The 72,089-nt window shown below is 38.7% G+C and overlaps 1 protein-coding gene, 4 long non-coding RNA genes and 1 other non-coding gene across 11 annotated transcripts; 4 read left to right on the forward strand and 2 right to left on the reverse strand.

The window, feature by feature from the left end:
- Nucleotides 1-10,516: 10,516 nt before the first annotated feature.
- LOC141612179 (uncharacterized) lies at nt 10,517-40,408 on the forward strand. Of its 2 annotated transcripts, none has more exons than XR_012529006.1 (6): nt 10,517-11,289; nt 11,903-12,011; nt 36,787-36,932; nt 37,151-37,218; nt 37,312-37,556; nt 40,320-40,408. It is a non-coding gene; the product is annotated as an uncharacterized LOC141612179 (long non-coding RNA). The 2 variants fall into 2 exon arrangements; XR_012529005.1 differs by lacking the exon at nt 40,320-40,408 and adding an exon at nt 37,920-38,522 and having other exon boundaries at nt 37,312-37,616.
- On the forward strand, nt 34,590-34,654 carry LOC141616253 (small nucleolar RNA snoR101). Its single transcript, XR_012530610.1, has one exon. It is a non-coding gene; the product is annotated as a small nucleolar RNA snoR101 (small nucleolar RNA).
- A 2,793-nt stretch (nt 40,409-43,201) lies between the features above and the next one.
- LOC141612180 (protein JINGUBANG-like) lies at nt 43,202-44,864 on the forward strand. Its single transcript, XM_074430899.1, has one exon. The coding sequence runs from the start codon at nt 43,361-43,363 to the stop codon at nt 44,735-44,737; it is 1,377 nt and encodes a 458-aa protein (XP_074287000.1). The 5' UTR covers nt 43,202-43,360; the 3' UTR covers nt 44,738-44,864.
- A 404-nt stretch (nt 44,865-45,268) lies between these two features.
- LOC141615243 (uncharacterized) lies at nt 45,269-47,072 on the reverse strand. Of its 2 annotated transcripts, XR_012529747.1 has the most exons (6): nt 47,019-47,072; nt 46,534-46,622; nt 46,375-46,447; nt 46,034-46,203; nt 45,724-45,893; nt 45,272-45,616 (listed from the first exon to the last, which is right to left on the reverse strand). It is a non-coding gene; the product is annotated as an uncharacterized LOC141615243 (long non-coding RNA). The 2 variants fall into 2 exon arrangements; XR_012529746.1 differs by having other exon boundaries at nt 45,269-45,616; nt 46,034-46,447.
- A 382-nt stretch (nt 47,073-47,454) lies between these two features.
- On the reverse strand, nt 47,455-48,467 carry LOC141615245 (uncharacterized). Of its 2 annotated transcripts, none has more exons than XR_012529750.1 (4): nt 48,134-48,467; nt 47,947-48,030; nt 47,649-47,701; nt 47,455-47,558 (listed from the first exon to the last, which is right to left on the reverse strand). It is a non-coding gene; the product is annotated as an uncharacterized LOC141615245 (long non-coding RNA). The 2 variants fall into 2 exon arrangements; XR_012529749.1 differs by having other exon boundaries at nt 47,649-47,698; nt 48,134-48,463.
- A 19,085-nt stretch (nt 48,468-67,552) lies between these two features.
- LOC141612181 (uncharacterized) lies at nt 67,553-70,125 on the forward strand. 3 transcript variants are annotated; one of them, XR_012529008.1, is made up of 4 exons: nt 67,553-67,931; nt 69,098-69,224; nt 69,299-69,398; nt 69,512-70,125. It is a non-coding gene; the product is annotated as an uncharacterized LOC141612181 (long non-coding RNA). The 3 variants fall into 3 exon arrangements; XR_012529009.1 differs by having other exon boundaries at nt 69,320-69,398; XR_012529007.1 differs by having other exon boundaries at nt 69,332-69,398.
- Nucleotides 70,126-72,089: the final 1,964 nt, after the last annotated feature.

Here is a 72,089-nt window from a genome sequence, read left to right on the forward strand (position 1 = left end):
ATAAAATGGAGTCGAAAACTCCCTTAAGTCCGCATATCGACCAAACACAGCAGGGGAGAGGTCGTGAACAAATATAGCAGCAGCAGTGGTCGATCGACCACTTGGATCAGTCGATCGACCAGGTGGGCGTGAACAGTAGCTCCTGTAAACCTGCAAATCAGTCGATCGACCATGTAGGCCAGTCGATCGACTGGAAACACTGCTGCAAATTCTTATTTCTTCGTATTAGCTCAATAACTAGAGCTACCGAGGTCTAAAAACCTGCAAATGCACAATAATACGCGCCCAAAAATTGCGCAAAACCCAAAATAAAGTCTAAAGCGTATAAAATCCTAAGCAACAAAATAAATGCGAAGTCTCGCGCACACAAAAACAATAAAAAGTCTTAAAAGCAAAAAATAAATGTTTGATAAAGCATTTCGATCAACTAATAGTTGATCAAGAACGGTCACGGAATGGCCCACTACTAGGCTTCGATCAACGCAGGGGCTTTAAATCACAAATCTACTCCCGGCCTCCACAACATGGCAACGGAAGAACAACAACGTTTCGCAGCATCTGGATCCCAATTTTTCACCTCAACGCACAGCTTCTTCTTAGACGACATATCCTCATCAGGACCTCCTCCTGGATCATATATTCGGGCAGCGCCAGACTTCAAGCTAGGAACACCCAACTCACCTCCGGGGTCTTTGAACTTGCCAAGACCTGTAGAAAGAGAAACAAAGCGATGTTCCTCCAAATTGTTCCTAAACTGGGACGGAGGCGTCAATCCTACAGCAGCAAATGGTTCAACAGAAGGAGTAGGAAGGTATACATAATCGACTAAAGGAGTGGAATTACCTCTAATCGGATAGGAGTGGTCTTCATTTACCTTCTCATCGTCATCCGGAATAGGCGTTAGTGACGATTTAACAACTCCCAAGGCTGCAGGGGTTGATCGAACAAAGATCACTACTCGATCGAGTAGTTTCCTCCTCCAAAGATAATCGGTCGATCGACCATGGTTCCAGTCGATCGACCGCTCTCCCTTCTGCAATGTCATTCGTTCGACCACACAAATCTGCTTGATCGAATTCATTATGTGGCACAACATTGAAGTCTTCAATTGACACTTCATCTTCCTCCAAATCATCATCCTCCGAGTCATACACATCATCGTTTTGCTCGGCAGCTACTTGAGCCAAGAGAAGCTCAAGTCTTTTGAAAGAAGCTTCTCTCTGTTCAGCGATTTCTTGCATTTGGAGTTTAAGCATCTCCATCATAGACTTCATTTCCGCACTCTCTTCAGAAGGATTAGGGTCTTGCTGAGGTGGTGCAAAGGGATATGAAGGCTCTTGGAAGCCTTGCTGATAGCACGGATGTGGCGGTGCATAATGATCTTGTTTATAATGCCAGTAAGCATAGACTTGGTCCATATCTGCTCGGCACATAACAGAAGCATGCCCCTCAGCGCCACATCTCCCACAAATCTCCACCTGCTGCTCCCAAGAATGGAACATGAGTGGACTCTTCTGAAGTACTGCAATTAAACAACACTAAAGGAGAAGATAAGAACTGCCTCAAGGTACTCAGTCTTCCCTTGAGGCGAAAAAAACAGACTAAAATAAAGACAACAAAAAATTAGAACAATTGCCTCCCCGGCAACGACGCCAAAATTTGATACCCGTCGTTGTGAGTACCAAAGATAAAATTTATATTTCCTATTAAGACTAACCTAGGCTAGTGGTAACAGGGTCGAACCACAAGGAGGCAGACGTAATTTCCAGCTGTCTAATAAAAGTCTAAGGTAACAAATGTAAGGGGTTGATTTGAATTGGTCTAAGACTAAGAATGAATAAAGACAATAAACTAAAAAGACGGATTTAAACAGATAAAGAAGGGGTACTAGGATGATCGGTTCATTATAGCTTCGGCGGCAGCATACTAAACAGGTCTAAATCAAACTCAGGTGAGGCGGGAAACAAGAGGTCCTCTCGGTCCACTCTTAACAGATAGCATCTTTCGATCTCGCTATAGGTCCCTAATATCACTAATACTAACTTTCGTTCTGAAAAGTGACTAACGGTCTAAACTATACCTATCTTTCGATCTTAGCACAGTTTAGTCGATTTAATTGGTGGTCAAATAACATACCCTATCTTTCGATCTAATGGGTCGGTCATAATTAAGGTATCTAACTGGTCGCATGCATTCGATTCGTTAAATACAACATTAAAATCAATTAAAACGAAGGGTATCCTCACGAGGTCAGTCGATCGACCGGTTAGGGTGGTCGATCGACCAACACGCGGGTTCAGGCCGTGTTAAATACTTTGCCGCCTATGCCATAAATCGCCTACATCCTAGCACAAACTATTTAGCTACTCATGCTAAGGGTAATAACAATACCGAAACTAATAAAGTAGGCAAAGGAATTCATGCTTAAAACAGTAGAACAAACAATTAACATAAACTATGATAACGGTCGCGGGAATCTACTTAGCAATCTTAAACTATTGATAAAATAAAGATGAACTAAAAATTAGGGCAGAAGAATACCGAATTGCAGAGGAAAGATTAGTTATTAAGAACCGAAAATCCAATGCTCAACAATCCCAAACCCTAACTAGCTATCAAGAACCGTATGCGAAAGCTTAATGAAAATTACTGAATAAAACTTTGAATGAAAACTGAATAATAACTTGATGATGATTGAATGTTTCTAGGTTACGTTATATAGCAACTAACGTAACTTTATTTCCTAAACCTAGCATAACTTTGGGCTTCAAGATTCACGGTCTTTTAATTCTCGTCTGGAATAGCAGCCTGGTCGATCGACTAAGGTAGGTGGTCGATCGACTGCTTAGCAATGAACAGTGGCTTCTGGAACCCGAACATTGGTCGATCGACTGAGGGTGATGGTCGATCGACTACTTGAGCTGCTACTTGACTTCTTAAAACTCGTGGACTTGTCTTTTGGGCCTTGGATTGCGCACCAAGCTCGTTCCTTAAGTGATTCCTTTACGTCATTTGCAATCCAGATTACTCGGAGACGGATTTGGCTTGATTTTCCCGTTGAATTCTTCACATTTCTGCAATAATGTACAAAATACGGAAGTAGACGGAAATAGGGAGAAATGTAGCATAAACTACAAGAATGAGCTCTGAAATGCGTGTAAAATGGGATGTAAAACATCATATAAAAGACACGCATCAATAACATATTGCTCAAAGGTTGTCGTATACTCATCATCATGTCCTGAAAGAGGAAACTTTACCTAAACTTCATCGTCAGGCTTCTAATGAAAGTCGGGGTATACATCATCAAGCTATATCTTTCCTGACTTGGCAAAAGCTTCCGGCGTGATTCCAATAGACTTACAACAAGCAATATATCAGCGATTGCTTGATTATTTCCACCAGTTTACTCTTTCCTATACTTAATATTTCACTCTCCTGTTTTTTTTTTATAATCTCCACCTATAAGGAGCTATCATTCACGTCCAAGACACAGAGTGCATGACTAATCTAAAATTTTGTTTATGATTATCTAAATGCTAGTACAAAAAATATTGCAGGGATATTGATTCATACACATTTGGTAAATACACTTGATCAACATACAAACATTGTCGATCTGCACTTTACTCTAATTTTTCTATCATATAGTGGGGCAAAAACAAGCCCTACCAACTGTATGCAGGTTAGAAAGAATCCTTAAACGCATAAGAAAGCGGTTATTTTTTCATATTTGGCCTGACCCAGCGCAGTGAAGAAACAATAAGCCAGGAATGTGTACAACTGCATGATCAAGCTTTATCTATGATTGGAATGAAGTTATCTCCTCATTATTGGCTTGAATCACAAATAATAAGGAGATAAGGGGCAATGTTGAGCCCGATATTTTACACTACCGTCAGGCTAGAACTCAGCCTCAGCAGTACCGTTCAGGCTAGTTCTACATAACAGTTCAGACAAAGATACAGGCTAGAAGACTATATCAGACGGAGAGGGCATCATACTGAAAATACTGACTAGGGTACAACTCAGGTAAGGCATTATTATAAGTCGGACAAAGATGCAAAGAAAAGACAACAGGCATTGTCGTGGTACAAAGAAGACAACAGGGCATTGTCGGGTACATCAAGACAACAGGCATTGTCAGGGTACAACAGACATAGTCAGGCATGCGTACAAAGCAGTTTAGCCTGACAGGCATTGGTACAGGCCAGGAGAGGTATGCAGGGATGTAGGGGACGACCAACATACAATATGGAGAAGATATTTAACAAGCATTGGATACTTCCTAATTAGCACATGTTAATTAGATTGAGTCAAAGTTACTTCCTACTTTCAAGGTCATCTTCATAAAAGGTGGGCTACTGAATAACGACCAGGGAAGAAGTCAACTACATTTGAGGAGAAGATCCTACAAAAGTGGAGCTACCTCCTACTAATAAGCGACTACTCCTTCTACCTATTTGACTATAAATACGAAGCAACAAAGGCTAATATCAGGGATTTCCATGACCATCCAACATCACTACTACATGAAAGTCACATAATTACCTAGCATTGTACAATTATACTCATATTATACAAAATACTTAGTGAAATCCTCTCCTGGCTTGGTGCCCGTGGTTTTTTCCCATTCAAGGGTTTTTCCACGTATAAATCATTGTGTCATGTCTCTTTTTATTATTCTTTACTTTTAATTTATCTCTTTTTACTTTGTAATCAACCCTGTAAAGGTACAACCACAATACCATCATAATAGGATGATACTAGTTAACCTCACCATAATCTACCCTGGCCGGAATAGTCTCGGAATGCCTGGCCGGATTCCAGGCTGCGTAAAAATCGGTCAAAACATGGACGATCTCTAGCATGAGTGTACTTGAGCTCGTACGAGCGGGCTGGAGCCTGTGTGCCAATGTCCTCAATCCCCAAGTCAAACGAGGGTGGGAGAACCACGTTCTCCAAAGCCTGGTCCACCTGATCAAGCATGGCAATAAAGTCGGCATAGAATACGGGGCCGCTATCCAATTTCTGCGTCAAGGTCTCCTCCACTTCACCCGCTGCTTCACCATCTTCGACCTGCTGTTCCCACACCTGCTGAGACAGTGGAGGATCCGCCACCGTTTCTGCTGCCACTTCACGATGTAATCGCGAAATCAACCTCTGGTTCCTCTTTGTCTGGTACCATTTCAGTACTCGCGCCTGCACATGGACAAATATGATGTAACAATCTGAATACACCAATATAAGGTTCAACATACCTAGCTTTTAATATCACTTTTTAAAACAGGTAGATATCACACCTACTATGCTCACATTTTAACAATGAATCAGAATGTAACCAACTTTAGTCAGAATGTCATCATTTTAAATTTCCGACAAACACCTACATATCACATCTATTATGGTAACATGTCAACAGTCCATAGGAATGTCAGTAAATTTAGTCACTTTGTGACCATTTTGAGTTTTAAACACATAGAACATTGGCACATTTTGACAATTTACACAGACACAACATTCTGTACTTAAAGAAACTACATATCACAACGACCATTGGCACATTTTAACAGTCAATCATAATGTAACCATCATAAGTCAGAACATAACCATTTTAAACAGGTACCTATAGACAACTTTCTCCCCCATTTCATACTACAACACCTACATATCTGACCAATGATGGTCACATACTCACAGTCAATAAGAATGGTTACATTCCTTATCAGAATGTCACCCTTCACTGTATTAAACAAACAGAACATGTTGTCACATTTTATACTAAAACAACTACATATCACAACTACCAGGGTCACATTTTGAAAGTAAATCAGAATGTAACCATCTTAAGTAAGAATGTGACCATTTATAGTTTTAAACACACACTACCTGTCGTCACATTACATACTATAACACCTACATATCACATTAATGATGGCAACATGTTAATAGTCCATAATAATGTAACCATGGTTTGTCAAAATGTCACCCTTTATAGTTAAAAAACACACAGAACCTGCTGTGCCATTTTATTCTAACACAACTACATATGACTTGTACCATGGTCACATCTTCAGAGTAAATCATAATGTAACCATCTAAGATCATAATGTCACCATTTTAGTTTTAACCAAAATGATAATACAACTCCTACATATCACAACTATACTGGTCATATTTCATAAGTAAACCAGAATGGGACCAACTTTAACCAAAATGTGACCATTTTAAAGATTTCAAGACATAACATGCTGTCAAATTTCAGACTGCAACAAACATAAATGAAAGTGGTGGGACTTACGTCATTGTACAGACGGCGGAGATCCTCATCAGAAGGAAGGTCATCTGGTAGTGTGAAAGACACAGTCCTACATCCCTCGTCCTCGGCAGTTGTACTTTTCTCGGCCGAAGGAGCTTCGTCCTGCCTGATATCTTCCCCTTCATGATCGGCAATCGTACTTTTCTCCGCCGGACGAGCTGCTTCCTGCCTGATATCTTCCACTTCATGATCAACCCTTTCAACCGGAAGTCTGTAGAATGATTTCTCCAGATGAAGGGATATAGGATACGTGTTCAGGTCCCACACCCATATTCCGAAGCCCCCTTATGGATGGTGTAAGCTTTGCACTCCTCTTTAACTCGCTTCTTCACTTCCTCATACGGCCAATGTTGTATCAAGGGCAGTTTTGGGGCCTCAGGCTCACCCCTCTAAATCAGTCGGTGAAAGTAGACTAACTGAAAGAACATTAAGCAGCCCCCAATGCTTTTGGAATCGTTCCCTTTCCATGATTCAACAGAATGATCAAACCGATCCAGTACGTAAGAACACCAGTCCAGCTTTGGTATGGCAGCAACATCCTCCACTGCCCCAATCAACCTAGTGTCAACACGATTGTGAACGGTTGGGGCCAAGAACGATCCCATCGCAAAAAACACAAACATTTTCTTAAAATCTGATCCACCTTCCACCAATTGTAGCATCTCACCCCTAACCTTGTCCAACAATATATCTTTCTTCGGTAAAGCACCGAACCTCTCTCTTCATCCGTGCAATAACTCTTTATCGTTAGTAACAGTTGGCACATCCTCACCCCCACATGGTAACATAAAGACATCATACACATCATGTTTACTAATTGAGAAATGAACAAACCTATTGAATAACATCAGCCTAGTGTGCGTATCGTAGCGATCCAACAACCAATCAACCATGGTATGAATAAACTTAGACGCCTTCAGCTCCAGAAGACCTTCGAACCCAATATCTTCCACATCTTTCCTCTGAGCTGACGATAAATGCTCTATGACATATTGTAGGGACGCTGGTGATCCACGTCCCTCGACCCCCTTCAATTTCCTATGATCGGACACAAACAATTAGTCATTAAAGCAAAAAGATAACATGGGTAACATGAAGTTAAGATGGTAACATGAAGAGGAACAATAAAATGGTTAACATACGTTCCTTCCTTTCTATGTCGTTTCTTTTTCTGAACCACTGTCCCCTCGGGTAACTTTCTCTTCGATCCCTGCCCAACCTCCACCTCCTTCGAGCTTTCGACAACAGTTGCTACTTTGAGAGGGTCTGCTTAAAAAAGATGGTCACATTTGTAAACTTCAAAAACATGCCACAATACTGCCTAGTTATGTTACCATTTTAGCATGCAAATCTCCCTAAAACAAACATACATATCACATGTAAGATATATGTAAAGCTCAGACAAATGTATATTTCTCCAAAAAAAGTGGTCACATAATAAAGATTTTATAATGTCACCATATGTAACCATGTTTAGATATTTAGTCTTCACTAAGGCGGTCACATTCTCCACAAAAACGGTCACATAATATAGATTTTATAATGTCACCATGTGTTATATAGATGTTATGATGTTAATTCATGTGTGTTTATCTATTGTCTATTATGTTACCATGTTCAGATATTTAGGCTTCACCAAGGTAGTCACATTTCTGAACAAAAGTGGTCACATAATATAGATTTTATAATGTCACCATGTTTTATATAGATGTTTTGATGTTAATTCATGTGTGTTCATCTAATGTCTATTATGTTACCATGTTCAGATATTTAGGCTTCACCAAGGTAGTCACATTTCTGAACAAAAGTGGTCACATAATATAGATTTTATAATGTCACCATGTTTTATATTAGATGTTATGATGTTAATTCATGTGTGTTCATCTAATGTCTATGATGTTAATTCATGTGTGTTCATCTAATGTCTATTATGTTACCATGTTAAGATATTTAGGCTTCACCAAGGTAGTCACATTTCTTGCAAAAATGGTCACATAATATAGATTTTATAATGTCACCATGTTTTATATAGATGTTATGTTGTTAATTCATGTGTGTTCATCTAATGTCTATTTTGTTACCATGTTAAGATATGTAGTCTTCACTAAGGTGGTCACATTCTCCACAAAAGTGGTCACATAATAAAGATTTTATAATGTCGCCATGTGTTATATAGATGTTATGACGTCAATTCATGTTTGTTCATCTATTGTCTATTATGTTACCATGTTAAGATATTTAGTCTTCACTAAGGTGGTCACATTTCATCACATATACATGGCACAAGGATATGTTACCATATTAACATTTATTCATCACAAGACAATGTCGTCACATTTTAAAGATGACAAATATGTCACCATGTGTTAGCATATCTGTTACTCTGTCAATATTAGTTCAGACCACCGTAACAAACCCACTTAACCCTGTCACATTTCTCAGTTCATGCCACGAGGATATGTCACAATAGTTACATTTTTTCATCACAACAGATGTGGTTACATTTTACAACTGACAAATTTGTGACCATGTGTTATGCATATCTGTTACCCTGTAAATATTACCTCAATGCACCCTAACAGAGCCACATAACCCTGACCAGGGCACATTTATCAGTTGAATTGATCACATTCGTCAAATAAAATGGTCACATATGAAGCTTACCGTTTACCATGGTCGAATCTTCCGTCCTCTTCTTCTTTACACCAAGAGCATCTGCCATTTTGATGACTTTATTAAGAGCGTCTGCCAAACCACCATCCTCTGACTCCGACACATGCTTATCCTCCTCACCACTTCCTTCCTCCTGACCACTGTCTTCCATGTCCTCCTCCTTACCACTGCCTTCCTCCTCACCACTGTTTTCCGACTCCTCTGAAATCTCCTCTGACCCATCACTGTCTTCATTTTATTGCGTATCCACCAGATCTCTAAAGGAAACCCCCGATTTCGCCTTTTCTTTACCCTTCTGCATCGCAATCTTCCCTTTACCTTTCTTCTCACCTAGTCATCCATCAATAGTGGAAATATTAAATTTTGTAAAACCCAAAAAATTATGAAACCCTAATCCGACATACATTGCAACCTCATTTACATGCATGCATTATACAAAAGATATTTTGAGAAAAGCTAATCTGACCGTGTTTATTCAACAAAAATGTCATAATAGGTTTCCTCACATTCTAATCTAAACTAACTTAACATTCCAAACATTGTTTTGGGAAAACCTAATCTGACATTTTTTATTCAACAAAAAATAATCATCTGTTTCTTCGGTTTATTCAACAAAAATAATCGTTTGTTTTTTATTCAACAAAAATCCTTTCTTACTAAAAAAAAAAATCAACATCCCGAAACAAAAATCATACCATCCATTGGTTTCTTCGGCGGTGTCCTCTTAGCCATTTGTTTCTTGCCCATTGTCTCCAGGAACTCCGTCAAATGTTACCACACTAGGCGTTGATAAAGTTGACAAATTTGCAGATCAGGGATGCACAACGATGAAGACGATGAATAATGAACTAGGCGATGAAGATAATGAATAGTTATTTGTTGTTTTCTAGGGTTTGTAGAGAGAGGTTGGGGATGATAGAAAATCTGATGAGAGAGGGGAGGAAATGGATTGACTGGGATTTACTAGGTGGTTTTGGGAGGGAAACCGTCAACATGGGGAAGCCAAAAAAACACATTTATTCTTTGTTTAATAAAAATGTCAAATCTCTCCCTCTCTCTTCTCTTTTGTCATTCCCCATGCTAGACGGGTCAATTTTGCCTATTTACAACAATATGGTATTAATTTAACCCGTCTCTCCCTTGTGAGTTGCGACGGATGGTATCCGTCACAAGGGAGACTTGAATCACTATAACCCAATTTCGGGGCAAAATTGCTTCCAAATTGTGGAAAATTCAGAAGTCACCATAGTTTAGAACAAAATTGGGGGGAAAATAAAAGAGAGAAAATGAAATTAGAAAGAGCAGATGGTCGCACAACTCACTAATTCAGCACAAATTCTCATTATAGACGGACACTATTCGTCTATACGTATAGACGGATACCATTTTCCCTCGCAAAATACCCATTTGCCATAAAGTGGGAAGCACATGGGGGTGCCCCACCTTGTCCCCCCTACCCATTTTATTAGAGGTCTTTACCCGTCTATTCGCCCCACCCGTCTATACCAAGACCTATTGCTAATTCAGACCCCTTGCTTTACGTCTCCCTGATTCTCCTGCATTCGTGCCAATGCCTCTGCTACTTGGTCCCAAGGTCTAATTATTTTTTTAAAATCTTTGTTTGTTTTTCGTTATTGTTTTATTTCCTCCCTTCTTCCATTTGATTGTTATGTTTTTGAAAACTAAAAGACGGTTGTACATAATATTGATATAAAACCGTGTTTGTGATGCTGAAACTATGGATTTGTTTCATCAAAGTAGTTGTTGGGGTTGGTTTTCCTTTGTATCCTGCCAAAGATGGTTTACTTGGTTGTATTATCAGTAAACTGTGTGCACATTGGTAGAATACCGTGTCTTATGTTTCGATAATACCCATGACTTGTTTACTCAAAGTATGCATTTTGGTAAGGTAGTTTTTGGTTTGTTTCAAACATTTCAGTATATGTTCCAATGTAGCATCGCGATCTGGTAATAGAGGTAGACTATTAATAGGGGAAAACTATCTTGGGTACATTTGTATAATAGTATGTGTTTAGTAATAGGTGGCACACTATGGTGACAGTGTGCCTTTCCTACTTTGTATGGTTTTCGAGGCTTTTCAGTTTTACCTTGTAATCTAGAGCTGATGTCACTAATATTTACCAGCGTCACTAATATTTTCCAGTGATGTTTTGCGAGTTTTGAGCGCTTGACTGTTTCCATGGGAGTACTGTTCTTTAGTATATTCAAGGTTTCAAATGAAAATCTTGGGAACGCTTCTATTGGAGTAATCTGGAAGCATAAAACAAGACAAGTTGGTAAGATTTCTTTTGTCCTGGATGAGTCTATAACCAGCACTAGTTACTGCTTTTGAATATTAAGATGAGCATTTCCTCTGAGATGTGGAAATGTCTGATCATTGTACTCATATGCATCTCAGGACTTGGCTCATATTGTCCGCCCTTTTTTTCTTTTTGAATTTGTTGTTTGACTTGTTTTATTCTTCTGTCATACATCATACATCAAGCCAATAATTTCCAGTTGTATTAAGATGTGTATAATAATGTCTCAATGTATTGTATCTATCAATACAACAACAACATTACCCCAGTGCCTCAATGGCTCCCGCAAATTGCGGGGTAAGGGGGGGTCGGATGTACGCAGCCTTACCCTTGTGTTAGCAACACAAAGAGGCTGTTTCCGAATGACCCAAGATGAAAATTGCGTCGAGAACTGCATCGAAGGACAACTACTTCACAAGAGAAAGAAGCGCAGCCACTTTGGTGAGCCATTTTACTTTATTCCATCATAATCCAGAACCAAAGAGTAATGAATCTTTGGCTCCATTGGAAATATGGAAGAGATATATTGGATAATCTGTTTTTCGGAATTGAAAGAGATACCTTGAACTAACTACCATTTGTTAACTAGGGAAATCGGAAAGGGAGTTCAAGATGATTCTGAAGAGAACGTTGCAAAGCATTTGTATTTTGACTATCAACCCATATACAACCACAAGTCCACAACAGTAATTCTCCAGGTGCAGCTTTCGTATTTTCTCGTCTGTCTGTTTGTGCAAATGGGTAATAAACCACGCTTATAAGTTCTTTTATCCAAAAAGTTCTTTGAACTTAATGGACTATAAAGCCAGCAGCATTGCCTTGTGTCTTTTTTTATTTGAACTTGATGGACATTTGTCAATTAAGATCGTCTACCTGCCAGAGTTTGCCAATCAAAATCTCAGTTTTTGAGGTGTCCCAAGAGTTGTTCTTGACTTCTTGTTATCATGTATGTCACCAATCTTTGTATATCAAGTGTCTTACATCTTGAGGAATAACTGCAATCGAGTGTCTTAAATCTTGAGGAAAGACTGAAAAACTGAGAGCATATTTGGCCTAATTTACTAAAATGAGATTTTGCTTTTCAAGCTTAACTTTTTAAAAGTGTTTTTCAAAAGTTTAAAAACCAAATTGTTGCTTCCACTTCTAAGGGAAAAATAATGGGATTTGAGTTTTTAAGAAATTAATTTCAATTTTTGGAAAAATTATTGTTTGGCCAATTTGTTTTTTTTTTACCCAAAAACGCTTTGAAAATCTAGGCCACACACATACTGAATAACAGAGCTGGTGGTGATTTTTGGCTTGGACAATCATCTACACCTAAATTGGGGCATTTTTATTTGATGTTGGTTCTTAGTTTAAAAAAGCGCGTCTAGGCGCAAGGCCCAGTGAGGCGCCAACCAGATTGCATCAGAGTGCTCGAGGCGCATGGAATACAAAAGGCACACCCAAGGCGCAACTAGTGAGGCGCACTCGAGGCGCGTTAGCATGGAAGTCCATATTTTTTTTCCAAATTCTTTTATTTTACCCTTCTTTTCTCCTCCTTATCCTTAATTTTGACTTGTAAATACTTGTTAGCCCTCTGAATTTCAAGTAAGTTTAGACCATCTCCAACCATGAGCCATTCTCTTCCTCATCTCACTCTCTCTTATCACTTCTTACTCTTCCACCTCATTATTCCTCAACTTTTCAATTTTACACCTCCAACAATAATTTACACTTATTCCGCATCACTCTCTTTCATCATTTATCTATCTTACTTTAACATACCCCACACATTTTTTACATTAAAAATCTATTTTCAAAATTTGTTCGGTTTTTCAACTCGATAATTTATCGACTTCGGTTTTATTATAGAAAAAAGGTAAAGATGTTTTTTTTCTTTTAAAAAAAAGTATTTTCCAAGACAATTTCTAAAACATAAAAGACATAACATTTAAAACATTATTTTACAAGGTTACAGTAATACAATATTTTAAAAAAACACACCAAATATTTTACAAGCTTTATTTTCGTTAGCTTTATTTACGTGTTAGCTTTATTTTTTGTCAGTTTTATTTATGTGTTATCAGTTGTCAGTTATCAATGTAATCGTTTTTATCAATGTTATTCAATTATCCCACAAATTACGAATCTTAAACGTCCATTAGAAAAACGATGTCTAATAGAGTAAAGAAAATCATAGAGGGAAGAGAAGGAAAAGTATGTGAATATATCAAATATTATTACCTATTTGTAGAGAAAAAAAAAAGGAATTATGGTGTAGTTATTTTTTTTGAAAAAAAAAAACAATTACATATTAATTTTTGGTTAAATAAAAAATTGAAGGGTAATTAATTCATTGGTACAACCCAAGTACTACAACCCAAATATTAACTTGTCGTTTTGTGCCAAATACAATTAAAAAGTGCACTTTTTCTACTGCATATTTCATTTGCCCCACTTTGTTCTCCTCGTCTTCATCCGTGATTTATCGCTGAGTGCTTCCTTCCTCATATAATCGCTGATGTATACTCATGGTTGGACTTCTCATTTTGCTCTTCCTCAATTTTTCAAGGAATGTTATCCGATCCGCATTGTTGTGGATGCTCTTACATGTTGGCAAGTTCAAACTTCAAAGCACTGATGCCTACCTTTTTTCGCAAGTTACTAATTGATTTCAACCCTAGTGCTTTCTATAAGATGAGGCACGTTTGGCGATCTGAAAATAACTATAAAGATTTCATTTTTAGGTGACAAAAATGTTTGATCTTTCTTTTCATTCTCATAATTATTTTTTCCACTGTAAAGTTCTCTTTTTCATTTTTATTTCTTTAAGCGTTGCGAACATTTAACATTTGAAAAAGGGTGTGAAAAGGTAAATCAAGCTTAATTGTGAAGAACATCATGGAGGAAGCCATGGATGAACGTTGAGTGAGCTTGAATAGTGAAGAAAGTTCTAGAAAGAGAAATGAACACAGTGAGTAAATAAAGGATGAATTGTATTGATTATTATATCTTTACATGAGTAGTGTTATTCTTATTTATACAATTCATAATAATAATTAACAAACATTTCCTTCAGCCTAACTAACTCCCTTAGAATGCGCTAGGTAGTTACAGATATTTTCTTCTCTTGATGAGCTGGCAATAACTGTCAGTGCTGATGTTGCACTGCCGTCATCATCACAAGTCTCATACCCCCCCTTCAAGTTGGAGGTTGGGGATGACAAAGGAAAACACAAACCCAACTTGGAAGAAAGATGGAAATGTTGTTGCTGACCAAGGGGTTTGGTCATAAGATCTGCAAGCTGCATGCTAGAGCTCACATGAGCTGTAGAAAGAAATCCTTCTTGAATCTTTTCTCGTACGTAATGACAGTCGATATTTAAGTGTTTAGTCCGTTCATGGAACACGGGGTTTGCTGCAATATGTTGAGCAGCACGATTATCACAATTCAACTGGATGGGTAATGGAACATTGACTTGCAAATCTTGAAGCAACCCATGGAGCCAAACAACCTCACTGGCCGTGTATGACATTGCTCGATACTCTGACTCGGCCGAAGATTTAGAGATAGTCTTTTGCTTTTTGGTCTTCCAAGAGATCAAGGAGTGTCCAACAAAAACACAGTGACCAGTTAATGATTTACAACTAAATTGGCAAGAATCCCAATCTGCATCTGTATAACCTCTCAAAGAAAGAGCAGAATTGGCAGAATAGAAAAGTGCAGCATCAGGTGTGCCCCGCAAATATTTTACAACATGTAATGCAGCCTGAAAGTGTGGTTGTCTAGGTGTACTTAAAAACTGGCTAAGGTGTTGCACAGCATAGGACAAGTCTGGCCTGGTCAGATTAAGATAAAGCAACCTACCCACAAGCCGTCTGTATTGTTCAGGCTCAGGCATCAGGTCACCCGCATCAGTGGACAGATGCAATCCCTTGGGTAAGGGAAAACTGGCAGGTTTGCAGTTCTTCATACCAGTATCCTGCAAGATGTCAATGACATACTTCTTTTGATTGAGCCACAAACCTTCAGAAGTTCGATTTATTTCCAAACCTAGGAAATATTTGATGGATCCCAAATCTTTAATGGTGAATGCTTTGTCTAAGACAGTCTTGATATGAGTAACATAAGCAACATCATTACCAGTGACAAGGAGGTCATCAACATAAACCAATATCACTGTAAAAGAAGCACCTGAATGTCTTATAAACAAAGAGTAATCATGTAAAGATTTCACAAATCCTTGAGACAGTAGCAACTTGCTAAGTTCAACATTCCATTGCCTAGAAGCTTGCTTTAACCCGTACAAAGATCTCTTTAATTTGCAAACTTGTCCCTTAGCAGCCAAAGTATAACCTTCTGGAGGTAGCATATAAACTCCTTCCTCAAGAAACCCATGTAAAAAGGCATTTTTAATGTCTAATTGCTGTATATCCCAATGCTTCACAGTGGCCAAGGCTAATAAAACTCTGACTGTAGTAAATTTAACCACCGGTGAAAAAGTGTGTTTAAAATCCTTTCCTTCAACTTGATTATAGCCCTTGGCTACTAACCTTGCTTTGTACCTTTCTATGGAACCATCTGGTTTAAATTTGATCTTGTAGACCCACTTAGAGCCTATAGCTTTAAATCCAGATGGTAAAGAAGTGAGTTCCCAAGTCCCATTTGCATCTAATGCTTCTAGCTCTTTACCCATTGCCTGAACCCAAGCAGGATCATCCTTGGCCTGAGCATAAGTGGCTGGCTCATGAATGGCTAAGACATTATGAGCTCCCCGACTAATAGTGGGACAAATATAATCCTTCAAATTGGGTGGAGGATTTACTGTTCTAGTAGATTTTCTAACTGGAATAGAGACAGATGATGGTGTGTAAGCATTAGGGACAACATCAGAATTGGATGGTGAAGTACCAGGAGTAGAAGGAACAGAAGATACATCATCTGGAGTGTGGGGGAAAAATTCTACAAACTCAGGAACATGTGTAGAAATGGGAGGTTCTGAAACAGACTGGTGTTTAAAAGGTAATATATGCTCCCTGAAAATCACATCCCTGCTTACAAAGACTTGATGAGTATCCAAGTCATACAGTTTATAGGCCTTTTGTCCTATAGGATAGCCTATAAAAACACACTTCCTTCCCCTGGGAGCAAACTTATCCTTCCTAGGAAAGGAAACAGGAGCATAACAAAGACAACCAATCACCCTCAAATCCTCATAGGTTGGTAATTGCCCTGTCAAAACCTCAAAGGGAGTCTTCCACTGTAAAATTTTAATTGGGAGTTTATTAATAAGGTGAGTGGCAGCAAGAATACAGTCACCCCAGAACTTTTTAGGGAAGCCTGCATATACCATCAAGGCCCTTGCTGTATCAACCAAATACCTATGTTTTCTTTCGACTCTGCCATTTTGTTGAGGAACACCTGGCACACTCTTTTGGTGAAGAATGCCCTTGCTGTTAAACAGATGAGCACACTTGTCTTGGACAATTTCTGTACCGTTGTCACTTCTAACTATCTTAACTACACCTCCATACTGAGTAGAGACAATATTAATGAATCCTTCAAAAACAGTACTAACTTGTATCTTATCCTTTAATAAAATGGTCCAAGTAGCCCTAGTATGGTCATCCACTATAGTAAGAAAGTAAGGGGCACCAGTAAGAGAGAGTGTCTTATAGGGCCCCCAAAGATCAACATGGACAAGGTCAAATGGTTTCAAGGCTCTAGAATTGCTCCTATGGAAAGGTAGCTTATGCATCTTTGCCATGAAGCAAGTATCACAGTCATAACTTTGTAAATGAGAACAGTGTAAGAAAGATAGATGCTGCATTTTACTCAATGAAACATGACCCAATCTGGCATGATACAAATCAACAGCACTCTTATTACAAGCATTTACTAGAATATTGGATTGTGTAGCCGCAGTACATCCATCTTGTCTAACATCATGACCTAAAGAGGTATTATTAAGGAAAGCATTTCTTAAACTACTATGAAGAAGCTTGTATAATCCATCCCTCTTTGGAGCAGAAGCCACTGCAACTTTAGCAGGGTCCTGTATAAAGCATTGATTCATGTCAAAATGAACCAATAAACCAGAAGTTGTCAGTAATTTTCCCACTGACAACAGGTTGTGCTTAAAATCAGGTAAAAGGAGCACATCATGTAAAACAATTTTAGGATGAATCTGTATGTCTCCTATAAAAGTGACTAATTTACTTGTCCCATCAGGTAATCCTACTTTGATAGGAGTTTTCGGGGGTTTCAAAGCTTTAAACAGATGTTTTACGTGAAGTCATGTGGTCGAGCCCCTAATCTATAATCCAATCATATGCTAACGAAAATGAGTGCTCAGAAGTAACATTAGATGCAAGAATAGTACCTGCAAAGTTCACACTCCCACTAGAAAGACCAGGAAAAATCAGCCGAATTAATCTTGATTTTGCGAAATTTGCTTTATATACTGCGAAAAACCAAAGTGGATCTGGATTAATAAAACCAAGACGAGAAGTAGGAGTAGACCCATGTCTTTGGTTCACTGAATTTCTGGACAGCGAAATGTATACTCAAAAGGAAGATCAGGAACCTTGTCATCTTCTGCCCCTGCCGCATTAGCAAACCTCCTTGAAGAAGAAGAGGAGCCTCCTCTGCCTGTATTAGTACCAAATCTTGAAGCATTATATCTTGCTTTCAATTCAGGATGCAATATGAAGCATTTATCCCTGGTATGACCATTCCTGTTACAAGCATCACAAAATCGATCATCAGTCTTAGGCCTTTTTCCATCTCTATTCCAAACATTCCAGGGTGTATTTCCAGGTGCACCATTGCTATTAGACCCTCTAGCAGCAGGAGAAGGTCTGTAGGATGCCAGAGCACTTGAATCAACATTATTCTGCATACCATTAGTAATGGATTTTTGACTTTCAACTTGCTGTAGGATAGAGTAAACCTTGTTTGCAGTTGGCAGTGGATCCATAGCCAATATATTTGACCTTAAAACATCATAACTGTCATTCAATCCCATTAAGAAAGTGATGACCTTTTCTCTTGAAGAAAATTCCAGAATTCTCTTGAGGAGATTGCAACTGCAACCAGTCAGAGCTCCACAGGTGCAATCTGGATATCCTTCAAGTTCTTCAATATCATCCCAGAATTTCTTCAATTTTGTGTAATACTCAGCAATGGAAAGATCTTCTTGTGACACATTCTTAAGATCTTTCTTCAACTGATAAAGAAGTGGACCATTACTTTGGCCATATCTTTCAAAGATGTCGGCCCAAAGCAATTTTGAGGACTTCACCGTCATAAAACCTTCTTTGATTTTCTCATGAATCGAATTAAGAATCCAACAACGCACCATGTTATCATAGCGAAACCATTTCTGGTAATTTGAAGAGGTTAAAGCAGGCATTGAAACAGTTCCATCAAGAAATCCTTGTTTATTCTTTGTTGCAAGCGATAACATAACGCATCTACTCCAATGAAGATAATTCTTTCCGTTGAAAACCGTTGTAATCACATTCATTCCTGGATAATCCGATTGCGATAAGAACATCGGATCATCATAATGATTTGCAGAATTCGCAGAGTTCGCAGCAGAAGAAGAATTAGTACTCACATCATTCGTCATGTTGAAAGAAATTGATTCGCAAATTCGTACAAAGAACAATCACAACAACGAATTGAAGGAAAAATATGCGATTAAAGGAAAGGCGTGATATCGATCGTGATCAATGTTGATTTTTGCAGCGGAATTAAGAAAGAAGAACAAAAATTGAAGAAATTTTGATTTTTAGGGTTTAATTCGAACAAAAAGAGGAATTTTTCCAGAAAAAGAACACAAAAGTATGCAGAAACAGGTCAAACCTTCTCTGATACCATGTGAAAAGGTAAATCAAGCTTAATTGTGAAGAACATCATGGAGGAAGCCATGGATGAACGTTGAGTGAGCTTGAATAGTGAAGAAAGTTCTAGAAAGAGAAATGAACACAGTGAGTAAATAAAGGATGAATTGTATTGATTATTATATCTTTACATGAGTAGTGTTACTCTTATTTATACAATTCATAATAATAATTAACAAACATTTCCTTCAGCCTAACTAACTCCCTTAGAATGCGCTAGGTAGTTACAGATATTTTCTTCTCTTGATGAGCTGGCAATAGCTGTCAGTGCTGATGTTGCACTGCCGTCATCATCACAAGTCTCATACCCCCCCTTCAAGTTGGAGGTTGGGGATGACAAAGGAAAACACAAACCCAACTTGGAAGAAAGATGGAAATGTTGTTGCTGACCAAGGGGTTTGGTCATAAGATCTGCAAGCTGCATGCTAGAGCTCACATGAGCTGTAGAAAGAAATCCTTCTTGAATCTTTTCTCGTACGTAATGACAGTCGATATTTAAGTGTTTAGTCCGTTCATGGAACACGGGGTTTGCTGCAATATGTTGAGCAGCACGATTATCACAATTCAACTGGATGGGTAATGGAACATTGACTTGCAAATCTTGAAGCAACCCATGGAGCCAAACAACCTCACTGGCCGTGTATGACATTGCTCGATACTCTGACTCGGCAGAAGATTTAGAGATAGTCTTTTGCTTTTTGGTCTTCCAAGAGATCAAGGAGTGTCCAAGAAAAACACAGTGACCAGTTAATGATTTGCAACTAAATTGGCAAGAACCCCAATCTGCATCTGTATAACCTCTCAAAGAAAGAGCAGAATTGGCAGAATAGAAAAGTGCAGCATCAGGTGTGCCCCGCAAATATCTTACAACATGTAATGCAGCCTGAAAGTGTGGTTGTCTAGGTGTACTTAAAAACTGGCTAAGGTGTTGCACAGCATAGGACAAGTCTGGCCTGGTCAGATTAAGATAAAGCAACCTACCCACAAGCCGTCTGTATTGTTCAGGCTCAGGCATCAGGTCACCCGCATCAGTGGACAGATGCAATCCCTTGGGTAAGGGAAAACTGGCAGGTTTGCAGTTCTTCATACCAGTATCCTGCAAGATGTCAATGACATACTTCTTTTGATTGAGCCACAAACCTTCAGAAGTTCGATTTATTTCCAAACCTAGGAAATATTTGATGGATCCCAAATCTTTAATGGTGAATGCTTTGTCTAAGATAGTCTTGATATGAGTAACATAAGCAACATCATTACCAGTGACAAGGAGGTCATCAACATAAACCAATATCACTGTAAAAGAAGCACCTGAATGTCTTATAAACAAAGAGTAATCATGTAAAGATTTCACAAATCCTTGAGACAGTAGCAACTTGCTAAGTTCAACATTCCATTGCCTAGAAGCCTGCTTTAACCCGTACAAAGATCTCTTTAATTTGCAAACTTGTCCCTTAGCAGCCAAAGTATAACCTTCTGGAGGTAGCATATAAACTTCTTCCTCAAGAAACCCATGTAAAAAGGCATTGTTAATGTCTAATTGCTGTATATCCCAATGCTTCACAGTGGCCAAGGCTAATAAAACTCTGACTGTAGTTAATTTAGCCACCGGTGAAAAAGTGTGTTTAAAATCCTTTCCTTCAACTTGATTATAGCCCTTGGCTACTAACCTTGCTTTGTACCTTTCTATGGAACCATCTGGTTTAAATTTGATCTTGTAGACCCACTTAGAGCCTATAGCTTTAAATCCAGATGGTAAAGAAGTGAGTTCCCAAGTCCCATTTGCATCTAATGCTTCTAGCTCTTTACCCATTGCCTGAACCCAAGCAGGATCATCCTTGGCCTGAGCATAAGTGGCTGGCTCATGAATGGCTAAGACATTATGAGCTCCCCGACTAATAGTGGGACAAATATAATCCTTCAAATTGGGTGGAGGATTTACTGTTCTAGTAGATTTTCTAACTGGAATAGAGACAGATGATGGTGTGTAAGCATTAGGGACAACATCAGAATTGGATGGTGAAGTACCAGGAGTAGAAGGAACAGAAGATACATCATCTGGAGTGTGGGGGAAAAATTCTACAAACTCAGGAACATGTGTAGAAATGGGAGGTTCTGAAACAGACTGGTGTTTAAAAGGTAATATATGCTCCCTGAAAATCACATCCCTGCTTACAAAGACTTGATGAGTATCCAAGTCATACAGTTTATAGGCCTTTTGTCCTATAGGATAGCCTATAAAAACACACTTCCTTCCCCTGGGAGCAAACTTATCCTTCCTAGGAAAGGAAACAGGAGCATAACAAAGACAACCAATCACCCTCAAATCCTCATAGGTTGGTAATTGCCCTGTCAAAACCTCAAAGGGAGTCTTCCACTGTAAAATTTTAATTGGGAGTTTATTAATAAGGTGAGTGGCAGCAAGAATACAGTCACCCCAGAACTTTTTAGGGAAGCCTGCATATACCATCAAGGCCCTTGCTGTATCAACCAAATACCTATGTTTTCTTTCGACTCTGCCATTTTGTTGAGGAACACCTGGCACACTCTTTTGGTGAAGAATGCCCTTGCTGTTAAACAGATGAGCACACTTGTCTTGGACAATTTCTGTACCGTTGTCACTTCTAACTATCTTAACTACACCTCCATACTGAGTAGAGACAGTATTAATGAATCCTTCAAAAACAGTACTAACTTGTATCTTATCCTTTAATAAAATGGTCCAAGTAGCCCTAGTATGGTCATCCACTATAGTAAGAAAGTAAGGGGCACCAGTAAGAGAGAGTGTCTTATAGGGCCCCCAAAGATCAACATGGACAAGGTCAAATGGTTTCAAGGCTCTAGAATTGCTCCTATGGAAAGGTAGCTTATGCATCTTTGCCATGAAGCAAGTATCACAGTCATAACTTTGTAAATGAGAACAGTGTAAGAAAGATAGATGCTGCATTTTACTCAATGAAACATGACCCAATCTGGCATGATACAAATCAACAGCACTCTTATTACAAGCATTTACTAGAATATTGGATTGTGTAGCCGCAGTACATCCATACTGTCTAACATCATGACCTAAAGAGGTATTATTAAGGAAAGCATTTCTTAAACTACTATGAAGAAGCTTGTATAATCCATCCCTCTTTGGAGCAGAAGCCACTGCAACTTTAGCAGGGTCCTGTATAAAGCATTGATTCATGTCAAAATGAACCAATAAACCAGAAGTTGTCAGTAATTTTCCCACTGACAACAGGTTGTGCTTAAAATCAGGTAAAAGGAGCACATCATGTAAAACAATTTTAGGATGAATCTGTATGTCTCCTATAAAAGTGACTAATTTACTTGTCCCATCAGGTAATCCTACTTTGATAGGAGTTTTCAGGGGTTTCAAAGCTTTAAACAGATGTTTCTGTGAAGTCATGTGGTCAGTAGCCCCCGAATCTATAATCCAATCATATGCTAACGAAAATGAGTGCTCAGAAGTAACATTAGATGCAAGAATAGTACCTGCAAAGTTCACACTCCCACTAGAAAGACCAGAAAAATCAGCCGAATTAATCTTCAGATTTTGCAGAATTTGCTGATATACTGCAGAAACCAAAGCTGGATCTGGATTAATAAAACCAGAAGACTGAGAAGTAGGAGTAGACCCCTGTGCTGGTTCACTGAATTTCTGGACAGCAGGAACAGTATACTCAAAAGGAAGATCAGGAACCTTGTCATCTTCTGCCCCTGCCGCATTAGCAAACCTCCTTGAAGAAGAAGAGGAGCCTCCTCTGCCTGTATTAGTACCAAATCTTGAAGCATTATATCTTGCTTTCAATTCAGGATGCAATATGAAGCATTTATCCCTGGTATGACCATTCCTGTTACAAGCATCACAAAATCGATCATCAGTCTTAGGCCTTTTTCCATCTCTATTCCAAACATTCCAGGGTGTATTTCCAGGTGCACCATTGCTATTAGACCCTCTAGCAGCAGGAGAAGGTCTGTAGGATGCCAGAGCACTTGAATCAACATTATTCTGCATACCATTAGTAATGGATTTTTGACTTTCAACTTGTTGTAGGATAGAGTAAACCTTGTTTGCAGTTGGCAGTGGATCCATAGCTTATATATTTGACCTTAAAACATCATAACTGTCATTCAATCCCATTAAGAAAGTGATGACCTTTTCTCTTGAAGAAAATTCCAGAATTCTCTTGAGGAGATTGCAACTGCAACCAGTCAGAGCTCCACAGGTGCAATCTGGATATCCTTCAAGTTCTTCAATATCATCCCAGAATTTCTTCAATTTTGTGTAATACTCAGCAATGGAAAGATCTTCTTGTGACACATTCTTAAGATCTTTCTTCAACTGATAAAGAAGTGGACCATTACTTTGGCCATATCTTTCAAAGATGTCGGCCCAAAGCAATTTTGAGGACTTCACCGTCATAAAACCTTCTTTGATTTTCTCATGAATCGAATTAAGAATCCAACAACGCACCATGTTATCACAGCGAAACCATTTCTGGTAATTTGAAGAGGTTAAAGCAGGCATTGCAACAGTTCCATCAAGAAATCCTTGTTTATTCTTTGTTGCAAGCGATAACATAACGCATCTACTCCAATGAAGATAATTCTTTCCGTTGAAAACCGTTGTAATCACATTCATTCCTGGATAATCCGATTGCGATAAGAACATCGGATCATCATAATGATTTGCAGAATTCGCAGAGTTCGCAGCAGAAGAAGAATTAGTACTCACATCATTCGTCATGTTGAAAGAAATTGATTCGCAAATTCGTACAAAGAACAATCACAACAACGAATTGAAGGAAAAATATGCGATTAAAGGAAAGGCGTGATATCGATCGTGATCAATGTTGATTTTTGCAGCGGAATTAAGAAAGAAGAACAAAAATTGAAGAAATTTTGATTTTTAGGGTTTAATTCGAACAAAAAGAGGAATTTTTCCAGAAAAAGAACACAAAAGTATGCAGAAACAGGTCAAACCTTCTCTGATACCATGTGAAAAGCTAAATCAAGCTTAATTGTGAAGAACATCATGGAGGAAGCCATGGATGAACGTTGAGTGAGCTTGAATAGTGAAGAAAGTTCTAGAAAGAGAAATGAACACAGTGAGTAAATAAAGGATGAATTGTATTGATTATTATATCTTTACATGAGTAGTGTTACTCTTATTTATACAATTCATAATAATAATTAACAAACATTTCCTTCAGCCTAACTAACTCCCTTAGAATGCGCTAGGTAGTTACAGATATTTTCTTCTCTTGATGAGCTGGCAATAGCTGTCAGTGCTGATGTTGCACTGCCGTCATCATCACAAGTCTCATACCCCCCCTTCAAGTTGGATGTTGGGGATGACAAAGGAAAACACAAACCCAACTTGGAAGAAAGATGGAAATGTTGTTGCTGACCAAGGGGTTTGGTCATAAGATCTGCAAGCTGCATGCTAGAGCTCACATGAGCTGTAGAAAGAAATCCTTCTTGAATCTTTTCTCGTACGTAATGACAGTCGATATTTAAGTGTTTAGTCCGTTCATGGAACACGGGGTTTGCTGCAATATGTTGAGCAGCACGATTATCTAATTCAACTGGATGGGTAATGGAACATTGACATGCAAATCTTGAAGCAACCCATGGAGCCAAACAACCTCACTGGCCGTGTATGACATTGCTCGATACTCTGACTCGGCAGAAGATTTAGAGATAGTTTTTTGCTTTTTGGTCTTCCAAGAGATCAAGGAGTGTCCAAGAAAAACACAGTGACCAGTTAATGATTTGCAACTAAATTGGCAAGAACCCCAATCTGCATCTGTATAACCTCTCAAAGAAAGAGCAGAATTGGCAGAATAGAAAAGTGCAGCATCAGGTGTGCCCCGCAAATATCTTACAACATGTAATGCAGCCTGAAAGTGTGGTTGTCTAGGTGTACTTAAAAACTGGCTAAGGTGTTGCACAGCATAGGACAAGTCTGGCCTGGTCAGATTAAGATAAAGCAACCTACCCACAAGCCGTCTGTATTGTTCAGGCTCAGGCATCAGGTCACCCGCATCAGTGGACAGATGCAATCCCTTGGGTAAGGGAAAACTGGCAGGTTTGCAGTTCTTCATACCAGTATCCTGCAAGATGTCAATGACATACTTCTTTTGATTGAGCCACAAACCTTCAGAAGTTCGATTTATTTCCAAACCTAGGAAATATTTGATGGATCCCAAATCTTTAATGGTGAATGCTTTGTCTAAGACAGTCTTGATATGAGTAACATAAGCAACATCATTACCAGTGACAAGGAGATCATCAACATAAACCAATATCACTGTAAAAGAAGCACCTGAATGTCTTATGAACAAAGAGTAATCATGTAAAGATTTCACAAATCCTTGAGACAGTAGCAACTTGCTAAGTTCAACATTCCATTGCCTAGAAGCCTACTTTAACCCGTACAAAGATCTCTTTAATTTGCAAACTTGTCCCTTAGCAGCCAAAGTATAACCTTCTGGAGGTAGCATATAAACTTCTTCCTCAAGAAACCCATGTAAAAAGGCATTGTTAATGTCTAATTGCTCAGTATATCCCAATGCTTCACAAAGTGGCCAAGGCTAATAAAACTCGACGTAGTAAATTTAGCCACCGGTGAAAAAGTGTGTTTAAAATCCTTTCCTTCAACTTGATTATAGCCCTTGGCTACTAACCTTGCTTTGTACCTTTCTATGGAACCATCTGGTTTAAATTTGATCTTGTAGACCCACTTAGAGCCTATAGCTTTAAATCCAGATGGTAAAGAAGTGAGTTCCCAAGTCCCATTTGCATCTAATGCTTCTAGCTCTTTACCCATTGCCTGAACCCAAGCAGGATCATCCTTGGCCTGAGCATAAGTGGCTGGCTCATGAATGGCTAAGACATTATGAGCTCCCCGACTAATAGTGGGACAAATATAATCCTTCAAATTGGGTGGAGGATTTCTTGTTCTAGTAGATTTTCTAACTGGAATAGAGAGCAGGATGATGGTGTGTAAGCATTAGGGACAACATCAGAATTGGATGGTGAAGTACCAGGAGTAGAAGGAACAGAAGATACATCATCTGGAGTGTGGGGGGAAAAATTCTACAAACTCAGGAACATGTGTAGAAATGGGAGGTTCTGAAACAGACTGGTGTTTAAAAGGTAATATATGCTCCCTGAAAATCACATCCCTGCTTACAAAGACTTGATGAGTATCCAAGTCATACAGTTTATATGCCTTTTGTCCTATAGGATAGCCTATAAAAACACACTTCCTTCCCCTGGGAGCAAACTTATCCTTCCTAGGAAAGGAAACAGGAGCATAACAAAGACAACCAATCACCCTCAAATCCTCATAGGTTGGTAATTGCCCTGTCAAAACCTCAAAGGGAGTCTTCCACTGTAAAATTTTAATTGGGAGTTTATTAATAAGGTGAGTGGCAGCAAGAATACAGTCACCCCAGAACTTTTTAGGGAAGCCTGCATATACCATCAAGGCCCTTGCTGTATCAACCAAATACCTATGTTTTCTTTCGACTCTGCCATTTTGTTGAGGAACACCTGGCACACTCTTTTGGTGAAGAATGCCCTTGCTGTTAAACAAATGAGCACACTTGTCTTGGACAATTTCTGTACCGTTGTCACTTCTAACTATCTTAACTACACCTCCATACTGAGTAGAGACAGTATTAATGAATCCTTCAAAAGCAGTACTAACTTGTATCTTATCCTTTAATAAAATGGTCCAAGTAGCCCTAGTATGGTCATCCACTATAGTAAGAAAGTAAGGGGCACCAGTAAGAGAGAGTGTCTTATAGGGCCCCCAAAGATCAACATGGACAAGGTCAAATGGTTTCAAGGCTCTAGAATTGCTCCTATGGAAAGGTAGCTTATGCATCTTTGCCATGAAGCAAGTATCACAGTCATAACTTTGTAAATGAGAACAGTGTAAGAAAGATAGATGCTGCATTTTACTCAATGAAACATGACCCAATCTGGCATGATACAAATCAACAGCACTCTTATTACAAGCATTTACTAGAATATTGGATTGTGTAGCCGCATTACATCCATACTGTCTAACATCATGACCTAAAGAGGTATTATTAAGGAAAGCATTTCTTAAACTACTATGAAGAAGCTTGTATAATCCATCCCTCTTTGGAGCAGAAGCCACTGCAACTTTAGCAGGGTCCTGTATAAAGCATTGATTCATGTCAAAATGAACCAATAAACCAGAAGTTGTCAGTAATTTTCCCACTGACAACAGGTTGTGCTTAAAATCAGGTAAAAGGAGCACATCATGTAAAACAATTTTAGGATGAATCTGTATGTCTCCTATAAAAGTGACTAATTTACTTGTCCCATCAGGTAATCCTACTTTGATAGGAGTTTTCGGGGTTTCAAAGCTTTAAACAGATGTTTCGTGAAGTCATGTGGTCGAGCCCCGAATCTATAATCCAATCATATGCTAACGAAAATGAGTGCTCAGAAGTAACATTAGATGCAAGAATAGTACCTGCAAAGTTCACACTCCCACTAGAAAGACCGGAAAAATCAGTAAATTAATCTTGATTTTGCGAATTTGCTTTGATATCTTTGCAAAACCAAAGCTGGATCTGGATTAATAAAACCAAGACGAGAAGTAGGAGTAGACCCCTGTCTTTGGTTCACTGAATTTCTGGACAGCAGAACAGATACTCAAAAGGAAGATCAGGAATCTTGTCATCTTCTGCCCCTGCCGCATTAGCAAACCTCCTTGAAGAAGAAGAGGAGCCTCCTCTGCCTGTATTAGTACCAAATCTTGAAGCATTATATCTTGCTTTCAATTCAGGATGCAATATGAAGCATTTATCCCTGGTATGACCATTCCTGTTACAAGCATCACAAAATCGATCATCAGTCTTAGGCCTTTTTCCATCTCTATTCCAAACATTCCAGGGTGTATTTCCAAGTGCACCATTGCTATTAGACCCTCTAGCAGCAGGAGAAGGTCTGTAGGATGCCAGAGCACTTGAATCAACATTATTCTGCATACCATTAGTAATGGATTTTTGACTTTCAACTTGCTGTAGGATAGAGTAAACCTTGTTTGCAGTTGGCAGTGGATCCATAGCCAATATATTTGACCTTAAAACATCATAACTGTCATTCAATCCCATTAAGAAAGTGATGACCTTTTCTCTTGAAGAAAAATCCAGAATTCTCTTGAGGAGATTGCAACTGCAACCAGTCAGAGCTCCACAGGTGCAATCTGGATATCCTTCAAGTTCTTCAATATCATCCCAGAATTTCTTCAATTTTGTGTAATACTCAGCAATGGAAAGATCTTCTTGTGACACATTCTTAAGATCTTTCTTCAACTGATAAAGAAGTGGACCATTACTTTGGCCATATCTTTCAAAGATGTCGGCCCAAAGCAATTTTGAGGACTTCACCGTCATAAAACCTTCTTTGATTTTCTCATGAATAGAATTAAGAATCCAACAACGCACCATGTTATCACAAATAAAACCATTTCTCGGTAATTTGAAGAGGTTAAAGCGAGGCATTGCAACATGATTCCATCAAGAAATCCTTGTTTATTCTTTGTTGCAAGCGATAACATAACACATCTACTCCAATGAAGATAATTCTTTCCGTTGAAAACCGTTGTAATCACATTCATTTCTGGATAATCCGATTGCGATAAGAACATCGTATCATCATAATGATTTGCAGAATTCGCAGAGTTCGCAGCAGAAGAAGAATTAGTACTCACATCATTCGTCATGTTGAAAGAAATTGATTCGCAAATTCGTACAAAGAACAATCACAACAACGAATTGAAGGAAAAATATGCGATTAAAGGAAAGGCGTGATATCGATCGTGATCAATGTTGATTTTTGCAAATGAATTAAGAAAGAAGAACAAAAATTGAAGAAATTTTGATTTTTAGGGTTTAATTCGAACAAAAAGAGGAATTTTTCCGAAAAAAGAACACAAAAGTATGCGAAACAGTCAAACCTTCTCTGATACCATGTGAAAAGGTAAATCAAGCTTAATTGTGAAGAACATCATGGAGGAAGCCATGGATGAACGTTGAGTGAGCTTGAATAGTGAAGAAAGTTCTAGAAAGAGAAATGAACACAGTGAGTAAATAAAGGATGAATTGTATTGATTATTATATCTTTACATGAGTAGTGTTACTCTTATTTATACAATTCATAATAATAATTAACAAACATTTCCTTGACCTAACTAACTCCCTTAGAATGCGCTAGGTAGTTCTGAGATATTTTCTTCTCTTGATGAGCTGGCAATAGCTGTCAGTGCTGATGTTGCACTGCCGTCATCATCACAAGTCTCATACCCCCCCTTCAAGTTGGAGGTTGGGGATGACAAAGGAAAACACAAACCCAACTTGGAAGAAAGATGGAAATGTTGTTCTTGACCAAGGGGTTTGGTCATAAGATCTCGCAAGTCGCATGCTAGAGCTCACATGAGCCGTGAAAAGAAATCCTTCTTGAATCTTTTCTCGTACGTAATGACAGTCGATATTTAAGTGTTTAGTCCGTTCATGGAACACGGGGTTTGCTTTGCAATATGTTGAGCAAAGACGATTATCACAATTCAACTGGATGGGTAATGGAACATTGACTTGCAAATCTTGAAGCAACCCATGGAGCCAAACAACCTCACTTTGGCGTGTGTATGACATTGCTCGATACTCTGACTCGGCAGAAGATTTAGAGATAGTCTTTTGCTTTTTGGTCTTCCAAGAGATCAAGGAGTGTCCAAGAAAAACACAGTGACCAGTTAATGATTTGCAACTAAATTGGCAAGAACCCCAATCTGCATCTGTATAACCTCTCAAAGAAAGAGCAGAATTGGCAGAATAGAAAAGTGCAGCATCAGGTGTGCCCCGCAAATATCTTACAACATGTAATGCAGCCTGAAAGTGTGGTTGTCTAGGTGTACTTAAAAACGGCTAAGGTGTTGCACAAAGATAGGACAAGTCCGGCCTGGTCGATTAAGATAAAGCAACCTACCCACAAGCCGTCTGTATTGTTCGAGCTCGGGCATCAGTCACCCGCATCGGTGGACGGATGCAATCCCTTGGGTAAGGGAAAAGCGCGGTTTGCGCTTCTTCATACCAGTATCCTGCAAGATGTCAATGACATACTTCTTTTGATTGAGCCACAAACCTTCAGAAGTTCGATTTATTTCCAAACCTAGGAAATATTTGATGGATCCCAAATCTTTAATGGTGAATGCTTTGTCTAAGACAGTCTTGATATGAGTAACATAAGCAACATCATTACCAGTGACAAGGAGATCATCAACATAAACCAATATCACTGTAAAAGAAGCACCTGAATGTCTTATGAACAAAGAGTAATCATGTAAAGATTTCACAAATCCTTGAGACAGTAGCAACTTGCTAAGTTCAACATTCCATTGCCTAGAAGCCTGCTTTAACCCGTACAAAGATCTCTTTAATTTGCAAACTTGTCCCTTAGCAGCCAAAGTATAACCTTCTGGAGGTAGCATATAAACTTCTTCCTCAAGAAACCCATGTAAAAAGGCATTGTTAATGTCTAATTGCTGTATATCCCAATGCTTCACAGTGGCCAAGGCTAATAAAACTCTGACTGTAGTAAATTTAGCCACCGGTGAAAAAGTGTGTTTAAAATCCTTTCCTTCAACTTGATTATAGCCCTTGGCTACTAACCTTGCTTTGTACCTTTCTATGGAATCATCTGGTTTAAATTTGATCTTGTAGACCCACTTAGAGCCTATAGCTTTAAATCCAGATGGTAAAGAAGTGAGTTCCCAAGTCCCATTTGCATCTAATGCTTCTAGCTCTTTACCCATTGCCTGAACCCAAGCAGGATCATCCTTGGCCTGAGCATAAGTGGCTGGCTCATGAATGGCTAAGACATTATGAGCTTCCCGACTAATAGTGGGACAAATATAATCCTTCAAATTGGGTGGAGGATTTACTGTTCTAGTAGATTTTCTAACTGGAATAGAGACAGATGATGGTGTGTAAGCATTAGGGACAACATCAGAATTGGATGGTGAAGTACCAGGAGTAGAAGGAACAGAAGATACATCATCTGGAGTGTGGGGGAAAAATTCTACAAACTCGGAACATGTGTAGAAATGGGAGGTTAAAAACAGACCGGTGTTTAAAAGGTAATATATGCTCCCCGAAAATCACATCCTCGCTTACAAAGACTTGATGAGTATCCAAGTCATACAGTTTATAGGCCTTTTGTCCTATAGGATAGCCTATAAAAACACACTTCCTTCCCCAGGAGCAAACTTATCCTTCCTAGGAAAGGAAACAGGAGCATAACAAAGACAACCAATCACCCTCAAATCCTCATAGGTTGGTAATTGCCCTGTCAAAACCTCAAAGGGAGTCTTCCACTGTAAAATTTTAATTGGGAGTTTATTAATAAGGTGAGTGGCGCAAGAATACAAATCACCCCAGAACTTTTTAGGAAGCCTCATATACCATCAAGGCCCTTGTCAGTATCAACCAAATACCTATGTTTTCTTTCGACTCTGCCATTTTGTTGAGGAACACCTGGCACACTCTTTTGGTGAAGAATGCCCTTGCTGTTAAACAGATGAGCACACTTGTCTTGGACAATTTCTGTACCGTTGTCACTTCTAACTATCTTAACTACACCTCCATACTGAGTAGAGACAATATTAATGAATCCTTCAAAAACAGTACTAACTTGTATCTTATCCTTTAATAAAATGGTCCAAGTAGCCCTAGTATGGTCATCCACTATAGTAAGAAAGTAAGGGGCACCAGTAAGAGAGAGTGTCTTATAGGGCCCCCAAAGATCAACATGGACAAGGTCAAATGGTTTCAAGGCTCTAGAATTGCTCCTATGGAAAGGTAGCTTATGCATCTTTGCCATGAAGCAAGTATCACAATCATAACTTTGTAAATGAGAACAATGTAAGAAAGATAGATCTTTGCATTTTACTCAATGAAACATGACCCAATCTGGCATGATACAAATCAACAAAGACTCTTATTACAAGCATTTACTAGAATATTGGATTGTGTAGCCGCAGTACATCCATACTGTCTAACATCATGACCTAAAGAGGTATTATTAAGGAAAGCATTTCTTAAACTACTATGAAGAAGCTTGTATAATCCATCCCTCTTTGGAGCAGAAGCCACCGCAACTTTAGCGAGGTCTGTATAAAGCATTGATTCATGTCAAAATGAACCAATAAAACCGAGAAGTTGTCGATAATTTTCCCACCGACAACGGGTTGTGCTTAAAATCAGGTAAAAGGAGCACATCATGTAAAACAATTTTAGGATGAATCTGTATGTCTCCTATAAAAGTGACTAATTTACTTGTCCCATCGGGTAATCCTACTTTGATAGGAGTTTTCGGGGTTTCAAAGCTTTAAACAGATGTTTTACGTGAAGTCATGTGGTCGAGTCTCCCGAATCTATAATCCAATCATATGCTAACGAAAATGAGTGCTCGAAGTAACATTAGATGCAAGAATAGTACTGCAAAGTTCACACTCCCACTAGAAAGACCCGGAAAAATCACCAAATTAATCTTGATTTTGCGAATTTCTTTGATATCTGCGAAACCAAAGCCGGATCTGGATTAATAAAACCGGAAGACCGAGAAGTAGGAGTAGACCCCTGTCTTTGGTTCACCAATTTACGGACAAAGCAGAACAATATACTCAAAAGGAAGATCGGGAACCTTGTCATCTTCTCGCCCCGCCGCATTAGCAAACCTCCTTGAAGAAGAAGAGGAGCCTCCTCTGCCTGTATTAGTACCAAATCTTGAAGCATTATATCTTGCTTTCAATTCAGGATGCAATATGAAGCATTTATCCCTGGTATGACCATTCCTGTTACAAGCATCACAAAATCGATCATCAGTCTTAGGCCTTTTTCCATCTCTATTCCAAACATTCCAGGGTGTATTTCCAGTGCACCATTGCTATTAGACCCTCTAGCGGCGGAGAAGGTCCGTAGGATGCCGAGCACTTGAATCAACATTATTCTGCATACCATTAGTAATGGATTTTTGACTTTCAACTTGTTTGTAGGATAGAGTAAACCTTGTTTGCGATTGGCGGTGGATCCATAGCCAATATATTTGACCTTAAAACATCATAACTGTCATTCAATCCCATTAAGAAAGTGATGACCTTTTCTCTTGAAGAAAATTCGAAATTCTCTTGAGGAGATTGCAATCGCAACTTGATCGAGCTCCACAGTGCAACTGGATATCCTTCAAGTTCTTCAATATCATCCCGCAAATTTCTTCAATTTTGTGTAATACTCGGAATGGAAAGATCTTCTTGTGACACATTCTTAAGATCTTTCTTCAACTGATAAAGAAGTGGACCATTACTTTGGCCATATCTTTCAAAGATGTCGGCCCAAAGCAATTTTGAGGACTTCACCGTCATAAAACCTTCTTTGATTTTCTCATGAATCGAATTAAGAATCCAACAACGCACCATGTTATCACAAATAAACCATTTCGGTAATTTGAAGAGGTTAAAGCGGGCATTGCAAAGATTCCATCAAGAAATCCTTGTTTATTCTTTGTTGCAAGCGATAACATAACGCATCTACTCCAATGAAGATAATTCTTTCCGTTGAAAACCGTTGTAATCACATTCATTCCTGGATAATCCGATTGCGATAAGAACATCGGATCATCATAATGATTTGCGAGAATTCGCGAGTTCGCAGAGAAGAAGAATTAGTACTCACATCATTCGTCATGTTGAAAGAAATTGATTCGCAAATTCGTACAAAGAACAATCACAACAACGAATTGAAGGAAAAATATGCGATTAAAGGAAAGGCGTGATATCGATCGTGATCAATGTTGATTTTTGCAGCGGAATTAAGAAAGAAGAACAAAAATTGAAGAAATTTTGATTTTTAGGGTTTAATTCGAACAAAAAGAGGAATTTTTCCAGAAAAAGAACACAAAAGTATGCAGAAACAGGTCAAACCTTCTCTGATACCATGTGAAAAGGTAAATCAAGCTTAATTGTGAAGAACATCATGGAGGAAGCCATGGATGAACGTTGAGTGAGCTTGAATAGTGAAGAAAGTTCTAGAAAGAGAAATGAACACAGTGAGTAAATAAAGGATGAATTGTATTGATTATTATATCTTTACATGAGTAGTGTTACTCTTATTTATACAATTCATAATAATAATTAACAAACATTTCCTTCAGCCTAACTAACTCCCTTAGAATGCGCTAGGTAGTTACAGATATTTTCTTCTCTTGATGAGCTGGCAATAGCTGTCAGTGCTGATGTTGCACTGCCGTCATCATCACAAGTCTCATAAAGGGCAAATGATGTCTTACACTTGATCTCTGAACTTCAGGTAAGTTCACTTGTTGACAAGCTTAAATCACTGATGCCACACTTTCTTAGCAGTTTCACTGGTCACCAAAAAATTATGTTTATTCAGATATGTACCATAAAACGCCGAAAAAGACCCTGGCCAATCCACGTGGCCTGCTTGATGAAACGTCAGCGATTATAAGACCTGAATTATTTTTGATATTGTTGAAGAGAGTCACTGTACGTAGCTTTATTTGCCTATCTTGCCCCTATGAGGAGTCTTTTTAAAATTGAAAATCAGTATTGAAATGTTTAATGTGTCAAGAACTTAAAGGTTATTTAGCTACAGGAGGACATCATTGCCTTGATTGACTATTATTGATTTCAGCCACGGCTTTCTGGAACTCCTCCAGTTCAGTGGTCGCTCGAAATTGTGCTTTGATCTTTATGGCTAAGTAGAAAATTAGCCTTGCATTGTGCATTTCTGTAATGTAAAGCAACACAATGTTAAAAGTAATTCATCAAAATTTTGGCATATTTTGTTTGAAATAGTTGATCTCAGATGTATTGAGACTTGAGAGTTGGAGCAGAATTCTTCTAGAAGTGTGAAACCTGTGATTTGAAGTTTTGTTATAGATGGACCAAATGGTAAATCAATGGTAATAACCTTTCCTTGCATATGCACCATCGGTTGGACATAAGAATGAGGGTTTGGCCCACGAGAAACTGTCCATATTTGGTTCCTTACATTAGATTTTTACCCTTCTAAGTCCTGGCATTTTGTCTAGCTCTCAATTGCAACCTATTTTCTAACGGAAGTAGTGCTCTGCCAGAATAAAGATGTGAGCTATTACGAAGTTATATCATTGCTAGTAAAATTGATCTAGTCTGTACTTTTCTATAGTCTTAGACTGAGGTTTTGGTTACAAGTGTTGTTTTCAAGTCCTTCTACATGAAAAAATCTCCATACCTTTGGAATCTGGATGTAGTCCGAGTATTTTTGATATTCACATCTCATGTGCAACCTACTATCTCATGGAACTAGTGTTCTGATAGAATACACTCTGGTGAGGCTTTGTCAATAAAATTCATTTAGTCTTGATCATTCAGTAATATGAAAAGTAGTATAGATCCCGCGCAGTAAATACGCGTATTTATAGAGTTTTTACTTTTTAGTTTATTTATTACTTATTTATTCCAAATTTATACCTTAATATTTTCATATTTCACCTATTTTGGTATGAGAAAAAAATTAAACTACAAAACTAACAAAAAAATTGGGTATGTCATGAAATCTTTTTTTTTAATCACAAAGTTAATGATTTCATTTTACAACTTTTCTTAAATTCTCTTATATGAATTTTTTTTCACGAAACTAATAATAATATTTTATTTTATTGTTTTATATGGTGTAAGTATGCATCAAGTCATTTTCTAAGAAAAATTAGCAATTTTGTATTTTATAATTTTATACTCCTTTTATTTTATTTTGATTAAAACATTATAATTATAAATTACGTAGAATTTAATGAAAAAAACCATGCTTTAAAAAAAAAGATAATAGCTTAATGGGAAAATCTCATTTCTTTCCTTGTATAAGTAGATGGAGTTTGGAGGGAAAACTTCTGAGAATTTTTATTCTCTTAGTAGTAAGGGGGATGAGGTTTACGTACACATGCTGTTTTCCCGTTGAGAAGGACGAGAACAGCTCCCCACCGTTTGCTGTAGTTCTCTGTTGGTTTACACTTAGCTAAGCTACTTAGGCGAGTCTTTACTGTCTTGTTACGACTGTCTAAAATGGGTTACTAAGTTCCTTATGAACATCGATTAGTGGCGAGATCATTTGTAACAAAAGGTCCTACTCCTAACTCCTTCCATTCCACGGGTCTCGGTGTGGAAAAGTATATAATTGTACTTTTCTTTTACTTAATTGATGATGATTTTGTTTCCAGTGATTTGAAAGCTAAGTATTCATGATATAATTCCCCTCTAGAAAAAAGATTTTTGATTTATTGGTGGCTTTTCTAGCATATAAGCTGAGGCTAAATTCGTTGGTTCCTTAGTTTATATTGTAGGTTGTCAATGATGATGGGGCAGTATCCTTTGCTAAGCTCCCGGTTCCTTTTCAAACAGTGCATCTTTACTCACTTATGATCTGTTTTCATCATTTCTCATCAGCCTCTAGTTTCTAATTGCTTCTATTTGTTCAGCTTTTGAAATTGATTCTCCCTGGTGAGGGGCCAAAAATTATGTTTTTCATCACAAATACTGCACTAGCTTCTCCCTTGCGCAATTAACGCAGCTTGTTTGGCGATTATTGATGCTTGGATTCACTGAAGGCTGAAGCATCTGGCTGGTATTAAGATCTCCTACCTATCTTTGTCCTTAGCTCAATTTAAAAAGCAGAAGGATGTTATAAAAGCTTGAACTGAAGTAATCTTTGTGGTGACTCATAAAGTAGACATAAACAACTAAGCTCTCTTAGAAGGCATTAGGCAACTAACGATTTTTCAAGTAAATATACTAATCGGTATATCGTTACTGATATTACGACTTCTAATTTGTGTTCTGTAGTTTCTGTAGGGTGCTGTTTGTCTGAAACAGGAGAAGTTATCCTGGACCCAACAAAGCAAGAGGAGCAGGTAATTCTCTATTTTGTTATTTTTCTGAGTAATGTCATCTACTCACTCACAGTCGACTGGCTCTTCGTGTTTGCTTTTGGATTGGTTATTTAGGAAAGGAAATGCAATTGGGGTGCAGTTTGTTGTTTCCAGTTTTACCCTCTTGGCCTTTCATTGCTCGCCGTACTCCTTAATCCTTACAAAGTTGGGGAAGGTTTCTGTGAAGGTCTGGTGAGGCATTTGTGTATTTGGTTTTTCCAAACTCAATTTCGTCCGTCCTACTTCAAGGATCATCATGTCCAGTTCAGGAACCAATGGACCTGGGATCATTACATCAGTTACTCATGGGGCTATGTCAGGTACTTTTCTATGGTTGTGCTTGTTATTAACTTACTATCTTCCTCAGTCATCTAGATAAGGTGTTGAATTATGACAATTAATGGACTAAGGTTACAAACTAATTACAATAAGAAACTTCCTACATTACTACATGGAGGTTTTGTAAGTGTCATGGTAAATGTCACTAGAGTTACAAGTCATAGGTTTAATGTAGAGGGAGTTTTAGTCTTCTTCCTTAAAGCCTTGTGGAAGTTATAGGTCTTCCATCTAGTATAAATAGCTAATGTATTAGCTTGTTTTGATATAGAAAATACAACACAAAATATTCTATCAATATATTTCTCTCCTTGTTTGATTATATTGCCCCTAAAAACCATCATAAGGTTATTACAATTTCTTTGACAGTCCCATAGTTCGATTATTCTATGATCCTTCCTGTCTCGACATATCTTCTGCTACTCTGAGTGATGCCTATAGGTAGGATGATAAATGTGGCTTCTTTGATTTTGTAAGAGATACTACCTTTTATGAGACTGGTAGAGAGGTGGGTGCATGATATTAACTTAAGGTTGCGAATCTGCAATGCGATTATTTTGTAAATATTTCATAAATCCTCGCGACTGTTTTTACTGTATGATATCATCCGAATTAAGCAAACCTTGTCATTAAAGACTATCTCCGCGTAGACGATTATTAGTCATTTTGGAAACAATTTTAACAATTTGCGTGTTTCAACTTAGAGATTTGACCGAAGAAGTCTGGTAAATGCGAAATTTTATTGCTTTCATTTCTTTCATTAGTAAAGGTGATCAAAGTTGGTCTTGTATGTTAGTATAGCTTGATCTTTATTTCTTTCAGCCAGCAGAGCCCAGGAAAGAGGGAAGCCCCCGTTTTTTTTTTGTTCTTGGCCTAGTGATACTTGGCAGTTGGCACTAGTGTCTCACCTTGCATTTGAGTGTATATCCAGGGGAATCAAGTCCACTCTTCTTCAATCTGTAATGGAAAAAGACACTCTGTACTCCAAGGGCAAGGAAATTCCTGTGGGTGGCCTGGGTGCCTTAAGCCCTAGGCCTAATTTTTGGCAGTAATGGTGGCTACATGTCTACACCCCCGGCAAGCGATTCAACAAGGGTTTTTGGTAGCCACCCTTTCGAAACAGTAAGCCAAAGTAGAAGGGAGGTCAAGAACAGGGTGCGTCTCAAGAGCCATGCATGTCAAGTTTATAGTGTGATGACTGATAACTACATTGATTTGTGCAGAGTAGCGCAAAAGAGAGTTATGGATATCAGAAGAGTACGCCTCCTCGAATTTGTCGGGGTCCCAGGCCAAAGGCATATCGCGCATGGGGTTGGTATCTCTTGCGGGTTGGCTTGGTAGCCTGAGTCTTGAGGCGGACATGGTGGCTGTGGACATCTTATAGGTAGTCCATATAGTTGAAATTTGGCTATGGGTGGCTATTGGGTGCAAAGACTGAAAGTTAGTCACAAAGGCTTTTTAACTGAAATCATCATCAGGAAAGAATCACCCAAGGCTTACCATTGCACATAATACCTTAACCTCCCTCCATAGACCCATCTCTCGCCTTTCAATTTTTATTTGTTCAAGAAGACCTATGGGGTATAAGTTACGTCTAACTTGCTAGTCTTACGCTCCAAAAGGGTCGACTTTTACCTGATGAAGTCAACTCAATTTGGGCGGGCGTAAGTAATGCCTTGCCTTTTCTCATCTGATGTCCCCTTTTTCCTCAATTTGATAGGGTATGCTCGATCGAGCACAACTTACGTCTTACTATCCCTTTTTCAATTTGATAGGGTATGCTCGATCGAGCACAACTCACTGTCTTACTAACTGCATGAGGCTTCATTTTTTCAATAACTCATCCTTTCTTGGCCCCTTACCTGAATATCCAACTTTGTTTGGACCTTTCCTTCCCTTTATGGGATTAAAACTTACTTTTATCCCACGCACCAAATTAAATACCGCAAAAGCAATGACGTCAGGGCCAAAATGAAATTAGTAATGTGGACTTATACCATAAGGCGGTCTTAATTACCGTAGAATTACTCATTAATGAATTAGCTTAAACATGATTCAAATAAGATTGCCTTTAGATCTAATAATTAAAACTTCATAAGATAGCCATAATATGAGAACTTGAAAAAGACTCGATGTAATATGCTATAACCTGTCCCTAAGGTGATATTGACCCGATAAATTCTGAACATAGTTTGACCCAAGTATCCCAACCCACCCTGACACCTTTCAAAGCCAACCGGCCCAACCCTATTCATCGGATTGTCGTCTTTAGGTATTGTTGTACATCAGACTTCCTTGCCTCACCATGGCTGAAACCTTTGAGTCACTATGGGAAAATGAAGTTATTGCCGAGTATTGATTTAATGGTCTAGATACAATCTGAACTACTACTGAAAAATGTCTTGATCTACTGCACTACGAGTAGATTTTTGATTCTCTCCGTTACCCTATTTTACTTGAGACTAGTTTTGAAGTGCTCAAGTGTCATTTTGTGGAAATCTTCATTTTAAATGAATTGCTCTCATGTGTACTTGCTTTTAGAAAAACTACCACGATTATCCATTCATGTAAGTCTATTAAACTTTTTTGCTTTGACAAATGTCTCTGGATATCTTGTCACATATAATTCAAAAATCATCGCGTTTTGGTTCTAAGTGAGTTTTTGTGTGGAGGTTGATACTTAATTATGTACTTGGATACATTCTTATGTCCTCTAACGTTCCTTGACTGCATGCTTTATTTCGCAGTTGTGATTTATTATAGATGTCTCAAGGGAGGACAAGCTAAGCTGCAACAGTAAAACTATCAAACGTTTTGAGGACAAGCTGCAACAGTAAAACTGTTGGAGTAAGATGCAGCAACAATGAAAAACGAAAAGAACAGAAGAGATATAACCCGAATCGTAGTGCCGTGGTAACGGAGCCACTGCCTTGAAAACTATATTCCGGTACGACCGTGGTGGCGATCAGCTAGTGCCGGTAGTTCCCCAAGGATAACACTACAGTCTCCAACTCAGTTTCGCCCACTCGGAACTGTGAGACTTGGAACGAAGATAATTACCATTACCCAGAAATTTAAGAGAAGAGAAGGAAGAAGAGAGGAGAGTGATTGTTGATGTGTGTTCTGGAGAGATGCGAGATGATCTATTTATAGCGAAAAAAGATCAGCAGCGGAGCCAAAAACTGCTCCACAAATGCAGCAGTCAAAACGGAATTAGTGGAGCATTAACAGCTCGCCCAAAAAAGATTAAAAGGGAGCCTTTGGCCCGCACCACAGGTGCTCTACCCAAACCCGAGCCCGAGCCCGAGCCGGCGCGCGCGTGTGTGTTTGGACCCAAACCCACAGGCCCAACAATCCCAACAAAAACCTCCTTGGTCCACACAATTGGCTAGTGATAGACAAAAGACAATATAAACACAAGGAGACCAAGCTACTCCACCGATGTGGGATATCAAATGGAAAGTTGGACAAAGCAACTTGGCTTTTACAGCCATCATTTCCAACAAAAACTACAGTCTCTACTCCCTAGCGACCCGTTTGTTGATTCTTGATTTCTTGAGGTAACATTCAGTAGGACCTGAATCAACATTTAAGAAAGATATCATTATATATATATATATATGCAGACCATTGATTGTTTGGTTAAGATGACATGACTGATACGAGTACATGGTTGATGGTTGGCTCTTAGTTAGCCTTTTTGTTATTCACTGATTATTGCCACAATTAATATCTATTGTTCTGTTCCCCTAGTTGTCTCGTGTCGCCTTTTTATTGTATGCCATTGATGTCAAAATTTTGAATTATGACTTGTGATCTAGTTAACAAAAATTCTACCGTCCTTCCGGAGGACGGTACTCCTCACACACAAACACAATCCACCCAAGTGGAATATTATAATAACTTGTGTGTGAGGAGTACCGTCGTCCAGGAGGACGGTAGAATTACTCTCTAGTTAAAGAGCTGAGGAGAAAGGATTGATCTAGTCATTCATTCAACATGCTCTTATTTTTGAATCATAACTAGGGATGGCAGTGGGTCGAGGACCCGACGCAGACCCTGAGGGTCGGACCCTAATGGGTCGGGTATGGGTCTCATTTTTTCAGACTCAATAGGTATGGGCCGAGTATGGGTCTTAAGAAAATATTTCGGGTCCGGGTCTAAGTTATGAGACCCATACCCAACCCTTAGACCCTTTATTAAAAAAAAAAATAAATCAAACTTCTCTGAATTCATACTGGGCCACTGGCAGATAGAAACCAAAGCAACTAAAGTCTCTTTATCTTCCCTTATCCCATAAAGTGATAAAACCTAACCAAACTTTTCTGACAATACCACCACTGACACAAGAAAACCACCACCACAACACTGATACGCAACTGACAACCATCTCTCTAATAGGCGGCGACCGACAACCACCATTAACGACAGCCAGCGACGGTCAGATGGAGATGACTATCAAGTACGGTATTGATTTTAGGGTTCCAAGTTTGATTCTTTCACATGTATTTGGAGATAAAATTAATTTAGATCTTGTTTATCTTTCTTAATCCCTTCGGTATGTATATTAGATTTGGTAGTGTACAATAGAGATTAATAAACGCATAATGTTAAAGTACTATGATTTTTTTTTTAATATTATAGACCCATAACTGTTAATCCTGCTAATAAATTGGCTGAAACTCGGACCCGCGGGTAGACCCATACCCGACCCTTACCCATAGGGTCCGGGTATGGGTCCTCAAATTTTAGACCCCTTGCGGGTCTGGGTCAGGTACGGGTCTAAAGGGAAAATCTCGGGTCCGGATTCGGGTCTGAGTGGACCCTACCCAGACCCTACCAATTGCCATCCCTAATCATAACCCATCCGCTAGTGCCAAGCCTAGATTTTTGTTGGTTTGCAGTTTATACGATATAGCCCGGAATCGTGCTCACCCGGTGTCCAGTCCCAACTTCACCCAAAAAATGTAACCAAACTAACTTGTACTCAATAGTAGCACATCGAGAATATATCCGAACTCGATAGGAAAACTACTTGAACCGGTTGTCTCAATCATACCCGGCCCAAACGAATCGCCTGCCAGATCTATGTGGGACCACATAAGGCAGTAGAACTCTTTCTAATAAGTTTTAACTTTTTTTCTAGCTTAATTTCAGCTCATTTTAGTTCAGTTCAACTCATCTCTTCACAAATTAACTCTTATTTCAGCTCAGCTCCTATCAGTCGAAAAGAACATGACCTTAGTACTATACTACTATATTCGTAGGTCTAGACGTCTCTCGATTGAACCAAGGCCCTGTTCTTTTGGATTTAATCTCAGTTCAGTTCAGCTCCTCTCTTTACAAATTAACTCTTACTTCACTTCGCTCTATGAAGTTCAGTTCAGACAGTTTGAGTCCAAAAGAACACACCCAAAGCAATTGGTGAAAAGGCATGCATGGTTTCGATTGCTTAGCTGGGATTATCTTTTCTTTTGTTGTGTCAATCCGTTCCATTTAATTTCGTACTCCGCATGTTTTCACTTATCATTTATATTGGCAAATTAACTTCTCTGTTAATATTGATGTAAAAGATCAACTACTACCCTGTAGCAGTATTTATTTACCACTAATGCATCATAGAGTTATTACAGTAATTATTTTTGTGGGCCATCTTAGAATAATTGTAGCGATTATATAAGCAAAGACTAGGCTGTTATCCCTTAGCATCGAACCTTCAAATCAAAGTAAACCTCTCCTTAACACACATACAACGGTAGCTTGCATTTCTTACTGTTCTTGTGTAACAATGCATCGCTCGCTTAGCGATAGTAAAACTCTTTCTACCTTCTTATATGAAGAAACACCCGATCGATCACCCACATTTCACCGTGTCTCCCACCACCAGTTACCTCGTCGTTCTCTTGACACTGTATTATCTCGAAACTCTTGGAGTAACAAAACCGTCCTGAGTCCAAAATCATCACCACTTTTGACACCGAGCCCTAAGTCCAGTTGGTCATTTTCTCCTCCTTGTACTCCCTCTTGTTCTCCTCTTATCCACCATTGCATATCCTCCCTTCACCGAGATGGTAATATTCACTCTGTTGTGGTCTCAAAAGGGCTAGTGTTGACCGGCTCAAGTAGTGCTTGTATTCGTGCATGGCGGCCCTTGACGTCTTGTGAGTGGGGATTCATACAAGCGAGTTCAGGTGAGGTTCGAGCTATGCTAGCTCATGGTGACTTGGTGTTCACCTCACATAAGGACCGCCGAATTAGGGTTTGGAACATTGAGTCTTGCACTACAAAGTTTAGCCCTAGTAAGGTCACAACCCTTCCAAAACCAAGCCCCTTAAAGTTTTTAACATCTAAATGTAGAGGTAGCCCACATAAGGATATTATCTCTTGCATGGCTTACAACCATGTTGATGGGATATTATACACCGGCTCGTGGGACAAAACTGTCAAAGCTTGGAGGTTAAGTGATAGACGATGTACCGACTCCTTTTTGGCTCATGGAGACAATATCAATGACATGGTGGTGAATCGAGACGGGAACCTCTTCACTTGTTCCTCAGATGGGTTAGTGAAGATGTGGAGCCAGGTCCGCGGTGAAACTTTCCATACCCTAACCATGACCCTTAGCTTTCTTCCCTTCCCAACATATGCACTGGCTTTACATGAAGCACCGGAATCCCGAGAGAGCTTACTATACTCGGGATCCTCAGATGGATGCTTAAACCTCTGGGAGCGTAAGCTTTCCGGTGGGTATAGCCATGTGGGGTCCATACACGCACACCGGTTTGCAGTCCTTTGCCTGACCATCCTCAATGATATGGTCATAAGCGGATCAGCTGACTCGACAATTAAGATATGGAAGAGGGGCCATGGGAAAACCCATCAGTGTCTTGCAGTCCTTGACGGGCATAGAGGACCTGTTAAATGCCTATCAGCTTGCATTGAGACGGGCGTTGGCGAAAAGGGTTTCTTAGTGTTTAGTGCAAGCTTAGATCATACCTTTAAGGTGTGGAGAGTCAAGGTTTTTCCAGAACAGAAGGAAACTCAGTTGTTCATTTGTGATAGTGATAGTATGAATGATGGGAAAATTGTGTGGGAAGAAAGCCCTGTTTTATCTCCTACATGGGTTAAGAAGGTTCAACTTGGTAGGTTAAGTGTCAGTAACTAGTTTAGCTTTGTTGCTCATTTTCCTTGTTTTAATCTTCTTCATGGATGTAAGAGAATAAGAGATATTGTCACTCTTTAGTCCAAAGTTGATGTGTGAATATTTTCATGAAATTTAATTTGTTTTCTTACATTTTGATGTATTCCTTTTACACAAAGACCAATCTATCTAAAATAACCAACAAAAAAAGAAATTACCTAGTATTAATTTTGAGTAAGACCACACTAGAGGGAATATATATGAAACTTTATATAAATTACCTATTACTCCCTCCTATTCTTAATAACCCTCCCCTTTCATGGAGGGCACGGGAATTAAGGGAGGGGAGTATTTTGACAGTGTGGGAGTATATGTTACTTGTCCATTATAGTATGACGTTATGTTACTTTACTCTTCTTATTTCCACGCGTGTCCATGTCTGGTACTCGATACTTAGAAATGGCGTAAGTCAAAATATGTCTTATTCCCACGCGTCCCCGTGTTTGGTACCCGAATCTGCCTTCTCCTTTTACTAATCAACTAGTTTTTAGGCCCGGCGTTGCTCGGGCTTCATTATCAAAGTTCTTTCGAAAAGGGTCTTTTGTGAACATTACCGATAGGCTAATCACCTGTACTGAGATTGATAATATACATATGGAAAGGGTCTTTTGTGAGCATTACCGATAGGCTAATCACCTGTGCTGAATGATCGATAATATACATTGAAAATACACACATTGTTACATGTTTTTACGTTTTTTTTTTGTGGGCACAAAAGTATTATAGCAGCTAACTACCAAGACATTATGGCCATCGACAGCAAGAGAGGACTGATATTCCTTGAAAGGAGTCTCTAACAAAGCTAGGTACACTGGTGTACCCTCTCCACGACATAGACTGAAACTGCAAGGTACGATCTCAAGGTTATGTTAAATACAAAAGAAAATTCTGAAGTCAAAAGAAAGATTCCGAACACGAATCAGTTCAGGTCAAGTAAGAAGACTCGCAACCTCAAGCTTGAGCATGTTCACTGTCCTCTGTAAGAGGCTTAACCTTAGTAAGGGAATCTGCTCTATATTATTTGTAGCTTTGAGATCTCCTGCAGTTTATGACTCCACTCCTCTTGGGGGGATACGAAGTCGGCTGAAAAGAGTCCCAATCCATAGTCAATTGGCGTCACCTACAATTATCATGTATCAGGTAAGTACCAATTTGATATTAATGAATCAAGAAGGCTTTTAAACAACTTATATTTCACAAAAGCGATCATCATATATAAGCAGTAAAAAGGATTTCAGAAAGAAAAGAGAATTACTTTACCTGGCCATCAATAAGAATCGGCCTTTAGCCGGACACTTTTAAACACACCGAGGAAAAGACTTCTCCATGATATGAAATTAATTTAACTTGCAAAACCAAGAAACACTTCCAAAATAACAGTATCTAAACTCAGGCATAGTTTTATAAAATGCCATTGAATACAAAATTACCTGAAAAAACAACAATAATACAGTCCGATAATAGTTGTCAGGTAGTCTTACAGTGAAATATAAGACTATAGTCTTACAGTCTGGGTCGTCCACTGCCAATGTAGTTACGAAATTGCAACATATTTAACAAAAAAAGGAAGTGAAGTACGGAATAGAGAAAAAAGGGAGTACCATGTAAAAAGAGCTTATGAATATGCTTATCGGCATTAGCGTCTTGCTGAATCCATCTATCAATTTCGAGAGCCTGGAATTAATGAGTGGGAGGATTAAGATTTCGAAAAAATTCAGATTCCAATTCAAATTTCAATTCCGATTCAAAGAATAGCGCACCTGTGCACCATCGGCAGCGGGTTTTTGGAACTGTTGATACCTACCGCATTGTATTCCCATCCTCCTCCTCCGGCGTCCAAGCCATATCCCTGATTCACATATAAAGTAGTCAAATGAACCCTTTATCAGGTAATTTAGCGCGCTTTTAAGGTGGTAAGAAACAATGAAATCTAACTGAAAGCGTCTTTGAGGGGAAACAGCAAACATATGATGTGCATCAAAATACGTCACTTTATTGTACAACAAAACACAAACTATCGTCTCAAAATCAGCAATAAGCGACGTTTGAGTTTGACAACCAAATGGAAAACAGAGCACAACAATTGAGAATAGGCATGGTAAAATTTGACGACTTTAATTCTAAAGTTATAAGACAAATAAAAAGAAAACTTGAACATGCATATTAGGAAAATATACGAGCTCGTAATACAGATGATAAATAATTTCATTGAAAATACAACAAGTTTTGATGTTACCTTACTTACCAGATCAGATGACTACTTTAGAACATTTCAGGTGCCGCTTTTATGTTTATATTAGAGAAAATTGTTGATTACAGCCTTTTAAAAATCACTTTTTGAAAATTACAGCCTTATATAATTTTTTTTGTAAATTACATCCAAAATATTACTTTTCTTCTAAATTGCACCAATTTGAGGATTTCGGTGATTTTTGATGTTGTTTTTATGTTGTTTGGGGTGATTAATTGGTTTGTGTTAAGGAGAGGTAAGAAATCTGGGTAAGTAGGCTCTCAAATAATAAAGAGTATATCGAAAAAACATCATCAAAATTCACCGAAATCCTCAAGTTGGTGCAATTTTAGAAGAAAAGTGATATTTTGGATGTAACTTACAAAAAAAATTATATAAGGCTGTAATTTTCAAAAAGTGATTTTTAAAAGGCTGTAATCAACAATTTTCTCTTTATATTATCATGATTTTTCAACTTTAGATGCTATGATAATGCACGAGATCCATGCCGCTACATAGGTGTAAGACACACTCCCATAGAACGATATGAAACCACTGCAAATCAAAGACACCATAAAATACTGAATAATTAAGACGCAATAGATACTGACGCAAAGATCGAATGCACATAACCGAAACACTCACCTTGTAGCTTTCAGCGAACACTTGGTATGCGTTGTAAAACTTTACATTCTCTGCTAATGGAAAACAACAAAATCATAGATTATCATTGAATTTGACACTAAATTCCTGAAAAGTAAGCTACCAATTTAATCTCTGTAATTAGTGAAAAACGCAACATAAAACACATTTCATAAACCTAAAACAGACATAAAGTAGAAGATTGTTTAAAAAAAAAGCACATATACAATCAAAAGACTCCATAGCACTATACAAATTAGAACATCTTGAAGAACACATAAGAGCACAAATATATACTAACCAGATTGCATTCAATTTGACAGATGGAGGAGGACCGTGGCAAGAGTAATGAGATAGACATTAAAATCCACATTTAATCAACAAGCTGTAATCGAAAACAAAAACGCCAAGTTTAAGTGAAGCACTAAAGGACCCAACAAGATTAAAAAAGAAAACCCAAAGCATACGATTGAGGCAGACGATATTACCTTGATTGAAAGACGATTTTTACTTTGGTTGTTAGGAAATTAGGGTTGCTTTGAGACTACAATGACATAGTTCTACAGGCAAAATGACCGCTGCCGGATTGCTGGTGTAATGACGGAGAATTGGAGAAATGTTTGGATGAGTAGGAAAGTAAAAGTAAATAAGGTGGTTTTATGATAACAATGAAACTATACGGTCCAGTAGTAGATAAGAAGAGAAAAGAGGATGTGGCAAATAAGATTGACATGTGGTGAATATGTGTCACCATACTAAGCAAGGGTATAATGGTGATACAAAATTTATGCAAGAGTATCAAGCAGGGCCAAAATGGGGATATGCCTAAATTACGCAGAGGCATTCTGCCTCTTTTTAGGTATTAGGATACAGAGGAATCTTACACCTTATACTAAAAGTGTAACCTCCATGTTACTATTCACTAATGAATAGTAACTCCTACAATGAATAGTGCCATTTTATTTGGGTTGGACTGAGTGATGTTGTTTTATTGGGCCTTGTTTGTTAGGTTTGCTCCATTAAGTTCAATACTGAATAGTGCTGACTTTCTTTGCGAGATCCTTGCCTTTGAGCATGCGGCTCAAACTTTGTAGCACCTTGCATATTTGTCCTCACAATATAATTGGTGTAATTCACTTTCACTAGCAATAAATTGAGCAGTGAATAAAATATAATTGGTTCAATTAACTAATGAATAGTAATTTCAATAATGAATAGTTACTTAGAAAGGTTCATTTGCGATAAACTGTGTATTTAAATTTACTCGGAAACAACGATTTAATTTGCAATTAACTAATGAATAGTAATTTCAACAATGATTAGTTACTCAGAAAGGTTCATTTGCGATAAACTGCGTATTTAAATTTACTCGGAAACAATGATTTGCAAAGGACAGCCATTTCATTTACCAATATAATCTGAGTGGTATTGGTATTCTGTACTCGACCGGGTAGGTTCGTCGTGTGTTTTGGGGTAGTTTACTTTTCCAAATTAGAGGCGTAGTTTTTTTTTTTTTTTTTTTTTTTTTTTTTTTTTTTTTCTGATATTCACGCTCCCAACAAAGCTAAATTATTTTTTTATATAATCGATTAAACCATCAAAACCATAAAACATCAATAGTTTTATATGGTGAGCGCCACTCAATATGTACGTACATCCGGAAAAAAAAACGATAACATACACATAAAACGTAAACAATTAAAAGATCATGAACTTGGATTTATGACATTATATGTCATTGTTTTGCTTCAGAAAACATCAAATGTGAGAATATAATGAGCTACGTTTAATACTTATTGTCTATTCGAGGATGAGAACAGGAAAAGAATGAAGAGGAAAAAAATGGGGAGGAAAGAGAATCACGGGAGGGGAATGAGGAATAAGGGGAAGAGGGAAGAGCTTAGGGGAGTAGGTAGAAGAAGAAGAAGAAGGGGAAGTCAGAGAATACAAATGGTGAAAGGGGAAACGGATAGAGGTCGACGAAGAGAATAAAAGGAAGTAATATGAGAGCAAGTGGAGGAGAAGGGGAAACGAAAGGTATAAGGAGGAAGAGGAAAAGGAAAAGGATGAAGGTTGAGAAAGAGAGTAAGGGTAAAGAAGAGGAGGTAGAGAGGGGAAAATATAAGGATTTAGACGATAAGAGAAAAGGGGAAGAGGAAGGAAGAGAGAAGAGAAAGTGAAAGATACGGAGGAGGGGTATTTGGAAAAATGGAATAAGTAATATGAGAGTAAGTGTAGGAGAAGGGGAAATAAAGAATACATAAGAGGAGAATATGGTAGAAGGTATAAGGACGGAGAAGGTGAAAGGGAAGGACGACTATGAGGTTGAAGAAGAAAATGTGGTTTAGGATGCGACGTCGTTGAAGAGAAAAGAGAGAGATAAAAAGGATGACAAAGTAGAGGGTGCGAAAGGTTGGGGAAAACAGAAGGAAGAAGATGAGGAGGGCTAATGTGAGAAGAGCGATTAGTATGAGGAGGAAGGGGAGGAGGAGGTGTGATGAACGTTACTTCTCAAAGTACAATATAATACTAATGTCGTATGTACTCAATAGAGGCAATCGTAATTAGGATATCATTTTTTTCGAATAAGCATAGAGGGACTAGACATATGAGAAGGCATGAAGACATGAAAATAGAAAGGGGGAGGAATAGGAAAGAGGGCAAGGAGGAGGATGAGAATAAGGAGGCGACAACGTTAAAGAGAAAAAATAAGGAGAAAGGAGAGAACGAGAAGAAAGGGGAGAATACTGATGGGGAAAAGGATAAAGGTCGAGAAAGAGAATAAGGATTAAAATAGGAGGTAGGGAGAGGAAAATGTAAGGACGTGAACCATAAAAGGAAAGAAAAATATGCAGGATTGGGAGGAAAAAGGGGAAAATATGAAAGAGTGGTACGAGAAAAAAAATGAGAAGGGTAATAATATGAGAGCAAGTGGAAGAGAGAGGAAACAAAGGATATATAAGAGGAGGATAGAGGGCATAGAAGGTATAAAGGGGTAGGAAGGGAAAAGAGATGGTGGTCGAGAAAGAGAGTAAGGGGAAAGAAGAGGTAGAGAGAGAAATTAAAGGATGCGAATGATAAAAGGAGAGGGAAAAAGCCTGGCGTGGAGGAGAAATAAGAAAATATAGAGGATTCGTACGAGTAAAAATGGGCGGAGGCGTGATATAAAAGCATCTGGAAGAGAGGGAAGGGGACAAAGGATATAAAAGAGGATGATGGTGGTAAATGGAAGGTATATGGGAAAAGGAAGAGGGAAGTTACGGAGAAGGACCACGAGGATAAAAGAGAAGGGGAAGAGGAAAGAATGGGATGAGGAGGATGACGATGAGAATAGCGAGGAGGGCGAGGGAGGAAAGATAAGGAAATTGAGTGAAGGGGTGAAAGATGTTACAGAGGAAGATGAATATATAAAGAGAGAAGGGAATGAGGAGAGATATGAAAAAGGAGGGGATGAAAAGGGAAAAAGGGGAGTAGAGGGAGAGGAGAAAAAGGAAAAAAAGAGAAATAAATGGGAGGATGAGGAGGAGGAGGACGAGGATAAGGGGCGGGGAAGGGAGGATAAAGAAAGGAGAAGGAGAAGCATGGAAGGTTGATTATAGGCTAATTTGATGAACCTATCAGATGGTCGAAAATTAAATTAAATTAGCTTTACTATATAAGGTGATGTGTTTGAGGTTATAAATGATGATAAAGATGGTGGGGGAAAGACAATGACGATGATGATGATGAGGAGGAGGAGAAAAGGAGAATGATCATGATGACGAAGGTGGCGGTGTGTGTTCATAAACCTACATTTTAAGTGAAAATGTTTAGAACTTACTATTAGAGTTATGCAATTGTTTGAACCGAGTCTGATATATGTGTTTTGTTTACTTCCCAAGCAAATACCACTAATGCTTGTGTATTCCATGTAAATGTGTTCTTCAATAGTTAACCATTCAAGCAAAAGGCGTATTTTTTTTCCTAATAGTCACACTTTCAACAAAGCTAAATATTTTTTTTATGTAATCGCTTCAACCATCAAAACCATAAAACATCGATAGTTTCATTTTCAGAGCCACCCAATAGGTACGTACACTCGAACAAAAAAATTTACGATAACATACACATAAAACGTAAACAATTATAATATCTTGGGAGACCGTGCACACCGCGCAAGGAGCAACAAAATATAGGGGAGAAAACGAACAGGAAATGGGAGAAGGAGGATGATAAGATGGAGGAGCATACGGAGGCGACAACGTTAGTGAGAGAGAGAGAGAGAGAGAGAGAGAGAGAGAGATGGGCGAATGAGGACGAGAGGGAGAAGATAAGGGAGAAAATAAGGTAGAGGGTAAATGGAAGAGGAAGGAGGATAATGCGGATGCGGGGAAGGAAAAAGGGGTGGAGATCCAGAAAGAGAGTAATGAGAAAGAAGAGAAGGTAAGAGAAAGGCAAATAAAAGGATGTGAACGATAAAAGGATATGGAAATAGCTAAAAGGATGTGCATCCGACCAAAGAGGAAATAGCTAAAAGGTTTACGGTAAAAAAAAAAAAAAAAAAAAAGTTGCCTAACGGAAAAGGTAAACAACATTAAAAAGATTTCTTGTTTTCAAGAGTATTGAACTAAACTACTACGGATTAGGGTTTCTGATTGTAGATAAGGCTTATGGGTTCAATTTTGGATTTGTTGTGCTCTTATTGTGGAGAATTACCTATTTGTCTACTATTCGTTTAACAAAATTGTGTTCAAGCTAATATATACCGTTTCTTTTTTTGCCTATATACATTGCAATCTAGAGTACTCTACCGCTTTTTATCGCATATAAATTTATGGAAAATATACAATGTAATCGCCAATAAAAGGGTATACAAAGTCAAACGAAAATAAGAATGTCCTATGTCCAAACTTCACAAATATTTATTATAAATATATTTATCAACTCGATCAATTATACAGGCAAAACTATCTTGGGGTACCGTGCGTAACGCGCACGGTGCAACCAACTAGTATACACAAAAGTATCCTGGCTAAACTAGTACTATGTAGAGGTGGCAATCGGGTCAGCCGGGTCGGGTTTGGGTCAGGTCAAGCCAGTTCGGGTCATATCGGGTCAGTCACCCTTTTCGGGTCGGATTGGGTCGGGTTCAGGTCATTATCGGGTCGGGTCATTTCTGGTCAAATGATGTATCGGTTCGGGTCGGGTCATTATCGGGTCGGATCATTTCGGGTCAAATGATGTATCGGGTCGGGTTATTAACGGGTCCGGTTACTTTATCACATTACTTCAATTTTTGACCATTAAATTTAGTTTTTAAGAATTATTTAGTTTAATTACTTCATTATTAATTCAAACATAACAATCTAATTACAAAATCACTTTCATTTTGATCAATATTAAACTTAATAATTGTCGGTTCATCAATTTAATCGGTTCAGTATCGGGTCGGGTCAATATTGGGTCGGGTTGGGTTCGGGTCACTGATCATTGGTTCAAGTCGGGTTACGGGTCGTCATCGGGTCGGGTCGCTGGCCATCGGGTCATGTCGGGTTACGGGTCATCATCGGGTCGGTTTCGGGTTGCGATATTTTAGGGTCGGGTCGGGTTTGCTCGGGTTCGGGTCGGATCAGACTTGCCAGTTCTAGTAATATGCAGTAGGAAAGGCAGCAACTTAAAAAAGTGTTCGATCTTGTTAAAGGCTTTGTTTGGATAAAAGAAATGGTAGTAACGGAAGGAAAGGAAAAAGAGGGAAGAGGAATGAAGGACGAGAGTTTCCCCTTTGTTTTTGGTAAAGCAAAAGTCTTACAACATTCACAAATGTCTTTTTTGGTAAACAACGGATTAATATTAGGAGAAGTAAATTTAGAAAGCAGATTTGACTAGCATAATGATTTAGCGGGTTTGACTAGCAGATTTATTTAGCAGAATTAATTTAGAGGTGTTTGGTAATTAACAGTTTTAGATTAGCAGATTGTTTAGATCCTTTGTAAAATGACAAATAAGAATATGAATAAATTATTTATTAAATATATAAAAGGAAGGTTAGTATTTTTTAAGGGGGTAAATAAGACAATTTTTTTTTATTTCTAATCCGCTAACCCAATATGCTGGTAGGAGCAGCATATTGCAAAATAGCATATTGGACCCCAATATGCTATTTTAATACTCCGTATGTCATTAACCAAACATTTTAAATAGCACATTCATAAGTCAAACATGTTAAACTTCTCCAATATGCTGAAATTTGGCCAATATGTCATTTACTAAAAAGAGCCAAATTCTCACTTTAGAGGGACACTACCTTTCTACAGCTTTAGACGGATAGTGTCTCTCTCACAAAATGAGAGTGTATAGTGCAAATGGGTAGAAAATTGATACCCCCACTTGCCCTCCCACTTGCATTTTGTGAGAAGGTCACTATGCTTTAGACGGATAGTGTCCGTTTACAATGAGACGAATTGTACAACATTTAACATTAGACAAGATAATTCATGTATCACAGAGGTGGGGATTGCTATATTTATATACACAAATTCTTATTATAGACGGGAGATATTCGTCTATAGTTATAGACAAGCCAAATATTCATTCACTTTATGCATAAGACAAGCAACAAGTTGTATGGTGAACCCAAAAATGTCAAAATTTTAAGCATATTTTACCCATCTTTTACTTTAGACTAATATATCCATTTATAGTAAGACTAATTGATTTATATAGGAGAGCATGGTACATATTCTTGTAATTTTATATTTTAAATGTGTGGCTCTATTTTGTACAATTTGAACTTGGTATTTATTGAGACTTTCATAGCTGCCAAAAAAAAAAAAAAAAAAAAACATAGTTTCATTCCATGTGAGAGTATATTCTTTTGTTTTTTAATAAGGTAAAGAAATTAGGTTGATTTTCTACGATAGAATCAATCTATTTCATTTTTTGGATAAGCGAGATAAGTTGAAGTCATCGACTTTCAAACCATTTCAAAAATGTTGAACATGAATGTCTATTTGTATTGGCCTTCTCTTTATATATATATATATATATATATATATATATATATATATATATATATCTAATAGCATCCCCGTACATGAGCTATGAGCTACTCACTCCATATACCTAGAGCTGGACTTCGGGCCGGTTCAGCACGGGCCGGGCCGGGCTGAACCCGGGCTGGGTTGGTGGATGGGGAGCCCGAGCCCACACTGCTGGCTGTGGGTGTGCGGGTTAGGGGCGGGCCGGGGCGGGCTGGGAAGTGGTGGCCCTGAACTGGCCCGGTTGGGTAAAGTGGGTTAAAAAGTTGGCGGGCTGAGTGGGTTGGGTAGTGTGGGCTGGGGAAAAGAGAACCCGGAACCGGCCCGGATTGTTGAGCGGGCTGGGCGGGCTGTGATAGTGGGTCAACGGGCTGGAGTATTTTGAGCCCAATAGTGTGGGCCGGGCTGGTGCGGGCCGGGCCAACCCGTGCTGGAGTCCAGCTCTACATATACCACATCAATACTTAAAAGTGATGGTGACTTAAAGTGGGGAATACCATACTTAGTTCTTGGAGTACGCCATAAATTACTCACTATTGCGACAGTTTTTATTACTTATCGAAAGACTTTAATTCTGCATCAGCTAGTCTTGCTATAGCCGGATATATTCGTCTATAGCTAAAGACGAGTCAAATAGCCTGAAAGTGGTGATATTTTTTGCCCCACCACCCCACTTGTTGTTTGTCCTATTAGGAATATGGTATTGTATTGGCCCGTCTTTGATTATAGACGGATATGTGCCGTCTATAATGAGATTTTGAGATTCTGCATATAAATATATAACTAGTGTTCGCACATTTACGGTATATATAGAGATTTATTTTTAATTAATTGATATATCATTACTTTTTCATATATCTTATCATATTTTGATATGAGAAAAAAAAAATGAACTATGAACTAATTAAGAGAATTTAATAAAGTTATAAAATATGTGCGATGAATTTTTTTCTTTAATATAAAACTAAGTGAAAATTGTAAGCTATCACCTAATATTTCTCGTATTTTAGAAATTACCACCTTGTATTTCATTTATTACAAATTACCACCTACCTTATAGCGTATATATCCCAACTCACACCGTAGTTCAATACCGATCATGTTTTTACTTATTTTCCGAGTCGATTACCAAGTAAACTTACAAATTACCTTAACTAAACCCCCAATTTACTCCATAACCCCATTTACATATTTCAACTCTTTCAATTCAAATTAGTAAAATTCATTGCATATCTCCTTCCTGTCTTCATCTTCTTCCCCACGGCAGCTAACTTTTCCTTCTTGTTCATCATCTTCCCAACTAAGGTAATTTCTGATGGGTTAATTTAGGGGTTAGTGTTAGTTTCATTGATTAGGGTTAATTTAGGGCTTGATTCTTTGATTGTACACGATAATTTGTTTGTAAAAGTCCTAATTTGTTCGAAATTTATGGCAAAAATGGTGTTTATTGACGAAATTAAGTCCAAAGTTGACGCCTTTAGTTGTAGTCAAGTCCAAATTTCCGGGTTAATTTGAAAATAAATAGTCATAATGTCAGCAAAGGGAGGTCAGCTTACTCCTTTAAATGTTGACAAGTGCAAGTCTGGCTTCCCTATTTATCAACAAGCTCAAATCTGATCAGAATAAAATGAAATGGACTATGTAGAGGTTGATAATCTGATGACCTTTATCAACACATGAATAAATGATGAGCGATGATGTCAATTTAGGGGTTCATTAGCTCACGCTTGAGTAATGAACAAATGATGAGTGATGTTCTTTAATTTTGGGTTTTGATTCTTTGATCAGTAAGTTGTGGTAATTAATGGGTTTACATCTAAAAAGTGTGTTAATCCAACACATGAATAATTAGCAAGGGTAGTTGAGGTAATTTGTAAGTTTAATTTGTAATCAACTCGGAAAATAAGTAAAAACATGATCGGTATTGAACTACGGTGTGAGTTGGGGTGGTAATTTGTAATAAATGAAATACAAGGTGGTAATTTCTAAAATACGAGAAATACTGGGTGGTAACTTATAATTTTCACTAAAACTAACTCAAATCATATTAATGATTTTTTTTTTTGAGGAAGCTAATAATATTAGCTTAATATTTTGTTTTATACAAAATCTTTCAAATCATTCTCTAATATATAATAATACATAACAAAAATTTAGAAATTTACAGTTTATAAATTATTGTGAATTTATCTTATTTTAATTAAAATATTATAATTTAAATTTTGAAGTCTTTTTATTTCCTTATTTAGTTTGATGGCTTTTGGAGGGAAATTTTTAGAGAGTTTTATTCTCTTAGTATATAGAGAGATGTTGTACTGCCGCATTCAATGTCCTTGTTTATACTGTATCATTCATTAGGTTATTGCACTTAGATTTGATTTAGCCTCCATTAAGACTTATTTTCGATTTATTTCAACAAATCGCTAACAAAAATAATTCGAAAATGAATGTACTTCGTATCACTCGGTTTATGTCTCATACTGAATATGATTTTCATTTTATTGGGATTTCTATAACTTTTATTTGGTACAAAACATTATGTTTAGGAAGCAAAGTGAGATGAGATTGTAATGTGTGTTTGAGTTTGAGTAATAAAAGAGAGTGTTTGCACGAATTTTAGATGATAACATCAAAGGTGAAGTTTGTTCTAGAATGTCTTGTATGAGATTTTTTTTTAACTTAATTTTTCTAAAGTGTATTTTGAATGACAAAGTATATTCTGATATAACATTATAACTATTGTAAATAAATGGTCAAGAAAATGATAATAATTCTAAGATTTCCAAATATACCGAATTTGAAATCCTAGGACAGATATGGTGAACAATGTCTTTTCAATAAGGTATTTAGAATAGTTTTATATGTGATTGACTAAGATAGTCATGTCTTACATGATTTTAATATCATTTTGTTTTATTGATTTGATATTATGACTAGTATAAACATGTGCAATGCATGCACGGTGTATATAGAGTTTATTTTGCCTAGGCATCATTGCACTGTGGCAGCGAATCAATCTATTTTTTTCCCTTATGACATTAATCTATTTTCCCGACTTTCAAACCACCTCGAAAGAGTTGGACATGAATGTCCAATAAAATAGCCATGAAGTCAGTAACCTTGTTTGCTTCACGAAAGAAATGTTTAATTATCACTTAATCGAAAAAATGAAGGTCTAATTTCACATCTTTGATAATACCAGAAATTTCCCAAGGAATTTGCCAAGTATTACGGATTGATTTAATAACACATAAATTATCACGCTCCATTAACTTTGAGATTCCTAAGTATTTAGCTGCTAAAATGCCTTCTTTTAAAGCGAGAGCTTCCGCAACAAGAATACTATTGGATCCGCACTTTTTTGCTCCTAACAAGACGACATTACTTTTATGATCTCTTATAGAATATCCTAACGCAGTTTTATTGCCTTCTATTCTCGATCCGTCAAAATCTAGCTTTAAAAACCTTTTCTGGGTTTCTCCCATCAGATTTCTTCCTTATTAGAAGTATTTCTAGCTGACTCGTCTTTTACGGAATTATTGAGATCTTATGTCTAGTCTCATTTCAAGTCTTACTGATATTATTACATAAAGTAATAAGTTTGCTGATATTAACCATTAGACAAGATAGTTCATGTATCACAGAGGTGGGGGTTGCACACTTGCACTATTTATATAGGAGAGCATGGTACATGAACTATTTGGTCCCTTGACAAATCAGGTAAATTCACATCTCAGTCTTTCGTTGATGCCTATTACAATTTCAAATACAATCAGGAAGACGGGAAACCTTGGTTCAAGCATGTCTGGTTAGGAATTGCGCCTCCACGTTATGAAATTCTTCTGTGGGCTATACTATGGAAAAAACTAAATACAAGGGATAGAATTTTGAAATGGAAGTGCTTGAGTCGTGAAGAGATGACGTGTATATTTTGTCGTGATTGTTTGGAGACGGTCAGCCATTTGCTCTTGCATTGTAAATTTTCTTGGCGTATTTGGGCGGATATTTGCGGCACCTGGGGTGTGACGTGGGTTTGCCCCAATGAGATTGATGATGCTTTTATTTTGTGGGTGGAGTCTCCCCATGTTGGCTTTGAGAATCGTCTTTGGATTGCGTTCTTTATTGCAATTGTTACCATGATCTGGGAATTGAGGAATGAGGCCATCTTTGAGAAAAAACAGCCCGTTTGGAGTGATATTACGAACAAAGTTTTTCTCAGGATTGGTGTTTGGTCTAAAGCTTGGAAGGAAAGGTTACCATATTCTTTGGAGGATTGGCTAAACAATTGGGAATCGATAAGAGCTTGGAAGAAGAATAGGATTGCGCTTTGATGATCACTTTATTTTCATTTATGTTGCTGGTTGTTTGGCTATGTGTAGCCTTTTTCTTTGTTCTGGTTTTGTTAGTTTGTTCCTTGTTTGTTTGTTTGTTTTGCGTTCGTTTTTTAGACCCTACTCGCTGTAGGTCTTGGGTTTAACCCGTTTTTTATCAAAAAAAAAGGAGAGCATGGTACATATTCTTGTAATTTTAAATTTCAAATATGTGTCTATTTTGTACAATTTGAAGTTGGTATCTATCGAGCCTTGCATAGTTTTATTCCATGTGAGTTTTTTTTAGGTAAAGAAATTAGGTTGATTTAGGATTAATCTATTATCTTTTTATTAATCAGTAATATATACTCCTCTTGGCTAAAATAGTATCTCGGTACATGGGCTATGAGCTATGAAATAACAAGGGATATTAATCGTTACCGAAATCTCAAAAATTATTAGGGAGATCTCCCTCAAAAATAATTATTAGGGAGATCAATTTTTGTTAATTAAAAGTGATGGGGCATATTCTGCACCGATGACCAAGTCAACATATTGAACAAAGGTCAAAGATATCCACAGCAAGTCAACGGTTTAGACAAATTTAGCCGATGCGAGCCCCATCGGCTGTTAGCTGGTCTCGGCATGACAACCTGCCAGCCGGGACACATACCCGCGTACTCATATCCAAGACCCCTCGGCGGTGAGTCACATGGCCCGCCGGCCTGCCATAGGTCCCTCGGCCGAGGGGTAGATCGGTCTTTCCACCTGCTCGCCACTTGGCCACTTGGCCACTACGTGACAAAAGGTGAAAGCCTATAAATACTCCTCAACCTTCATTGAGGAAAGGATCCACAAAACCAAACCTAAATACACTATTCATCTGGTAATATCTTCCTTATCTCTCTACAATACATATCTAGCCAAGTAACACAACTTAATCATTTGAGTTTACTGACTTGAGCGTCGGAGTGAGTACGCTTGGCACAAAGCCAAGCCCTCAGTTTGTTCATTGTTGCAGGAGAGGCCGTGAGGAAAGATAGAAGCAAGAAGGGTTCAACTCAAGACATTATTCTACAAGCCACGGGTGGTAACAAATAACTGCTCTGGAATTACACCCGGAACAATTGGCGCCGTCTGTGGGGAAGACACTAGAAGCTAGTCACATTCATTCCCAAACAACAAAAACCCACCCAAAGAGCTAAGAAGATGTCGAAACAACAAGACGCAGTCGTAACCGACGAAACCACGTTCTACCAAGATGATACGTTCAACAAATCCGGAGTTGTGCAACCCTCCGCCGGTCAAATGATTCAACCGGAATACGGGATGCCAATAATACCGGACGCTCCGCTGCCTGCCGATCAGGTCACCCTCATGGAGACAACTAGTGGCTGACGGGGAAGGTGTACCTATGATGAGCCATTGAGGGGTTGGTAATCTTGTAAAAACCAATGTAGCGGCGGAGGTGTCCAAAACAGCTGTGGACACCCCGACGCATGTTTTTACCTAAATGAAAAATCATCCAAGCCTTCCATCAAAGTGTAAAATTTTTCCCATCAGTTATCTATCAAGAAACCGACGCCGGCTCACACTGTCATACCGACAAGAGCGGCTGTCGTTGTGAAGAAATACAGCGCCGTCGCAGTCACCCCAAGTAGTAGACGCTTCGGTAGTCACTCCAAGTGGTAGACGCCACGTAACACGCTATCAAGAAACCGACGCCGGCTCACACTGTCATACCGACAAGAGCGGCTGTCGTTGTGAAGAAATACAAGTGCCGTCCGCAGTCACCCCAAGTAGTAGACGCTTCGGCAGTCACTCCAAGTGGTAGACGCCACGTAACACGCTATCAAGAAACCGACGCCGGCTCACACCATCATACCGACAAGAGCGGCTGTCGTTATGAAGAAATACAGCGCCGTCGCAGTCACCCCAAGTAGTAGACGCTTCGGCAGTCACTCCAAGTGGTAGACGCCACGTAACACGCTATCAAGAAACCGACGCCGGCTCACACTGTCATACCGACAAGAGCGGCTGTCGTTGTGAAGAAATACAGCGCCGTCGCAGTCACCCCAAGTAGTAGACGCTTCGGCAGTCACTCCAAGTGGTAGACGCCACGTAACACGCTATCAAGAAACCGACGCCGGCTCACACTGTCATACCGACAAGAGCGGCTGTCGTTGTGAAGAAATACAGCGCCGTCGCAGTCACCCCAAGTAGTAGACGCTTCGGCAGTCACTCCAAGTGTTAGACGCCACGTAACACGCTATCAAGAAACCGACGCCGGCTCACACTGTCATACCGACAAGAGCGGCAGTCAGTGACAAGGAGCACTCGCCGGCTGACAACGTCACACCGGCAAGAATGGCAGTCACCCTCAGGAAATAAATACCTCGACGGTCTCGGCCAGCGCAGTCGATACTCGCAAAGTGATCAAAACGCCTTAGAAGCATTGCGCAGTTTAAGAACGCACTCTAAAACCGCCTCGGCCAAGCCAAGGCGGAAACAGAGACAAAGTAAAAAAAAAAAAAAAAAAAAAAAAAAGGCTAAGTACAGATTGAGATGCTCAACTATTAGCACAAGGAAAAGGGGAATGAGGTAAAAACGTCGGCCAGGCCGGAGGCAGAAGAAACAAGCTCTTATTAAATATGTTCAACAAAATTACAAGAAATACAAACGATAGCCGTCCCCATAAGGATCAGCCAAAGGACAACCTGCCAAGGTTGTACAAAATACAAAGATGAAAGGAAAAAGGGTAGACACAGTCTCCCTATGTCTGTTGCTGCTCGCCATCAGCGGCGGTAGCAGCATCTTCTTCAGACGGCAACCCAGCGGCTCTCTTGGCAGCCTCAGCCTTCGCCTCGGCAGCCTCAGCTTCCCTCATTCTCTTGGCCTCCTCATTGGCCGTCTTCGCCCTCTCAGCAAGGGCCGCTGCCTCCTCGGCCGCCTCTTGCTCTATCTTCACCCTCGCCGCCTCCTTGACCCTCTCCTCCACGGCCTTCTCCTTAGCTTCGAGCTTGTCATCAAACAGCTCGTCGAATTTGCTCCACGGAAAGGAACCTTCAAGAGGGAAGAGCTCCTCAATTACTTCTCTAGCAGCTGCTTCGGCCAGATCCCGGAATTCAGTGCACATGTCAGGGAGTATTTTGGTTTGGAGCATCTCAATGTCATCCTCCTTTTGTCTGATGATGGCCTCCTTGCTCCGGATCACCTTCCCCTGAATCTGAAACCGTTGCCTGAATTCATTCCTCTGCTGGAGATAGAGGTCGGCGTGCCTCTGAACGAGGTCACACTTCGCCAGCAGCTTTTCAACTTCGGCCGCAGAAGTCTCGGCCTTGGCCCTCTCAGCAAGGACCTCCTTTTCAGCGTCCTCCCTAAGCTTTCTCTCAGCCAAGAGCGCTTTCTCGGCCTCCTCCCGAAGCCTCTGCTCGTTGAGAAGATCCAGCTTCACCTTCATGGCCACCCTCTTAGTAGCATTAAGCTCAAGAGCGGACCGAGCCACGGCCTTCTCCTGCTCCATGATGCGAGCACCGGTCAGCTCGTTCCACCTCGCCAGTCTCTTAATCAACCACGCGCCTTCCGCCACAAGCTGAAAGGGGGAATCCTTCTGGGATGAAGAGCCAGTGGCAACGTCATGATCACCAGCTTGCGGACGGGAAAGGGAAACCTTCTGGGATGAAGAGTCAGTGGCAGCGTTACGATCACCAGCCTGCGCAGGGCTCTCCTCCGTCTGCTGCTCAACAAAAGCGAGAACCGACGGCGATGGATCTGCAAAATAAAAAAGGGGGAGCATCAGTACCAACATACATAGACAGGCCGAAAAGCCTATCATCGGCAGCGCCTGACGAACCGGACAGATCAATACCGTGCTTGGCCTTCTTGGCCGAAGGGTGCATCTCCTCGTCAGCAGCAGAAGCAACGACAGCGGTAAAGGCTGTCTCCTTTCTTTTACGGACAAGGGGAGACCCCTCCTCCTCACCGGAATCATCGCCATTGGAGACATAAACGATTTCCACCGTCTCCTTCTGAACAAGGGGGGTGGAAGGCGGAGCCGATGTCGATGAAATCAACGCCGAAGGATTTGTTCTTCGCACATGGCGCGGCATCTTACTAACAACCTTCGCCTGGGCCTCCACCACATTCAAGCGTCTCAGCTGCTGGTCCATAAGATCAGTCGGCGACGTCCTACGGTCGTGGGGCAGAGCCTTCGGATGCAGTTTAGCAACGGTTTTGTCTTTGTACAGCCCCATTCTCCGAAGGATATCCTCAGACAAATCCGGTCCAAAGTGGTCTGCGAAGGAAACAAAGCAAGAATTAAATAGAGGAATTAAATCGAAGTTCGAAGAACAGGAGCATTGACAACGGTAATGGGCCTCATACCGACCCTACTCACCCTGTGCTAAGGCCGGTATGAGGCCGACATGGCAGAGCGGCTCATCCTGAAGGATGATCTGCGTTGGGGGAATCCACCTTTTCGGTACCCCACTCTTGTCCGCCTCAAAGAGCCTCATCGCCAGCCTCTCATCCTCCTTAAGAGGGACCCTGCTGGCATCCATCTTGAGTTTCTTCCGGGAGACCCATCTGTCATGTTCCGCCTTAGTCTCACACCGCAAGTTGACTTGGTCTTTGAAAGCAATGGGCAAAATGCGTGGATAGTCATCCGGCACCTTAACGTACACCCACCGATCTTTCCAGTCTTTGCAAGAAGTAAGTTTGTCAACAGAGACATAACCCTTCTCCATATGCACACTATACCAACCAACGCGGCCAGAGATCGACGGCTGAAGACTATGCAGCCGGCGGAATAAGTTCACCGTCGGGGCCTCCCCCTTGAAGAGACAAAGCCACACAAAACCGACTATCGTCCTCATGGCCAACGGATGCAGTTGAGCCACAGCGATGTTCATAGCTTTGATGATGGCCATGACGTACTCGTTCAGCGGAAACCGGAGCCCGTACTCCAAGTGTCGCATATATACACCGGTATGGCCCGGTGGAGGGCAACAGACGGCCTGACCCTCCTCAGGGATTACAATCTTGTATCCCCTGCCAAAGAAAAAGTGGCCCTCAAAAAACTTCTCACCAGAGCAACTGGCCAGCTTATGGGTCCAATCACGGTCGAGGCGAACCTTACAGGCATCACCGTGATCCATGACATACTGTCTCCCCTCACTAGGACGAGACCTTTCCTCCTCCTCACCGAAATCATCACCAAAATCACCACAAGAATCATCATCCTCCCATTCCTCCAGAATTTGAGGATCAACTTCAGGAGAAGGAGACCTAGGACCCTCCGACGCAGGCTTACTAGGTCCAGCATCAGCAGAAGACATGATCACAACAAAGTACTAGCAAGATAAAAGGAAAATTTGTTGGTTTACCTTAAAGAAAAACACTCGCCGGATCAACGACTCTGAAGATTGAAAGAAAAGGAAACTCTTGAAAATTTAGGACGAAGATTTTGGAGAAAAATTTAAGAAACTGAAATTGATGGCCAAAATCGCGGGATAACTGCCCTATTTATAGGGAAAAGCCCATAAAGAAGGACCAATCAGCGAACAGCCCATGAAGCGTCATCCAATCAGCGTGCAGACACGTGTCGGACATGCAACCACGGGATGTCAATCGTTGCAACAGTTAGACGTCAATCAATGCAACAGTAACCAAGCGTCTTCAACACGCCCATTCATATTTCTCCGCCTATTCACCTTCCTCAAACAAATTCCCAAGCATCTGTCATCCGCCGGCCACTCGATCAACCAAAGCTAGGTAGCGCCGGCAGGGGCAAATCAAAACAACCGGCACTCTCAAACCTGGTCTCGGTCAGCGTCACCTTCTTTTCCACATCGGATACCCTTTACGCATCTATGTGGAGGGGGGATATGGTACGGCCTGGGGAAGACCAGGACGAGGTAAAAGAAGCCGCCGCAGAACCTTTTTGAAGAATACTCGCGCAGAATATACGCTCAGACGTACATCGGAGCCCATACCACGGCATAGACTACGCTGGGGGCAAATTGATGGGGCATATTCTGCACCGATGACCAAGTCAACATATTGAACAAAGGTCAAAGATATCCACAGCAAGTCAACGGTTTAGACAGCCTAGCCGATGCAAATTTATCGGCTCATTAGCTGGTCTCGGCATGACAACTGCCAAATGGGACACATACCCGCGTACTCATATCCAAGACCCCTCGGCGGTGAGTCACATGGCCCGCCGGCCTGCCATAGGTCCCTCGGCCGAGGGGTAGATCGGTCTTTCCACCTGCTCGCCACTTGGCCACTTGGCCACTACGTGACAAAAGGTGAAAGCCTATAAATACTCCTCAACCTTCATTGAGGAAAGGATCCACAAAACCAAACCTAAATACACTATTCATCTGGTAATATCTTCCTTATCTCTCTACAATACATATCTAGCCAAGTAACACAACTTAATCCTTTGAGTTTACTGACTTGAGCGTCGGAGTGAGTACGCTTGGCACAAAGCCAAGCCCTCAGTTTGTTCATTGTTGCAGGAGAGGCCGTGAGGAAAGATAGAAGCAAGAAGGGTTCAACTCAAGACATTATTCTACAAGCCACGGGTGGTAACAAATAACTGCTCTGGAATTACACCCGGAACAAAAAGTTTTGGATTAAGGTTTTGATTAAATATATAGAAACACCCGATCAAGATAGACATAGCAAACGGGTCAATTAAGTCGGGTCAATTTGAATTGGGTCAGTTCGAGTCTATCATATTATCAGGTTAGTGCGAGTATGGTCGGGGTTGTTTTTGGTATTTTTTGGGTATGTTAGTCCGATCATTTTTGGTCAATCTAGTTGGGTGATTTCAGGTTCGGGTGATTTTCGGGTCAATGATTAAGCGAGAAAAAAGTACATTATTGTTATTACATATTTTTAGTTTAGTTTTGATAATTTATTCTTTATTTTTAACGTAAATAATATTAAATGTGCTTTTAAATTAGTCATTTTAAGTATTTTTTGCAATTACAGTTGTATTTTGTCGAGTCATTTTCGGGGTCGGGTCGTTTTAGGTTGGGTTAGTTTTGGTTTAACAAAGTCCGGGTCAGGGTCGGGTCGGACAACTCGGGTTTTGGATCAATTTCGGGTATAGAGTCAGCTTTTTAGGTCGGGTTAAGTAGATAGATGAGACCAAAAAAACGTAGTTGCTCTTTCATGAACTTTTTGTAGTAGTTTTCCATAGCTTACCCTCCACTAAAAAACAAACTCTCTCTAATTCTCTTCCTTACAAATCTAATCAAATCCGTCAAATTACTCAATTATGCTAGTTCTCATTCTCACGTCAATCAAGTAATAATTTATTAAATTTATTAACTATTCTATGTCAAAATAGGGAAATTAAATTAATCCTTAAATGAATGAAATTAGGATTTGTACAATTTTTTTGAAAAGAATGTGCAGGCTAGGGAAGAACATGGTTTCGAGCTCATTTTCTCTCCATTTCCTCAAAAGAAATGGAGAGGCAAGTACATATTAATGGCCGGATTCTATATTGACAACATCTAACGGTTCTAAATTTACACATAAAAATAAAGTAAATGAGGGTGAAAGAGGAAATTATTATTTAATGAGATTGTGAGAAGAAATTGAGAGAAAGGAAATGGAGAGGATCCATTCTCCATGGTTTCAATCATCATTTCCCTTCAACTATAGTGCATACCTTGCCAATCTTGCCAATTTAATATTATTGCTCTTTCTAGAAGTTTTCAATTGGAATCGATTTATAGTTTTTACTTTTTAGCCTTGTCGCGTCAACGCTGCTACTATGGAGTATTATTTTCACCAATTTCTTAAATTTGTACGCCATTCTTGAATACTTCGTATTCAACTTAACTTTCTATTGTCTAATGCATTAGAGTATCAATTATCGTGTTTGCGGTGGTACATAAGCTTTCCAGAAATTAATCGTGGGGTGCGTTATACGTATCATGGATTAAAGGCAATAGCATACCGGTAGTTTGGGTGGTGCGGTGACTAGATTGGCCGGTGGTTGGTGGGAGTAATTGATAGATTTATTGGATTGAAATAAGATGAAAAATAAAGGTGTAGAAATGACAAGGATATAATGGTCATTCATGTCCATGAATGAGCATGACCCAACAAAAACAAAACACATCGAAAATGACAAACTCTTATTCCAACCATCTATATAAAATAGTATTTAACTCATTTTACAATTAAGTAATACTACGTGTATAACTATCTCAAGGGTAGCCGAGCAAGGCCAAGCTCGGGCTCAGCTCGTTAACACTCCTAATTCCAACCATCTATATAAACAATTGGTCTCCCTTGTGACAGGTTACCATTTGTGACGGATATTTTGTGAGATAAAATGGTAACAAAATGGGTTAGTGGAGAAAGGGGACCACATGAATAGTGTTGCAGAGAGAGAAAAAGTGCGTACATTGTGAGGTAAAATGATATCCGTCTTCAGCTTGTGACGGATATGTCATGTCTTCAATGAGAATTTGTGCTATATAAAATAGTACTGTATTTGATAGTTCTACATCTATACTTATAATAAAAGAGAATAGAGGTGTGACACTACCTTGAGAGTGTTTATGTCCCTAGCTGACATCATTATTTACGAAAATACCATAGAACCCATTATCTCAGCTTTCTGCCTTCCTCCTTCCATGTTCTTATCCTCATTCACCGTCTTATATTTTTCCCCCAAATATTATCCTCATTTTTCCTCACAAAAACTAGGCCCCAATACTCAATTATACCCCTACTATCCAAATGATCCAATTCTCTCTATTCAATTTCCAAACCTTCTGTTCTTCCCCAAATCACTAAACCCTAATTTCAGATACCCAGTTTTTATCCTTCTTTTCTGGGGTACGACATGGGAGACTTCAACAACGATGCCTTCTTGCGCTGTTAAAAAAGTTTTCCAGAACCGCGCCAATGTTCTTCAGCTCAAAATGGTAAGATCTTCATTAAATTGTTAGATCTAATACACTGTTAATTAGGCTTAGCTATTATGATTTGCTGTTTGTTTAGGGTTAAAATTTCCGTTTATTTTAATTTACTCTCACATCTTCAAATTATTTTTTGTTGTTTTGACTGATTTTGCATTGCCGATTCGATAGCAAAAATGTTATGTTAGGTTTTCGCATTCATGATTTCTGTTTATATTGAATGAGGTGATTTGTACTACACGTGATTATATAGTTTAATTCTGTATTTTTTGCATCTTGTAGTTATTTTGATGTCGTTGAGGTAATGAAGGAATTACCTATCTTACGTATCCGGTGGGTTGAAGGGGAGAAAAGTTCAGAATTTTTAATTTCTTTAAATTTTGATTATTATTCGAAGTCGGAAACCTTAGAAATAAGAACGATGAAGTAATGAACCGACTGATTAAAATTTACGGGATCTGTTTTTTTACACAAAAACTCCGGAGAGACGGTCTCTCCATAGCGTTATTGAGAGACCTCAATAAGGTGAGGGACCCACTGAATTTTTTTTCCCTATTATGTCTCTCACTAAATTTGTGAGAGACGGTCTCTCATGAGACCTACTGTTTTTTTTATTAGAAAGAAGAGAGATGATGGTTGTGTTTAGAGGTTAGACTTGCGTTAAGTATTATTGATGAGAAGAAGCCAACTTTTAATGGTGATTAATTAAACAAATTTATTGAGAAGAGGAAAGTATGGGAGAAGGAAACTGAAAATTAAAACGGAATGGCAAAATAGTAATATGTGATGTTCAAAATGGTAAGATCTTCATTAAATTGTTAGATCTAATATACTATTAATTAGGCTTAGCTATTATGATTTGCTGTTTGTTTAGGGTTTGATTGAAGGCTGCTTGTTTCTGATTTGTTATATTTCTTTGTGTGTGGTAAGAATGGTTAAGAAATAAGATTGAATTGGGGATTTTTTAGGGGATTTGCGAGCTGGAAATAATATACCTCAACTAATTTTAATTTTCGTGATTTATCAGGTTAATTTTTATGGTACATTTTTACTGTTGGCCCGTTTAACAATTCAGTTACATACAGCTGTTTTAGGCGATACTTTGTACTTTTGTAGTGTTGTGAATCAATAGTTAGAGGTGATTATTGAATAGTTACGATTTTTTTTTGTAGATCTCTGTATAGATTGAGCAGTCTCACCCTACTTGTTTGACGAACAAGTTGCTGAAGTTTTTTGAAGCTCAACCTCCCTTGGAATTCAAACCACCGCCTGAGAAGAGAAAATGTCCTCCTTATACAGGTGAATAACCACTTTTCGCATGGTCTTAGCTTATCTTATATGGCAGCAAGCTGATTGGATCTGTTTTCTATTAGAAAGTGAAACTGTTGATTTAGTTTCCGATATAGGAATGCGCTCAATTTGTGAAACTTTTTGCTGAACCTGGGGATCCCTGTCAAGGAGGCTGAAACTTCGGTATGTTGGCACTTGGCACTTGCTTATTTTGCCAGCATTTTTCGACGAGTTATAAATGTTATTTCCATCTACTGATCGTACAATCGCCTATTTTCGTATGTTCGTGCTTAAAGGAGATGATTTGTGGTGTTCATAGTCTATCCTTGGAGCTTAAAATAATCTCATTTGAGTGCTGTCAGCATCAGTTCTAAGCTGTAACTTGTCTGGGATGATCTCCTCATATTGACATGTATATGTTGTATAGCTTGTGTATCATACATATATCGTCGATATCACGATGATTTTCGAAGCTTGGCCATCCTGATGGTGCCCAACTACTCACCGCTCAAGCCTACATCGACGTGCCTTCCCTAGACCCTGTTTATCAAGCCATCACAGTATCACCACGAGGTTTTTGCTTCTGTAGTTCTGTCATGGTGAGAATTGAATGAGCAATTTGACGCAGACCACGACAGTGATAATGATCAACATGATAATGCTCTTAGAGTTGGTGTTGAACATCCTTTATGACATTGTTTAAAATCAACTTGATTTTTTTTGTGTTTGGGAAAGATTGGAGGTCTGGGATGTCGTTCTATCCCCCCCTTCCATGTTTTCCTTCTCTTTTTAATTTTATTCATTTCTTTCATTTTTCTTTTGAAAATAAGAAATGAATTTAATTTGATCTTTTTTTTTGAGAGATTGTGGCGATTTTGATCCTCTTTTTATAAAGGAGTAGAATTCTTCAGTTATCTTGTTCACACCACCATTAACATCTTTCGATTTAGTGCTCAAGAGTCGAGACTATTTTTTGTCACAATGTTGTTACCTTTTGTAACCGCCAACCATCGTAATACTACCTTACACAACTGATTCTCTTTATTCAAAATTAATGGGAATATTTCGATTTCTATTTATCTCCAGTTTTCTCTGTTATGTATTTTCATGTTTACTGAAAATTGCTCCTCATATTATGATATATTAACCTATTGCATCAGGTGATTTACTTATTTAAGCCAAGCGATTTTCTCTTAGGTGGGATTTGGTTTTGTTTGCTTGATGTCACTAAGATTGTGTGCGAGTTCATATTTTGATGAAATTTTGGTGGAGTTAATTAGTAAACAAAATTGTGGTCGCAAGACACAACTACTGACTAACATGTGTTCGAATAATTGCCCCAACTAATTCTATTGCTTTTCTTTCATATCTGGTCGTTGTATTTTTTTTTTTTTTTTAAAAATGTTGATTTCTCCAAATTAAAAATACACTACCAAAAAAAATGTCGCACAATATTTATCAATGCATGTTAAATATATCAATTTTGACCTTATAAAAATCCGATAATGCAATAAAACTTTCGAAATAATTAGTAAATTACTTTCGTACATTAGAAAAAGTAAGAGTTTACCTATTATTCAATTAACGACAAAATTAAAATAAATCTAATCTAATAAATGAAAACAATATTATTTTTATTAAAGGCAAATTATTTAAATGTTTTATAAACAATATTTAAACCAAGATAATTTATTTTCAATGAGATACATGAAAAAATTCAAAATAAATTTGACATAAACTTAAAACCTTTATTATAGTCGGCAGATCTACAAATTTGAAACTCTAAACAGCAGATGACAAGATTTTTCCCACTGAAATTGTTTCAAAACACAGTTTTCATATAAATTAGATCAGAGTTAGAATGAATCGACGGATGAGGCCGACTGAGGTGAAGGGAGAAGGAGATTGTGAATGGAGGGAGATTAAATGAGGTAGTGGACAAGGGGTTATAGACTTATAACATTTTAGGCAGCGAGCAATTTTGCTGGACATTTATGGAGGTGGATAATAAGGAAAATGGATGCTCTCCATTTGCTTTCTCTTCATTTCCTCTCACAATCTCCTTAAATAATTATTTCCTCTTTCATCCTCATTTTCCTTTATTTTTATGCGTAAATTTAGAACCGTTAGATGTTGTCAATATGCGATCCGGGCCATTAATAGGTATTTGCCTCTCCATTTCTTTTGAGAAAATGGAGAGAAAATGCGCTCGATAATAAGGGTAAGTGTAATTAGGTTAAAGTGAAATTGGAGTCTAAAGACAATTCTTAGTTTGGGCCAAGAAGCGATGGTCTTACGAAATACGCGGAGTACTTGATTTTAGATTTTATCTTGGGTATACTCCGTACAGAGTATTATCGTAGTTTAATTCGATTAATAATTTATAGATAAGACTGTATTATCCGTCTTGAACTTAAGATATGTTAAATATCACCCACATTGGTATATAAGACAAACCTTTTATCTTTTCAAATGCATTCTACTTTTGTCTTATTAATCTCATATGGGTATATTTGACCAGTCTTAAGTTTAAATGGATAATGCCCGTTTTAGCAAAAGAAATTTAATAGTTTTTTTTGTTTTTATTAGTTTAATTGATTTATTTGTTTAAAACATTGTCAAATTATATTAGTTTGATTTAATTTATAATTAGTTGTTCAATTAACAATTTGTTGCTTCATTTTAGTTCTTAGTAAGTTTATCATAATGGGTTTAATTTTAAACATAATTATGTTTTATATCCTTAGTTATTAACTTATCGTTTAGTCATTGAGTCAAGCGGGCTAGCTATGTTGGGTCGGTTTTTGGACCCTAAACTTACATATAATTTCAAGTTTGAATAGATCGGGTCGTAGGGTAAAATTTAAATGTTTT

Source organism: Silene latifolia, chromosome 11 (genome assembly GCF_048544455.1).
Source record: "Silene latifolia isolate original U9 population chromosome 11, ASM4854445v1, whole genome shotgun sequence".
In the NCBI taxonomy this organism is placed as follows: domain Eukaryota; kingdom Viridiplantae; phylum Streptophyta; class Magnoliopsida; order Caryophyllales; family Caryophyllaceae; genus Silene; species Silene latifolia.

Excerpts from the sequence above, each read along its gene's own strand:
- LOC141612180 (XM_074430899.1), top strand. The coding sequence starts at position 43,361 with ATGCATCGCTCGCTTAGCGATAGTAAAACTCTTTCTACCTTCTTATAT.